The sequence below is a fragment of the Salvia splendens genome, chromosome 10, assembly GCF_004379255.2.
Source record: "Salvia splendens isolate huo1 chromosome 10, SspV2, whole genome shotgun sequence".
NCBI classification, from domain to species: domain Eukaryota; kingdom Viridiplantae; phylum Streptophyta; class Magnoliopsida; order Lamiales; family Lamiaceae; genus Salvia; species Salvia splendens.
The window spans coordinates 11,940,620-11,991,105 of record NC_056041.1 but is presented as its reverse complement, the minus strand read 5'-3'; the positions used below and the strand labels follow the sequence as shown (position 1 = coordinate 11,991,105).

At 38.7% G+C, this 50,486-nt stretch overlaps 2 protein-coding genes and 3 pseudogenes across 2 annotated transcripts; 1 reads left to right on the top strand and 4 right to left on the bottom strand.

Moving 5' to 3' along the window:
- Positions 1–14,218: 14,218 nt before the first annotated feature.
- LOC121750221 (4-coumarate--CoA ligase-like) lies at positions 14,219–17,694 on the bottom strand. The gene is made up of 5 exons (XM_042144715.1): positions 16,614–17,694; positions 15,418–15,616; positions 14,775–14,988; positions 14,579–14,681; positions 14,219–14,480 (listed from the first exon to the last, which is right to left on the bottom strand). Exons 1-5 carry the CDS (start codon positions 17,619–17,621, stop codon positions 14,355–14,357), a joined length of 1,650 nt encoding a protein of 549 aa, XP_042000649.1. The 5' UTR covers positions 17,622–17,694; the 3' UTR covers positions 14,219–14,354.
- A 3,150-nt stretch (positions 17,695–20,844) lies between these two features.
- Positions 20,845–25,530, bottom strand: LOC121753396 (annotated as a pseudogene).
- Positions 25,531–29,436: 3,906 nt separating this feature from the next.
- On the bottom strand, positions 29,437–31,099 carry LOC121753397 (germin-like protein subfamily 3 member 4). The gene has a single exon (XM_042148689.1). The coding sequence runs from the start codon at positions 30,882–30,884 to the stop codon at positions 30,231–30,233; it is 654 nt and encodes a 217-aa protein (XP_042004623.1). The 5' UTR covers positions 30,885–31,099; the 3' UTR covers positions 29,437–30,230.
- Positions 31,100–36,555: 5,456 nt separating this feature from the next.
- LOC121752427 lies at positions 36,556–42,795 on the top strand (annotated as a pseudogene).
- Positions 42,796–45,688: 2,893 nt separating this feature from the next.
- LOC121752033 lies at positions 45,689–48,415 on the bottom strand (annotated as a pseudogene).
- Positions 48,416–50,486: the final 2,071 nt, after the last annotated feature.

Sequence of the window (50,486 nt, the reverse complement as noted above, 5' to 3'; positions counted from 1 at the left end):
ATTATCAATGTTCACACGGCGGACGTGCTGGCTCAATTCTCACCATATAACCAAACAAATATAGATATTTTGCTATATTTAGTCCACGTTCACATTAATATTTTTTGTTTTTGATTTGATTTAGTTGTAGATTAGAATTAATATAAATGGATAAAACTATAAATCTAATACTAATGTAGATTTGTGAGAAAGGTGCTCCCGGGTGGGGCTACTTTCAAATTTAGGTAGTACAGTATATAATTGTTAGTGAGAGAAATTCATTATAAAGTTGATTTATATAATAAGGTTTTGGACAAGTCTTAGTCCACGAAAGGTAGTATGTCATTCTTGATCTTGATGAGCACAATGGGTTGTGATTCAACAATCTATAGAGTGATTGGACTACTATTAATTGGACCCATGCCATGACTTAGAGTTCTAATAATTGCCCCTTTTGTATAGTACCCTACAACAACTTAATTGTTGAAAACATTATACATTTTCTAAGGTGTGCCACTCAAGTTTGTCTTCAACGTGACACTACTTTTGGAAACTAAATGAAGGACATGGTATCCCTAACTTTGTTTGATCTTAACTTTTTCAACATGTTCTTGAATCTTCCTCAAAATTGAGTCACTCAACTACATTAGTTGGTTATTTAGCCTTCGATTAGAGACTGATCAGTTATCATCGATTGAGAATATGATTAATTTGCTTACATTATTTTGTCTAATATAATTTTTTTATAACGTATAAATTATAAAGTAAATCTAAACTAGTACTCTGTATATGTTATACTATATGTTATACTGCAAAAATATGTTTTCATGTTGCTTTGTATTTATAAATCTTTATTTGTTTTTAATTAAATTTACAGAAATTAAGTAGTTTGTATGTATTAATTAAATAAACGAAGCTTTCTTCTTTAAACTAATAGATTAACTCGTGTTTACAGAAAGTCCTTCAGTCAATTTATTGTACAAATGATTGAATAATATTCACAGCCTAAATAGATGTGGATAATCTATCGTGAACTTCCCATATTGGATGATAGAGAACATCTGATGTTGGTTCACGAAGAAACAAGTACATCTATGTTGGTTAAACTAAAGTGTGTGATCTCAGCGATTATTCATTTTAAATGTATATTAGTAACATTAAGCTTACGATAATGTTTCTACTTTTTAACTTGTTAGATGATAGTATATATATATACTTTTGCAACAATGTATTTTTATTTCCTTGGGAAGTGGTAATTGGTATACGAGAAAAACTACTATTGGTACTTTATTGAATCGTGTTTGAGTGTGCTATATGACTTTGTTCCTAAGAGATTGTTAGACAAGACGTTATTATACATAAACTTAGCTCGTTGAAATATATTCCTATATACGGAGTAATAAATGAAGACTTCAGAGCTCTAATTGTCACATGCATATTGTCTAACTTTAATAATAGATATTGTTGTCATGCATGTACATTTTAGTTCTTGGTTTAAGAGTCCGCAAATGGTGCAACATACATTCCTCAGCTCATTAAATAATTGAAATAAGATATTAACATCATAACTGAATAAACTAATAGTTGAGATTCATAAATGGAGTGAAGAATATAACGATGATGAAGATGAAAAATGAAGTTCGGTGAGGGAGGTATTTATATGTAGCAATAAAGGGTGTTGGGAAGCTTTAAAAAGTACACTAAAAAAATAAAACAAAAGGCAAATTTGATCCGGTTACTATACTAGAGGGAAGGTATTTTTTAATTAGAAATTTTATAAATTCAAATTTAATAAAAACTAAATTAAAAAATAATAATAATAGTGAGATGTCACTGTCAGCTTAGATCGAGTCTAAAATGTCAAATCATCCTAATCACTCTTCTGTATATGCATATTACATATACTACTAATTAAGATGGTGACGACGTCAACGTTTGGGAATTTAATTTAGTTGCTATAGGTTGCCTTTGCCTCCGAAAATTGAAGTGCATGCATGGTAAACATACGTTAGAATTATAAATTATACGGTGTAGTCGTTATTTATACTATTATTAAATGATTAAGCATTTCATCAGTCATTATCTATACCTAGATGGCGAAGAATAATAACCTCAAATTTAATCCGATACATAGAAAAGTTTATCAACAATCATTTTATTTATAAGCCCATGTGTGTATGAGTTAGTTAGATAAGCCCAAAGAGCTAGTTTTCCGATAAATAACAAATCAATGAGAGGCTAATATCATTTGCAAAAACCGAAATTGAAAAACAACCAATTTATGTCATTTCAATCTGTTTCAGAGAAACAATAGAAAATTCTAGTGTATAATCAATGAAGATTTGTACTACCTTTTTTCAAATTTTCTGCATGCTGAACTTATTCTCATGATTAGGAGAATGCACCATGCTCGAGTCATTGGCAACCACCATGTGTAGAACTCCAAGCTTTTCCACAGGCATAGCAGAACTCATACCTACACCTGTTGAGGCCTTATCAATTTTAGAGACGGGGAAAGATAAATAAACAAAACACAATAATAACACATATTTTAGATCATATAACCTGCACGTAATGTGCAGGCATCCTTCATTCCTTTCGACGTAGAAATTGCAGCCGGGGCATCTCCGCCACTTCTTGGACTTGGCAAGATCATGCACCATTAGATCCCCTCCCTCCCTCTCATCCTTCCCGAGCTTCGCGAACCCCTCGCAGTCCACCCCGGCGTGCCAGGGCGCCACGTTGCACCTCCGGCAGAATGGGCACTCGGCCTCGGCTATGACCCCGGCGCCGCCGTCGTCCACCAGCAGCGCCGAGCAGTTCTTGTAGGGGCAGTACACGTGATCCCCCACCGTGATCGCCGCCTCGCACAGCACGCCGGCGGGGAGCACAGCCCTGCACGCGGCGACGCCGCAGCCAGTTCCCGGGCAGGCGATGGCCGCGGCGGCGTCAACGATGGCGGGAGATGCAGTCGTTGCAGAAGCGGTGGGTGCAGCCGGGAGGGGGAACATGCTGTCGCCGTCTTTCTCCTCGACGCAGATCTTGCAGAGAGACTGCAATGACTCTCACGCTGCCGCCGCCTTCTTCCTCCGCCGCGGGTTTGGAGGTTTCGGGTGGTTGGTTGTGAAAATGTGCGATGAAATTCACGAAGAAGAAAGTATTCATGTGGAATCTATTGTTTCATTACTTGACTATAGAGCTTAATGAGCTAATACATATATCATTACATTCGAACAATCTAGATTCCAACTCAAATAAAACATCGTACAAGCTAAAGCGAGTTTACAGAGCTTAATCATAACAAACTAAGCTTAATCATAACAAACTACGGTCAAGTACTTTCTTCTTTAACCCTTTGATCAACACGTCTCTCCAAGTGGTACACAAGTGGTCCACGATCTTAGCTGTGTCTTCTGGTACAACCACGAGCTTGGCACGCGTGAGGTTGATGACTTGTTTATCACGTGCATGTTGCTTTGCTACCATACACTGATTATCATGGTTAGTGATCTCAGCTTTGTTAGCAGCAGCTTGATCAACTTGGTATGCAGCTGCTTGATCAACTCTGTTAGCAGCAGCTTGATCAACTTGTCATGAAGCGGCTTGATCAGCTTTGTTGGCAGCAGCTTGATCAACTTGGTATGCAGCGGTTTGATCAACTTTGTTAGCGGCGGCTTGATCAACTTTGTTAGCGGCGGCTTGATTAACTTTGCTATCACTTCCAACACACCCCCTTCAAACCGAGTGAGGCTAGGGATATTATTCCTAACCTTTCTCTCAGCTTCACGAAGGGTTGATGATTTAGAGGTTTGGTGAAGATGTCAGCTATTTGATCAGCTGTGGGCACATGTCTTAATTCCAGCTCATTGCTCAAAACCTTATCACGAACAAAGTGCATATCCAACTCGATGTGTTTGATTCTTGCATGTAGTACTGGATTAGATGCCAGAGATATTGCACTTATATTATCAACCCAAATCACTGGAGCTTGTTTTCTCTTGATCTTCAATTCACCAAGTAACGAGACTAGGCATGTTTTCTCTTGATCTTCAAAACCACGGTTTGCTTTTTGACACACCAAGATATCAAGTTCCTTCCATGATAGGCACACACACCAGTGGTTGATCTTCTGTCATCCAAGTCAACAACCCAATCTGAGTCAGAGAAAGCTGATATATCACCATTTGATTTCTGGATTTGAATACCATAATCCAATGTCCCTGGCAAGTATCTCAAGATTCTTTTAACTACTCTCCAATGTGTATCCAATGGAGCTGCCATGTATTGGCTCACTTTGTTTACTGCAAAGTTGATATCAGGTCTAGTAATGGCTGCATATTGCAATGCTCCCACTATGCTCCTATAGAGTTTGGGATCTGATATAGGTTCGCCTACACTTTTCCTCAATTCACAGTTAGAAACCATAGGGGTTGGACACCCCTTTGCTCCTGTCATATTGGCTCTCTTTAAAAGGTCTTTGATGTATTTGGACTGACATAGGTGAAGTCCATTGTCTTGAGTTTTAACCACTTCAACACCTAAGAACAAGCTCACCTCCCCAAGATTTTTTAAAGAAAAAGAAGAGTTAAGCTGAGAAATGACCAATTGAATGGATGCAGGAGCATTTCCAGTTATCAACATATCATCAACATAGATTAGAAGATATATAACTTCATTTCTCTGCTGTCTGAAGAACATCGGCCGTAGATTGAGAGAAGCCTAGAGCAAGCAAAACAGAGTGCACAGTAAAGAACCAAGCTCTAGAGGCTTGCTTTAAGCCATAGATTGCTTTATTGAGTTTACAGATAAGATGACCCCCCCACTCAAAACCCAAAGACTGCTTCATATAGATATCTTCTTTAAGCTCACCATTCAAGAAGACATTATTCACATCAAGATGAGTTATCTGCCAGCCAAGTGAGACTGCCAAACTGAGGACAATTCTGATCGTAGTAGGTAGGGGTGGCAAATCGTGCGTGTCGGGTCGTTATCGTGTCGACACGATAACGACACGAACACGATAACAGCAAACACGAACACGACCCGTTAAGAAAACCTCAAACACGAACACGAACACGACACGAAATCCTCAGACACGAACACGACACGAACACGACACGAACCCATTAACGACACGAACCAATTCGGGTCAACACGACACGATAACAACACGTACACGAGATGACACGATAACGACTCGATAACAACACGACCTGATAACGGTTAAACCTATTAAAAATGAAAATAATAAGAATTAATAATATTAAAATATTATTTGTTAACGGATAACACGAACACACACGAACACGACACGAACACGTATTGTTAACGGATAACACGAACACGACACGAAAATTTTCGTGTCCTTAACGGTCGACCCGATAAGGACACGAACCCAATAAGCTCTGACCCAAACCCATTATTTCGTGCCGGTTCGTGTCGTGTTATCGTGTCGTGTCAAAAATTGCCAGCCCTAGTAGTAGGTTTCACAACAGGACTAAAAGTCTCATTGAAATCAAATCCAGGCTGCTGAGAAAAGCCTTGAGCAACTAACCTGGCTTTATGTCTGGCAATGGCACCAGATAAGTGCAGTTTGATCTTAAATACCCAGGTGCAGCCTATAAGGTTTTTGCCTGGAGGGAGAGATGTTAAAATCCATGTTTTGTTTTTAAGAATAGCATTAAATTCATTCAGATCTCTAAACTGGAATAAGCAAGGCATCAATGGCAGACTTAGGCAGAAATGAAGAGGAAGTGATGATGTTGAAAATTTTTGGCTTGAAAAGGCCAGACTTAGATCTAGTGGTCATAGAATGAACGGGCTGAGCAGGAGGACCATTGGATGATGAATGATCCTCAATATAAGACTAAGAGAGTGGAGAGGCCTGGCTATGTTCATCAGGGTGAGACTGGGACAACAACTGGTTCTGAGTTATGCTGAGAGGATGGTGAAGAAAAAGGAACAGAATGAGATGGTTGGGTAGTGATGGGAATATAGTGGATAGAAAAAGATGGTGTGGGAGAACTAGACTCAACTGGACTAGGTATTGCAGGAGGGGAAATTTGGAAAGGAAACACTGTTTCATCAAAGACTATGTCTCTAGTGACAATTAGTCTCCCATCTGGGGGAGAGCTCTAATACCATATTAGAAATGTGCCACTCACCCCTTAAAAGGCCTTATAAGGGGGAGGGTTATCCACACTTATATAGATTAGATTGGATCTTCACCAAGTCGATGTGGGACAGAATTTAGAGAATTTAACACGCCCCCTCACGTGTGGGCCGGAAAGGACATCAGCCTTCCATCACGTGGGTAGGCAATGCAAGAGATAAGAGAACCATCATCAATGTGGGCTGGAAAGGACATCGGTCTTCCACTCGTGAGGTAGATAAGAGATAAGAGAAAACCATCATCGACTTGGGCCAACTTTGATACCATGAAAATGTGCGATGAAATTCATGAAGAAGAAAGTATTCATGTGGAATCTATTGTTTCATTACTTGACAATAGAGCTCAATGAGCTGATACATATATCATTACATTCGAACAATCTAGATTCCAACTCTAATAAAACATCGTACAAGCTAAAGCGAGTTTAAAGAGCTTAATCATAACAAACTAAGCTTAATCATAACAAACTACGGTCAAGTACTTTCTTCTTTAACCCTTTGATCAACACGTCTCTCCAAGTGGTACACAAGTGGTCCACGATCTTAGTTGTGTCTTCTGGTACAACCACGAGCTTGGCACGCGTGAGGTTGATGACTTGTTTATCACGTGCATGTTGCTTTGTTACCATACACTGATCATCATGGTTAGTAATCTCAGCTTTGTTAGCAGCAGCTTGATCAACTTGGTATGTAGCTGCTTGATCAACTCTGTTAGCAGCAGCTTGATCAACTTGCCATGAAGCGGCTTGATCAACTTTGTTGGCAGCAGCTTGATCAACTTGGTATGCAGTGGCTTGATCGACTTTGTTATCACTTCCAACAGGTTGAGGTGGGAAGAGATTATGAGTTCCTGGAGCTGCAGTTCTTGGGCGAAATCGTCGTCGGAAAGTAGGGATTCTTCGTTGGATTGGGGATTTTCGGAGGTGTTGATGACGATTGAAGCGATGTATTCGTCGGTGCAGGCGAGGGCGATCTGTTCGGATTCCATTTCTATCTCTTGTGTTGAGAATGAAATTAAAGTGTTCGTTTTGTTGTATGGAAACACTGAGATGCTTAATTCCAAAGGACTTAGCAGTTATTGGCACTAATTGTGTATGTAAGCGGGGATTTAGAGAGATTTGTGGTGATAGGATATTAATCACTATGAATTAGGAGCGTAGTTTTGAGATAGATTTAATGGAGAAGAAAAATCGCGTGATTTTAGAGAGAAGTCGGTTTTCTTCGTAAAGGAGAACGGTCATAATTATATACTCTTTCCCACACATATTATACAAAAAAAATCTTTTATAAACTAGAAAAGTTATCCACTTCAAATTAAGTCCATTTTCTGGAATAGGCAGTAGTTTTCCCGTTTATCAATAGGCTAGTAGCTTTCCGTAGTAAATGCAGGTAAAGAAATATAGATCACGACACAAGGGATTACGTGGTTCGATTTACTGAGGTAAATCTACATCCACGGAAGAAAGGAGGGCAAGATTGTATGCTTGATCTGGTTTACCAGCTTACAAATACAGACTTGCTATATGAATTTGATGTCTAGAGAGCTCTCTCTTCTCTATGATCTAAGTTCTATTTATACATTGAACTAAGATCGTGGTTGCATCACCACTAGCTAAGTCGTGGCTTACATCATCACTAATTAGGTCGTGGCTTACATCATCACTAATTAGATCGTGGATGTCGTGGAGGTCATGAGATCCTGCATGGGTCCACCACTAAATAGATCGTGTAGTGGAGGTCGTGGAGGGTCTGCATGAGTCCACTATCTCCCAGTTCGGTCGAATACTGAGACCGAACTGCTGAACTATTGCCGAGCAGCTTTTGCCGATCTGAGAGTAGAGCTTGATTGGTCGGCTTTTACCGAGCTGTAGGCTGGGGCCGAACTCTTTGGTAATGCCGAACTGATTGGTCGGCTTTTACCGTGGAGGGTCTGCATGAGTCCACTATCTCCCAGTTCGGTCGAATACTGAGACCGAACTGCATTCCTTGCCGAGCAGCTTTTGCCGATCTGAGAGTAGAGCTTGATTGGTCGGCTTTTACCGAGCTGTAGGCTGGGGCCGAACTCTTTGGTAATGCCGAACTGATTGGTCGGCTTTTACCGAGCTGTAGGCTAGGGCCGAACTCTTTGGTAATGCCGAACTGATACTCTTCCTTTGGCTTTGGGCTGATGGGCCGCCACTGCTATTGGGCTTGTTTAGTACGTACCCCATCACTACCCCCCCCCCCGAAAAGCGAAGTGAATCACTTCGGCGAAGGAGTCACTTCGGCATTCTGGATAAAAGGTACGGGGAAGGCTGACGTCAGGGGACGTGCTTGCGCGTGACTGCATTAAATGCGACAGTAAAATCCGCCGTTGAATCCTGAAAAGGTGGGATTCGAAACGGTGCGATGATTTTGAAATCTTCTCCGAATCTGATAAATACGTCCTTCTTCATCAGTTGAACACTTTTGCTATTGCTTCTTCTGCAATCTCTCTCTTTTGCGTAAAAATTTCCTTCCGCTTTCGAGAATTTCTTCAGAATTTCTTCAGACTTTCAAAGAGTAAGAACCATGTCTTCTTCTTCTTCTTCTGAGTCAGGTAGCGGTAGGAAAGGGGATAAGGGGTCTTCTAGCCGGAAAGAATCCGGGGAGAAGACCGTAGAGTATTTTCACAGCATCTTGAGTAAGGATACTGTGATCTCCTTACACGAAAAAATTTTTTTCCTGGGGGAAGGTTGCGATTCCCGACGACCTTCATAGGGCTGACTCGCCGCCGGAGGGTTACGCACCGTTTATGAAGCCGGCTTGGAATGCGGGCTTCGTTTCCCTCTTCCCCCTGCCTTTGTAGAGCTGCTAGATTTTTTCAACTCCCTTTAGGTCAGGTGACTCCGAACTCTTGGAGGCACTTATCGGCCTTTGCTGCCGAACTGCGTAGGCTAGATAAGGATCTGTCTCTGAGGGCAATCCTTAATTTCTTCCAGTTTATGGAAGGGATCTTGGTTTTACTTGATCCCTTTACAGCCCTTTAGGGCCTTCTGCAAAACCAAGTGGCCCAAAGTGGCAACATCACTTCTTTTTCTTATAATAGGACAGCGGCTCCGGCTTTCCCTGGAGAGGGCCGAAGTCCGTGATTCCTCATCCTCGGTTAGAACCGTTGGACGAGCTCGAGGGCGAGCTCAATAAGATTCCTATGATTAGGAAGCAGTACCTGGAGTCTGAGCTCGTCAAGGCGACTTCGTGTTCGACTCCTCGTCTTCGGACGAAGAGACTGAGGGTGAGGAATTCTTTTTTATGCATTACTGCCTTGACGACGAAAACTAACCTTGTTTTCTGCTTTTTGGCAGTGAACTTGCTGAACAAGATTAGCCGAAATCCTCCGAGCTTAAGGAGTCGGAGAAACAGAAGGCTACCAGCTCGGCGCCTGATGCCGAGAAGAATCCGAAGAGGCAAAAAGACCTCTTCTTCGGATCCAAAAAAGCCGGAGTCCACTTCGGCAAAGGGGAAGGGAAAGACCCAGAAGCCCCCAAGAGCGCCAGAGAAAGACGTGGTCTTGGCGCCTCCTTCGGAACATATCTGTGAGCCATTTTATGGCCCACGGACTTCGCCGAGGTGAATTCTCTTCTTGATTTCTGGCCTTGCTTTTTTCCTGTATTTTTTGTGGCCCCTCGGTTGACTTTTTCCTTTTTCCATTTTCAGAGGAACGATATGCTCTCCAAGCTCGTCGCCGTTGAACTCTCCAAGCGTCCAACGATTATGCTGAGATGCAGAGGAAGTTGGCGGCTGCTCGTCACCAGGCCGAACAGGCTAAGGCAGACTTTGAGAAGGCCAGAGCTGCTAGGATCTCGGCCCAGATGAACCAGTTTGCCAAAAACCAGCTCGTCATCCAGCGAGAGCAGACGAAACGAGGGATGCTGCCGCCGTGGTTGCCCAAGGGGAGGTTCTCCGTGCTTTCGCGGAGAAACTCTTTCTGAGCAATCAATTTTCGGCCTTTGTCGGTGATCTGCTGAAACTGATGACCGATAATGCCGAGCAGGGCCCGAAGTCGTTCTGCCGCTGTACGGCCGAGAGATAGCACTCGTCTCCAGAGTCTGCCGCTCCTTGAGGAGCTTGCTTCGTCCTCAGTCCTGCTTTCTGCTGACCGAGTTCGTAGTTGCCGAGCTGACCGGGCGAGAATATGGAGGCTATCTTTGCCTCCTTAGGGCCAGTTTCACCCGCTCCAATTTTCCACGGAGAGGGTGAGACCGAGCAGCTTGATCTGCAGACCGGAGACAGCAGGCCGAGCAAGAGGTGCTGCTGATCGGTGATGGGGCACGAGCAGGCTGGGGAGCAGGGAGCCGAGGCTGAAGCTGAGGCAGACAAGGAGAAGGAAGCTGAACCTCACCGAGGAGCCGGAGACGAAGCTGGCGGAGTATGATTTCGTCTCCTCTCTTAGTTTAGTTTCTTCCTTGTTGTAAAATGGCCTTGAAGCCCTCCTTGTGTAAAATTTTTTTTCTTATGAATGAAAAAATTCTTCTTTCTGCACTTGTGTCTTCGTATAGCTTTTCGTACTCTCTTTTATACTCCTGTTGTTGTTTACTACCTGCTCAGTAAACTGAAATGCCGAACTGACATAGGCTGCTTGTGTATTCTTAACTCTTAAGAGCTGGAGGTACTTCACTGGAAGCGGCTGTACTCTTCCGCTTTAGACGAAGCTGAGAAAAAAAGCCATAGCTGACCAGATGAAGAATGACGAACTCTTGGCTTGTTTAGTGAAGCTGGAGGCCGACAATAAGGACTTAGAGTCCGAAAAGAAAGATCTGGAGCGAGCTGAATACTGCCGTCGTTGAGAGGACTGCGTATGAGGATTTCATCAGCAGGCGCGGGGAATGACCATCTCTGAAGTTCAGGAACGAGTTGACGAACTGTGGAGAATATCATGTACTCCGGAGGAACAATGCGCTGGAGAGCTCGGCTTGCCAACAAGTTGTGAAATCATTGCGGCGCTGGGCTTCTCGGTACGACATCGTTCTTTCCCGGCGTCCTTCAATCGAGAGATTCCTTAGGCATTTCTCGCCAACAGAATTGTATATACTGATAGCGTCCAGGGAAGTCATGAAGGATTCACTAACCCGTCGTAAGTCATCGACGGAGTTCGGGTAAGTTCTGTTGGGCAGGGAGGTTCGAGTGATATCGTCCGAGCACACGGAGTCTTCAATGCTCCGTAGCATGGCGAACTCCAGACACTTCTTCGGTATGGAAGGAGATGGAGTTCTCCTTGTGATTCCGGGTACCGAGGAGGCAACAGGAACATGTCGGGAGGATTGAGGATTCTTCTTCCTGGGATAGACACGGCACTACTTGCCGGGTAGTGACTTTCAATTTCTGGTATGAGGATGGGAGAATCCCACCGTCTTCGTCTCCGGCTGTTTGGCCCTTTTGCAGGGAAAAAATTAAGAATCTTCTGCTTCTCGGCCAAAACAACTTGACAGCCTCGTTCAAATCGGGCTCTGCGGAAGACTCGTCGCATAGTCTTTTGAGCGGTTTGTTCACTTCTCCGTGAGAACTGGAAAAGTTAAAATTTTTCTATTCCGAGGGGGGGGGGGGGGGCCGTTTCCAGACCTGCGGGCTGGACTAGCTCCTCATGGTTACCACGAACGGTATTATGGGTGTTACGTGATCTGGTATGCATTTTTTTGGTGGAAGAGGATCAAAAACTCGCTTTATCACAAATTTGGTTCTCATGTTCCCACAGACGGCGCCAGTGATGGTTGGGCGAATTTTTGATAGTAGTAAATGCAGGTAAAAGAAAATATAGATCACGACACAAGGGATTACGTGGTTCGATTTACTGAGGTAAATCTACATCCACGGGAAGAAAGGAGGGCAAGATTGTATTGCTTGATCTGGTTTACCAGCTTACAAATACAGACTTGCTATATGATATTTGATGTCTAGAGAGCTCTCTCTTCTCTATGATCTAAGTTCTATTTATACATTGAACTAAGATCGTGGCTTGCATCACCACTAGCTAGGTCGTGGCTTACATCATCACTAATTAGGTCGTGGCTTACATCATCACTAATTAGATCGTGGATGTCGTGGAGGTCATGAGATCCTGCATGGGTCCACCACTAAATAGATCGTGTAGTGGAGGTCGTGGAGGGTCTGCATGAGTCCACTATCTCCCAGTTCGGTCGAATACTGAGACCGAACTGCTGAACTATTGCCGAGCAGCTTTTGCCGATCTGAGAGTAGAGCTTGATTGGTCGGCTTTTACCGAGCTGTAGGCTGGGGCCGAACTCTTTGGTAATGCCGAACTGATTGGTCGGCTTTTACCGAGCTGTAGGCTAGGGCCGAACTCTTGGTAATGCCGAACTGATACTCTTCCTTGGGCTTTGGGCTGATGGGCCGCCACTGCTATTGGGCTTGTTTAGTACGTACCCCATCATTTTTGATACGTGATTTAAGATAATTTGTGTTAGATGAGTTAAGTGTATAAAGAATGAAATAAAAAATGATAGAGAATAAAGTGAAAGAGAGTAAAATAAGCTGAAGAAGAAATGTTGACTTTTACTAAAAATAATAATAACTCCACCAACGTACTAAAATGACAAAAAAATGAAATGAATATTTTTTTTTCAATCACATTAAATTACCTCGTACACGATATCCTTATTCATTAATAGCTTCGAATATGATAATTATTCAATTATATAATCACTCACGATTGCAGTACCTCGTACACGATATCCTTATTCATTAATAGCTTCGAATATGATAATTATTCAATTATATAATCACTCACGATTGCAGTTGTTTCGGAAAAACGTTGCTAATTCACACCCACGTTTCATATATACGTGAATTTGCCATTTATTTATGGTTGTGTTAATTTGACTAGCACCTAATAAGGCAATAAGGATGAATTTTCTACCTGAAAATGGAATTCCTATGTAAACAGATATAGGGCACATGTTTCTAGGAGGATGCATCATTTTGGGTTGGCCGGTTGGGTGTAATTCCTAAATCAAATCCCAATTCTAGACAACAAATTAAGAGCCTGCCCATATATGTAATTTGCTACTCTACAAACTGTAAAATATTCTCAATCTCAATCTCAATCTCAATCTCAATCAAAGAGCCTAATAATATCATTGCTATTACAGTACCAAAGTAGTATACTAGTGCGGCCATACAGCTATTTAATCATAGGGTTATGATCAATTGAGATTTTTTAGCCTAATTGAGAATTGATATGCATTATTAGTTACTCATTTTTATTAAATGAGTGGTCCAGAATTTACCGCATGAAAATTATTTTTAGATTAATTAATTATGAAAGGGCATAATGGTAATTTCATGGTACATTTTATTCAATAAATATTTTTTTTGATTTTAATTTTTTGTAATTTTTTTTTAAATTTTTAAATTTTTTTTGTCAACTACATATACAATTCATGTCAACTACACACGTATAATATCAACTATGTGTACAATCCATGTCAACTACGTGTACAATTCATGTCAACTACACACGTATAATGTCAATTACATATACAATTCATGTCAACTATATACATATAATTATAAGTTGTTGACATTTGATGTGCATGCTATTGGTATTTGATGTGCAAGCTATTGACGATAATACCCTCGAGTTGACATTTTAAAAATGTTGTGCATGAGTGACTGAAAATCAATCTCAATTCTCAATCAAGCTAAAAAATCTCAACATAAAATACCCTTTTAATCATATGTATACATCAATATTTGAATGCCTAAAAATGGTATCTGCCTATAGTCCTATACAGACATTCTAATTTTTTATTTGACCACAACTCTAGTACAGAATAGTATTCTGGTGCTCAATGAAATTAATTAGTAGTACTAAATTAGAAGTACTACTCCACCGAAAAGTTTCTTTATTTTAGGCAGACGGCAGTGCATTCGCCGTAATTATAATTGTAGTTACTTATGATTAATAATCTCTAATAATAATCAATAGTCAACATGATTATCCTACCAGAGCTTGCAATTCAGATTTCAGCGACAGGTTTGTCTTTCCCTTTTCTCTTAATACACATTTGAAAAAAATGATGAAGTTTAAAAGTTTAATCAACAAATAATAGATTTAATATTGCAACACCACACCAACATTTGTGTGTCTTGAAAACCCCATCATATCACAAAATAATACAAGAACTTGTTTTTTTTTGTTAATATGGCTTCAAATACTTGCAGCTTTATCAGTTTGGAGAAGGTGTAGTTGCTGCTAATATTGCCTTCAAATCCTTTCTCAATATTTTTCCAGATGGATTTTTGGGGATGGCGTCAATGAAAAATACTCGGTTAATTCTCTTGTAGAAAATAACCTGCAAAACCCAATAATTTTCATTATATTAAAATTCCATTATTAATTTAAAAAGAATTACTAATAAAGTGTAAATAAAATAAAATAAAAATATCCAACCTGTTTGGATATGAATTGCTTGATCTCATCCTCAGTAATTGTTGATCCATTTGATTTAACAACAAAGGCAACTGGCACTTCTCCTGCTTGTTCATCTTTCATTCTGCACAATATAATTACCTTAGATTTAAATACATTCATTATTTTATATCAATAATAGAGAGTCAGGATCACCAATTTATCGAGCGGGACTTACGAGACAACAGCGGCGTCGGAGATGTTGGGATGGTTGAGGAGGAGGGCTTCAATCTCGGCAGGGGCAACTTGGTAGCCTTTGTACTTGATTATCTCCTTAAGACGATCAATAATAAAAAGCTCATCTTCTTCATCAATGAACCCTATGTCTCCTGTGTGTAGCCATCCTTGTTTGTCAATTGTTCTCTCTGTTGCCTCTGCATCATTCAAATAACCTGCAACAATAAATTTATTTATTGCATATTAAATACTTATAATTATTGCGACGAAATATTTTTGTTTTGGAACATCAATATTTTGAACAAGCAAAAATAAACGGTACATATAGCGTGGGATAGTGATTTTCATGGGTATGTGTCCTCACAATAACATAACTACCACCAACTTTATTCTATGCGTCATGATGACATATGTAATGATGTGTTGGTGATGTTACTAATTCCATTTTACAAAAACACCCTCAACTACTTAAAACCTTGGAGATTAAATTTTATTGAAAATAAAACTGCGACCTCTAGATTAAAATTTAATTTCACGGCAGTGTGTTCATATTAATACACAAATTATTTAGACTTGTCTTATTCTGAAATTGAGTGTAATTCAAATATGAGTGAAATAATTTCACCAAGAATGGAAATTTGTACCTTTCATGATTTGATCACCACGGATGCAAATTTCACCAGGTTGGTTGCGCCCTAACGAAGCACCACTTTCCGTGTCAACGATTTTCATCTCAGCATTTCTTACCACGGTCCCGCATGCACCAGATTTTATCTCAAATGACTCTTTCGCAAATGCCAAACACATCGCTAGCACCGGTCCGGCTTCCGTCATTCCATAACCCTGCAGCACATGTCATCATTTAATGAAACTCCAAATATTTTAAATATTGTTACTTGTCACAAGTCAATCCATAATTATACAATTAGGACCCGTTTTATAGGTGATAAACCAAGGTTAAGGTTGGTGGGACCCACCACAATCCAATGTTTGATACAAATTTTCAGCCTGGATAAATGCAATCCAAGGCCCGAAAAAAATTGCGGCGGCCCGCCAGGCCCGCGTGAATAGTGCCCGTTTTCACTATTGGGCTTAGTTAATGTGACCCACAAAATTTGTGGGTTTATTTTATCCTCTTGTGGGTTTATTTTATCCTACATAAATCCTACATTTGGCCCGAAAATTTTATCCTATGTTAATCCTCTTGCTATAACCCACTCACTCTATAAAACGGGTCCTTATTAGCTAAATATTGTCTCACGAATTTTGATCGATAAAAAAGTGTTAGGCAACTTTTCTATTACTACTATCATATTTCCTGAAAATTAAATTATTGGTGGGGCAAACTTTTTGTCACGTGTCGATTACAACATATCGTATCTATTAGGCTTGCTTAAAAAAGATTCCGTGTGTAATTGAGTGAGATTTTGGACTCTCTAAAATTCATTTTTATATTGAGCAATAAACTGATTATTTGAAGGTATACGTTTCTTTCTTAGGTAGGAAAATGAGCCACTCAATACACTAATTTGGTGCACTATCGACGTGTATGTTACAATTAATTTGGATCCACTACTATACATATTCTTTAAATGATAATGGGTGAGAAACAAATAAACCATTTGCTGTAGAGTATTCAACATCAGAACATGGACATAAATCGCATTAAATTAATAATGCGGCATGATTTGAAACCATATGTTTTTAATGTTTCTCTCTAAATTTAGTTAGTCACATCAATTTCAGAGCGTCACTATATAAAGAATAAAAATAATGCGCAAGTGCAAAACACAGGAATAAAATTTGTAACATTATATTTTTACTGTATTTGGTTGCTTACCTGTCCAAGCTTGGCATTAGGAAACTTATCCCTCACCGCCTCCTCGAGCTCCTTCCCCAGCGGCGCCGCCCCCGACATCACCGTCCTCACCGACGAAAGGTCGTACTTATCCACCACTGGACTCTTCACGATCGCCAGAACAATCGGCGGCACGAACGGCCCGATCGTCACCTTATACTTCTGAATCAGCTCCAGAAACGGCTCAATTTCGAATTTCTGCATCACCAAAATCGCGGCGCCGGCGCGGAGCCCGCACAGCAGGATCGAATTCAGCGAGTAAATGTGGAAGAACGGCAACACGCAGATCATCACGTCGTCGCTGTGAATATACAGATTCGGATTCTCGCCGTCGACCTGCTGCGCGACGCTCGTGACGAGCCCCTTGTGCGTGAGCATCACCCCCTTGGGCAGCCCCGTCGTGCCGGAGGAGTACGGCAGCGCCACCACATCGTCGGGGCTGAAATCCACCGCCGGCAATTCACTCTCATCCGCGGCAATCAGCTCCGAGAATTGCAGATAATCGGCCGGCGAGGCCTCCGGCGGCGGCGAGTCCACCAGCACAACCCTAACGCCGTTATCCTTAGCGTAGCCGTTAACTTTGGCGACGTGGCACGCCTGCGTTATGATTAGCTTAGCGTCGGAGGCCTTCGCCTGCTTGACGACCTCGGCAGGGGTAAAATAGGGATTTGCCATTGTCGAGACGGCGCCGATGTAGGAGGCGCCGAGGAAGGCGAAGACGAACTCCGGCGAGTTGGGGAGGAGGATCATGACGGTGTCGCCGTGGCGGAGTCCGAGGCGGCTGAGCCCGGCGCCGGCTCTTCGGGAGAGGGCCTCCACCTCCTCGTAGGTGTAGACGTCGCCGGAGCCGCCGTTGATCAGGCAGGGCTTGGTTCGGTACTTGGAAATGTTCTGGAAGCAGTAGGAATGCAGAGGAAGGTGCTTGGGAATGTAGATGTCGGGGAGTTTCGATCGGAAAATGACGTCATCTTTTCTTGCTGCGGTATCCATGTGTGGAATCGGAGGGGAAATGTTGGTATCAACTTTTGTTGTGTTGTAGAGTTGAACCTGAAAATGAGAGTTGGGATTTGAGGGATATATAATATACTATCTTGCTCAAAGTTGGTGAGATAGGGACTTGATGGGGAATTTGTGTTGCTCAGGGGTAAATTTGGGAATTTGGTTTTCTTTTCAGTGTGGTTGGTGAGAAGAGTTGAGTGGGCATTGGTGAATAGTCTTGAATCCACTCTTTCTATAATTGGATTATGAAAAAAGGCTAATCCTTCAAAATAGCTTTGATTTACAATAAATTTTCAGATTTTTTGTATTGGACATGCTTTTATATTATGTCTTACTACTATGAGAAGAAGAGACTATTTGATCTTTTAAGGTGATTTCATTTGTAGAGTGAATGAATGCATAATTGAAACGTAATTAAGAGTTTGTGTCTGAGTAAAACATTTAGATAGAACACATCAAATATATAGTTTGCTTAATGGAGTATAATTTATATCTTCTATGGTTGACAAAGTCTACCCTGTGATCTAAGACCCCCCCTAATCACAAAGATTAGTATTAAATTCTAAATACAGAATATAATCACATTTTGACAATTATTCCACAGAATTTGTTTTTTCATTGTAAAAAAGCTATTGGTGGAGGCTATAGTTTCATTTCATCCAACTAAAAGAAAGCTACTGGTAGAGGCTAAGTGTCCTCTAACTACAAAAAAATAGTAGTAGTCAATTCAACATAAAAATATTTTGCGATGCACATATTTGCATATTTCGGGTGAGCAATAGTGCTAGTAATTTTATGTAAATATTATCCACCGAATGTTTGTACAATAATAACATCAAACAGAAACTTGATGGGAAAATTGGAATAAATGAAAGGGTTGATTGGTCAAATATGATTGACAAGCAAAAACTAGTAATAGTAGTAATACTTTGTCAATGGAGAAGCCATCAAGCGAGACCATCAATTCTAGTTGAATTTATCAAAATCGCAAACAAATTGTATTTTATTAATTCGAAACAATATTTCTACTAGTTGCATAATCAAATTTCATGTTATAAAATTTAATTCATATTAAACTTTGTTAGTTCCATGTGTACATTTGAATCATAGCCCAATTGATGATATTTTTTGAGAGAAACCATATGAGTTGACGTAACCATATGGTTGGTGTAAATGTAGGTAAGGTATTATGATGAAAGATGTGATATTTTCCACGTAGGATCAACCTAACATGAGAACTGACGGAGGATAGGGTCTCCTTGAACGGCCGATCAACGTCGTCGTTGTTACCTACTACCACGACGTCGTATTGTCTAGCATTTTGTCTATTACGTGGCAAGGGCAGGGATGATGCAATTGGGTTATATTACTAGGAAACAGTATCGGATTTATTCAAAAATTGGTAGTTGCATTTCAATATTCGTAAGCTCTAATTAGGTTTAATCGTTGCAATTTGCCAGCCTGCCCAATTATTTTAATTTGTTGCTATTTTTAAATTAATTTTTTTTGGTAATGTGACCTGCAAATTTTGGCTTATTCCTGATCGTTTTTTTTAATTTTTTTTCAAACATTTGTATTGTATATCTTAATTTATATATTAAAAACTGAGTTATGATCAAATCAGGAACGGAACCAGAAATACAAATTAGTTGGGGTTAAAATTTAATAAAATAATAATATTATTATAAAAAAATTAATGTAATATATATTTATTATATTTATTTAATTCAATTTGTTATTCCGATAGATTTGTAATAAATCAAACAAACCAAAAATTAATAATATGCAATCAAATTAGAAAAATCTGATACTCCTATGTTGTTTGAAATATGAAAACAATCATAAATGTTGAGGAATCAAAATTAAGAGTAATGAGGTATTAGATCGAAATATATTTATAAAAATAGGTATTAGAATAAAAACTAATTTAGTTGTTGTAATTTTGTTATTTGGTCTTTAATTTGATGTTATGTATTTCAAATAGTATTCAAATAACTATTTTTAATTTGATGTTATGTAGCAGTATAATTTAGGTGAATCCAATTAAATATAATAAGGCATTAATTAAATAATGTCATGTACTAATTATTTTAATAAAATAAAGTAATTAGTCTCAAAACCTACTGTGTCATACCATGAATTTAAAACTGTGGAAATGTATTTGTTTATTTAAATTTTAAAAATTACAAATTGCTAGCATAATTAAACAGTCAACCTAATCAACATGGTTTATCTATTACTTTATGATTTATTATTTTCACATATTAATATTGTGCATTTCACGTTTCATATAATACTAATCACACGCGTAAACTAGTTGTGATTTTATTAACTCTGGATCAAAAAATTGCTGTTGTGACCGAGTCATTCATCATTGAATATAAATACGACACCAGTCAGACTAAAGGATATAGTCAAATAATATGCTGTTTAGTTTTAGCATTCGATAATTGGTTTGCTGATTTAATGTAAAAAATTACAATAAATTTCTAAAGTGTACGGTAGCTGTGCTGCAGCAATCATATGTTCTTTTCATCATTTTTGTTTGATAAACAAGAAAAAAACAGAGAGGAAAGCATCGGAAAAAGAAGGAAGAATATAATGAAGGCTAATTTGGAAACATATTACCTGACAAGCTAATGAACCACTCCCAAATAGCTTGGAAACATAATAGACATTTATTTAATCAAAAATTCCAAAGACTTAATTATTTACAACTCCTACTTACTAATATAGTGAGAATTTTAAATGTAGGATATTTCAAGACGTGTCTACAAATTATACTCCATACCTTCATCAATCATGATTTTAACCCACCAAGATTGAAGTGAAAAAAATAATCATCCTTCAACAGATAAAATAAGAATAGAACTAAAAAAGAATATTAAATTATTTTTGTAATAAATAAAATAAGAATAGAACTAAAAAGTAAACGATTAATATCAACTTGAATGGACCAAGGCCCAATTTCAAGAAGCCACCTTTTGAAGGTCCATTAGGCTTGATTGTATCTATTTGGGTCTTGAAGTTTAAATTGAGTGGATATTTTTAATTGATTTATAAACTTGATTGTTGCGATGAAAGAGTATAAGCAATTTAAAAGCATTACGGCCTACCAATAACGAAATACTAGTATTTTAATTACAGATGCTAACATTTATTACAACACAAATATTTAAAAATCATCAGTACGATTAAAATTGGATCTTGAAAATAACATTACAAATTTACAACCGAACTTTTCGATTATAATGTTAAAAGTTTTCTTTGTGGAGTACAAATTTGGCTGGGTTTGGGTGAGAAATTTTAGTTGCCTTTTTCAGATCTCTCATCGTTGCTGGTGCCCCACAATAAAACACTCCTGCAAAAATGGCCAACAACAATTTTCTTAATCAATCAAGTAATTAAATAATGATTTATGAGTTCACTTACATTAACAAAAACAATAGTATATGAACTCACCAACTTTAGAACCAGGATGATTCGTTGAAATTGTTTGGAAGACTGTGTCCCAATTAGGCCTACCAAAGTGTGACTTGACCCTTGTCCCAGCCACAATATCGATTCCACTTTTAGCAAGGATGATTGATTGAAGCTTAGAAATTAGGAGGGAACGAGCATTCCCTTCTTCATACACATTTGTGCAGTAATTGTGCATTTCTATGACTCGGTTATGGTCCATTTCGACAACCTCATTCATCACGCCTTTGAACCAATCGAACGTACCCTGCTCTTTAGTCACCCAATAGAAGTAAGCCTTTTTCGTCTTGAATTGATCATGTTTATCACTGCCATGGCTTCCCTCCTCGATCGCGTTCTCTTCATCCTCCATGGCTTTTATATTGGTGGCGATGTCCTTCACCACGCTGATCATTGGGGTTGCGCCGATCCCCAGCCCTATTAGTACCACAGTTTCGTATTTTTTGTAGTCTTGTGTTGGTGCTCCGTAAGGACCGTTGATTAGTATTTTTGGTATACTGTGGGATTGAGACATTTAGTACCAATGTATGATGATTGTTTTGTGATTTGTGCTATTAATCCATGAACACAATTGTTTTAGAATGGGTTGAGGAAAAGTCCGACTTACTTATGATTATTTTCTACATCAATAAACTTGGTTGACTGATGTCCACTTTTTTCTGTAAGTGGCGGCCGAGGTACCTTACAAGGAACAAAAAAAACATAATACTATTACAATTAATAAGCCACGCATTTTTAATTCTAAACAAACAATAAGACATTACTAGATAAATTAAGTATAAAAATACTTTGTAAAACGGTAGGCTAAGAGTATATATATATATATAGGAGATTGTTGATTTCAGATAATGTTCGAATACTGAACTAGGAGTACTATATCATTTTACAAATACATTAATATCAGTTGGATTCACAAAATATTCATATCAGTTTGCTGACTCGTGAATATCAGTTCCTGACTCAATATCAGTTCGTTGGCTCATGAATATCACTTCTTGATATATTTTGTAATGGTAACTAATACTAATTATATTTTGTAATGGTAACTAATACTAATTTATCAGAAATTTGATATAATTTTTGGTTCTCAAAGTTCACTTTTTTAAAGAAAAATTCACTTTATATAAAAAGGAAATTGTTAGACTCCTCATCCAAACAAGACAAAAGCCAAGCACTAGGATAAAACTACACATCATAATCGAGTGTGTATAGTCAACTCTCAAATAAAATAAAAAAACTTTAAAATACTACTCCCTCCGTTCCATAATAATAAAGTCATTTTGCTATTTTGGTACGTTCCATAATAATAAAGTCATTTCTTTTTTTAGTAAAAGTCAACACATTTCTCCACACTTACTTTACTATCTCTTACTTTATTCTCTCTTCATCTCTCTACCTTTTCATTTTCCACTTTATTCTCTCTTTACTTAACTCATCTAACACAATTTTTCTTAATCTCCGTGCCGGAAAAAAACGCCTCCAGTACTATGGAACGGAGGGAGTAAAAAACAGTAACAAATAGAGTAATGAAATAGAATCTCAAGTAAAATTTAAGAGTGGATAACATTTATCAAAATGAGCATATATATGAATTTACCTTTGAGCTGAATACTTCCTGAATTTTTTTGGTCCAGTCACCGGCATCCGAATGTGAACACTTAAATAATCTTCTCTAGGAGCTGAAGTTATTGAAAAAGGGTGCCTGCAATTATTTAAGTAATCCAATTATTATAAATAAGACAACATTAATTATATGCAGTTTGTCAAACTGGTTGTTACACATACAATTACCTGTCAATTCATGGTAGGTAGTCTATAATATACACCTCTACTAAGTCTAAGATACAAAGTTTGAGTTTGATCATTAACAATACATATACTTTAAAAGCATCTAGATGATCCCATATTCATGACATGTTAATCTATCATACTACTTTTTTACATTTCATAATAATAATATAAAAAAATATGGAGACACATACCATTCAAATGGAGAAACAGCTGAACAGTTGACAAAAATATACTGTCCACTTTTATATCTGAATGTTTCTTTATGAGGCTTCATGTGCAGTGCTAACACTTTTCCTGGGTAGAATGCCACCTTCATCCATGAAATTAATTAAAACAAGCACATGAATACTGTACAAAAAACAATTATAGTAACATTTATTATGGTTTATTTTGGTGCAATATTTATTTACCCTAAGGGTCTTGACTGGCTTGACGCTGGATCTGAAGGCTCTTATCAATCTTTCTCCAACATAAATTGTGATAGGAATGGCAACATACATCCAAGTCTACACACAACACACATATAATCAGATAACTCAATCAAAAAAATATCACTTTAAACTCTAAATAGGAGAGTGAGAACTCACAGTTTTGTTGTACCATTCATGGGTCATATATAGGTTGATTCCATGAAGAATGAGAAGGGTATAGACAATGATGAACATGTGGTGTGAATACCAGAAGGCATTGAACCCTGCAAGCTTGTCCAAAGGCTTTGGTAGATGCACTTTGTTCCTTCTAAAAAATGGTGATGCAAGTGTGAATGCTATAGCCATCAAAACCACCATCACTATCCCTGTCACACCCTCATGCCCTCTCACATAATGCCAATAACTCTTTGGCTGATCATCTCCAAAGTACGGTGCCATCTTCTTGTACTCCTCCGGGCTCGCATGCATGAGTCGCGGAAAATCGCACGCCAGATGGCTTATCCCGTGTATTCCAACTCCTATTCCGATCGCCGTGGCAACAATCTATAAATCCAATATTTCAATCAAATATTATTTATTTGATTGGAACTAGAACCCTATCTAACAATAGTACTAATTAAATCTGTAAAAAAAATAGTTTAGTTGTGGACGACATAGGTTTAATTTAAGTAAAGTTTTATCAGGGGAAAATCAGACCTACACCTCAAAGAAGAAAAACTTATTATAAATACATAAAGAGTAATGTTAGTGGACGGCATAAAATAGAAAAACAAGATACCATATGGAAATTGATATTGTCATCAAAGGGAAGAACCGCGCCTAAGCTAGTCCTGTTCCTGAGCCACGTGATGGTGTTCCGGCACATGGGGAGCAGAACCAGCGCCATGTTGAGCTTGAGCGTCTCGGCCGCGCCTTTGGCCATACAAACGCAGTGCCCCATCACCTCGAAAGCCGCCTTGTTTTTGTACTGCACATATTTGTAGGCGAAAAGCGCCGCCATAACTCCAATCCACAGCGCCAGCACCCACACCCTCCGCCAATTTCCGTCCAAAAAATACGCAGCGCCTCTGTAGAACCGCTTGATGAGCACCTCGATTTTCGTTGGCGGCCTGCGGATCTCACTCGGCAGCTTGCTCAGATTCCGGCTGTAGTCCGCGTCCAAGTCCTCCGGCTGTAGGAGCTTCTCCAAGTCTTGTATCTATGTATCGATTATTAATTAATTTGATTTTAGGTTGAGATTAATAGTTAGATTGGTTGAGTTGAGTTGTACCATGATGTACCCAAGCTTGTTGGGGTCTAATTCTTCCATAATTACTTTTGCATAACTATCTTCCTCTTTTTTGTTGACTGACAGCTTGTTTGCTTTAGCACTCAGGCTTGTAATCTACATGACAACTTATTAGGATCAGCGACTGCACATTATATTACTGTATTGTTTTTCCAAACAACATACAGTTCATATAATTATATCATATAATACCTCCCGGATTTCATCTTCAGTAATTCTTCCATCTCCATTTTTATCAACCCTGGATTCAGAATTCAAATTGCATTAATTTATAATACATACATATATAGGTTGGAAATGAGATCGAGTGTAAGAGTAATGTTTACATTTCAAAAAAAATTTGAAGGCCGCCATCGAAAGTTGGGTCAGCAATCTGTTCCCAGAAAATTTTGAGCTGTTCTTTGTTGATGGAATTGCTGGAGATATCCCACTTCCGGGCAAGCACGTCGAAGAGCTCGCCGTCGAACGTAGACGACTCCTTCATTCCTATACACACATAAAATAAAACATAAGAATTTATTTATATTAGTATTAATTAAGCTCAGACTACTATAACTTCAATAATTATACCAATGCATTTGCCAAAGTCGTCGCGTGACAACATTCCATCATCGGATTTGAGTTTGTTGAAGCGCTCCTCGACGCGGTCCCACGTGCCACCGGTCTTGCTGATGAACTTGAGCCCCGTGAGGGCCCGCGAAGCGACGGTCTTGGCCCGGTCGAGTTTCCTCGCCGGCCGCCTCACGGAAACCAAATGCTTCACCTCTTGTTTCAGTCCAAACGAAGACTTGTTTTCCTCCCCATTCATACCATCATTGTTTTGCATCTCTGATTCTCTATTAGTATAAACTAATGATCATGCAAGATAACGACTGAGATTTCCGATAATTGATGCTGTTGGATGTTGGTTTTTTCAGGCACTCAATTTATACGCATGAATTTGGTGTGTGAACTCACCAGTTTTTGTTAAGATGTCTACTTTATTTTTTATTATGTTGAATTAATTATATATTTTTACAAAGATACGTTGAAATGATATGATATGCTAAGGATTGTTTTATTTCGGTTTACACGCTAATCGACAAAAAATTGGACTAAAAACATCGTGAACAACCATTATTATCAAGCTGGAAATTAGGAATAGTAAATGGTGCCCGGAATCAATATAACGTGGATGAGTATTTGGGGTCAGTAATCACTATATGACTTATTAATAGAATATTTGCATAGTCTTACAAATCCATTAGTTGGAAGGTATTAAAATTTTACTACTCGGAATAAAGAAAAGTTTTACGTATGCGACTTTAACCTATATTAAATGATCTCGAAGAGCTAAAATGAATATATACTCTCGTCATCTGCGGTTATTAATTGCCTTATTTTGAAACGGTTTGAATTTTTAGATAAAACTATCAAAATAACTATAATTATGATAGCTAGTGTAGCTAGTAATAATATTTTTTATACTACAATACTAAGTTTTTGATATTTGAGTAATTTATTAATATTAATATCATATTAATGATTAATTTATTAATAACAATTATCTTGTAGACCGTCTCATGCTACTACATTTTTCTTTTTGGTTCATAAATTAAGAATTGAGTGATTAGTGTAATTAAATTAATATTTTAAATTTAATAAGAGAATACTTAATTAACTCTAATATCTTAATTAAATATCATAGTTCTTACTTAAAGTTGAGAAATAGTGTAGACATACCGAAAAAGAAAAGTGCGAGTAGCATGAAAGGGATGTGGATAATGAATATCAAATTAAAATTTATATTGATTATTATTAAAAAAATTACTATTAAAGTGAGTAGGGTGAAGGGTCTATGTCAACTTTATAAAGATAATTACTATAAATAAAAAGTGGATATATTTGGCATACATGCTAAAATGAGAGTACTACCTTTTTTCGGACTGAAATATTTACAATGTTTATATAACGACGTAGGAAAATTATAATTGGCCAACATTTTAGATTAAAAATAAAATTATTCCTTTAATTTTTAATATGCGATATTATTTGTGATAGATTTAATTGATTATACATATATTATATATAAATATTGACATTGTTATAGTATAATTTTATAGTTTATACATGCAGGGTAAATTTATTATAATATTTCTAATATTATTCATAATATATAATTAGTATTCCATTCATGCGCATCACGTTACCTATCGCTAACTCTCATTATTAGAATGATCAATTATTAAAATTTGGACAAAATTTATAGCAATTTAATAGAAAGATTGATTTAATAGTGGCGCCGCATTTGGTGGGATCACTGTCTTCTTCGTGAAATACTTAATTGTAGCTATATCTTGTTGGAGAAATTCGTGATATAATTGGAATCTTCTTGTTGTACGATTACATTTATAGTCAACATTGCTTCAATTAACTTTGTTTCCATACAGTTGTTATCTGTATAATTGGTTTAAACAATAGTATGATGTACGTGCATTGCATATATGTGTATCCGTCATTAGGTTATTGGTTTAAATTACTCTTATAGTAAATTAAATTTATACTCCATTATCTAGTTATATTTTGATTATCTCCTTCTTAAAATGAGGAGTGGCTTAAAATCAGTTATGATTATCATTTTCATGGCATCATTAACCATAAATTTTAATATCTTTCTCAAAGTAAATTAATGGTAGAGACATGTAGTGGTGGTAGGCTGGTAGTGCTTTGTCCCCCCGTGCTGATAGACCGAAAAGTATAAACATGATAGACATTCAGTAATTCAAACACACAAGTAATTGACTTTGTAAGTCGATTATACATGCACATCGATCATTGTATAAACCTAGCCAATGATCGTTGAGATTTGGTGGTTTTTCTCATTAACCAAATAATTGCACAATTAACACTTTTGAGTAAATGCCCCAATTTGGTGGCTCAAATCAACCCACAACAAGAGGATATTATTTGTCGATAAAAATGATCAATTACATGGATTTTTGGCTTTTTATTTCATTTGTGAGTTTGATGAGCTCACATGAGGGTCATCCTTGAATGAGCAAAACATATATGGAGGCGTCCAATTTTAACATAATAATTGATGGTGGTGTTTAGTAATGGGGTTGGTGGTTCCCCACCCACCTCAATTATAAATGTATGTATATTTGTGTAATTTTAGTGCCATGCTTTTGTTGTTTTTATTTTATTTTAATTTTCCTTTTTGGCTTCGGACAATGAGTATTGGGATTTTGACATTTTAGTGTAGGAATTACTGGGAATTTCATCGGATTTGTGCCATGTGTTACTTCTCCAGTATTAGTACGTATTTGAATACTTCAACAGTCTGCACAGCAATAAATATACGACTTGTAACTCTAATCGTCATCATTTTCAAACACCCAAATGTAAACTTTCCAGCAATGCTTTGTAAACGTCAAATGAAAGTATTGGCTTTTAGGCCATCCACGATAGAAATAGCCCAGCAATAGCCCAGCCATAGCCCAGCCACTGCCACATCATCAGCACTAAAAATCCTCCTGCCACATCATCAAAACAAGCAAATAGCCCAGCAATAGCCCAGCCATAGCCCAGCCACATACTATCCACATCATTATTAACAAATATATACAAAATGAAATAATTAAAAATCACACAATATACGGAATTAAATTTACGACACAAAAACGAGAAAATTCACTAATATTAATAAAATATAAAAAGTACATTAATTAAAAAAAATTACATAATTAAAAAAAACTAACGGCGGTCAATCCTCCGTGCCCATAACTCTTCAATTAAATCCTTTTGGAGTCGAATATGAGCCGCCGTTTGGCGCATGTCGGCGTGTGCTTGTAAGAGGCCGGCTTCATCGTGAGGTACCCCACTCCGTACGTTGGGGGCGGCCACGCCGTGGCTTGGACCGGCTTCATTATCGTCGTTGACCCAATTGGTCAGTTCGCCACCTTCATCTTCGACAATCATGTTGTGCATGATAATACATGCGTACATGATAGAGAGAGTACTCGTTAAAACAAGTGGTGCAAATGAAAATGACGAACAAAGCGCGTATATATAGTGTTTCGAAAAAAAAAATTATTTTTTTCACGCTAGGCGGTGCGCTGGGCGATCCGGGCGCTGCAATAGCGCCGAACGGACCGTTCAGCGCACCGCCCAGCGCTGCGCGCTTTCTCTCTCCAATCGCCCGCTGGGCGGCTGCAATAGATCGCCCAGCGAACCGCCCAGCGCCGGCGCTCGGCTGGGCGGTCGCTGGGCGCCTATTGTGGATGCCTTATAAGAGTGTGTTTTGACATTCTGGACTGTAGCATAGCATTGTAATCGTCATCATAAAATGATGGGAACTTGATTGCCTCATCGCCATCGGAATAACTAACTCATTTTGCACTATATCTGATCATAAATAACATCACTGGGCTATGAATTATAGGAGTTGATGCGGTCGGTAGTGGAGAGGTGGGAGGTTGAGTGGCGCTGTCACTCTATCTCTAGTTTCTACTATTACTCATCCTCTAATTATTTATCTCATTATCCATCTCTCATACATAATTCATTATTATTCACGTCCAAGCCGTTGACATTATAAACACTGAACAAATTTTACAAGTAATTTACGCCCCCGTATACTCCGCCACTATATATGGTTGGTACTCCTGTTTGATGGCCTAAATTCATTAAAATATCTCTATATCACATTTACTTACTATTTCTTCCTTAAATATGTGTTGAACATCAAATCTGCATGTTCCTCGAAATAATGAAGATTCTTTACTATTTGGATTCAATATTGGTAATCCGTACACTTAATTGATTATAAATAATCTTGCACACAAAACCAATAAAAATTATTCATTCCAACATCACAACACAAAATATACAAATATATACAAGTGTTTACATCAAAAGATTGAAATCCAAATCAGCCAAAGTCACAAAATAAACTCACGCCCACAACACAAACCAAAACCATCACTATTACATGATCAATAATTTAGTCACACAAAAAAGGTTCACACAACAATATCCACTCTAATTTTCACCAACAAACACGACTTTTACCATCTCTCAATTTTCTCCATCACTAAAACATGTCTTTTTTGTGGCACAACTAGGCTAGGCTTTCAGAAAAATTTAGAGATTTTTTGAAAAAAAAAAAGATGGCATTATAATTAGGATAGTTATTAGTCATTAAATCATAAAATTTGATTAAAATTCTAGTTAGTCTCGTGAAGTTTGAAGTTAGAATATCAAATCATGAAATAATTTGCACATCATCAAAAGCCAACATTTTATATAAAAAGGTCCCGAGCATTTGTCCTAGCGGCAAGGAACTTAGACATTATTGTATGAGGTGCCGAGTTTGAACCGCTTGACATTAGTTGTAATTTCCTTCTTCAAATAGGAGTTTTTTTATTAAAAAAACATTTTATATAAAAAGGACAATTGAGAAAAATTAAAATTTTGTGATTTAATATTCCAATTTCAAACTTTTAGAATTCACTAAAATTTACCAAACTTCATGATTTAAATAACTAGTGTTTACCCTTTTAGAAAAGTGGTGGTAGTATAATTGCAAATTAAATTAGCCAAACCCAAAACTCTCTTGTTAAAAAAATCTTATTCCCCAAACAACTCCATACTACTAACCCCATTCAAATCCTCCATAGAAACAGCCTTGAGCTTCTCCATCATCCCTTTCCCCCCAAACATGGCGCCCGAGACGCTAGCGATCCCGGGATTCTGGCTGTTGAGCACGGAGAAAATCGTGGCCGGCTCAAACCCAGCATTGAAGCAGAAATGCAGCAGCCCTTTCGGAAACACGAAAACCTCCCCCTCCCCCAACCGCTTCTGAAACACCTGGTTCGCCGAATCGACGAACCCGGCCGCCACCACCCCGGCCCTCACGAACATCATCTCGGAGGCGCGCGGGTGGGCGTGCGGCAACACCATCCCATCCACGTCCATGTCCGTCCTGGCCGCCGAGAGCCCCAGCGTGTTCAGCCCGGGGAACTCCGCGGCCGTCGCCATGGTCACGGATGACCGGTAGAAGTTGTCCGTGTCCCCGGCCGACCCCAGCAGGGACGACTTGAAGTCCGACGCCGCCACGTCGGAGGGCGCCTTGCACGGGTAGCCGTTGAAGAACATTTTTTGGCTCGCAGCGTCGTCGCTCGGGCAGACGTCGTAGAGGTTGTCGCCGTCGCCGCCGATGCAGGGTCGGATGGAGGCTAGGAGAGAGGCCAGGAGGAGGTGAAGTAGTTTGTGGTGTTTCATCGTTTTTTTTTTGAAGGTTTTTGTGTGTGTGTTTTGGAATGTGGTGATATATGTGTATATATAAAAATATTGGGAGGTGGAATTAATATTGAGTATGCAGCTTGTGGAAGTAAAATTAATGTAGATAGGCTTGGAGTTCACTTCACTTAACTATTGCTTAAGGTGTAAAAAGCACATTTGCTTTAGAAAAAGATGTGATCCATTCATCTGTGAGGTTGGATGTCCTTATGCTAGTTACAACTTCATCACATATTGCAATGAAAAACTCCCATATCACATATTTATGTATAAGAGTTGTAATTGAATTTGTTTCGATTGGAAATGTTTGGGACATTTATTATATATATGATCCTCTAGTGCAACAATATTGTATTTTCGTCTTCTATTATAGTACTACTTCTTTGTTAGAGGCGTGAGACTATTTGATTAAACTAAACACGACAATTTTTTTATGACGCAACAAATAACTACAAAACAAAAGCAAAAGATTATAAAACAAAAACTCACAAGGTAAAGAATATTGCTCTTAACATGTTTCAGGCTCATGAGTCAAGACACGTTGATAATTTCTTTAATCGAACCTATGCAAACAATACTAGAGTTTGTTTTACGCTACCTAATCGTTGAACATCGTGAAGGAATTTTACATCTATGATAAATTAAACATGTCTCCTCATAAAAATAGATACTACTATAAATTATATTTTTTTCACGCAAATTTCTTTGTGTGAATATATGGATTTGATGTGGCGTTAAAATCTGTATAAAATAATATTTAATTTGGCATATGGTATTTAAAAAATAATTTAACTTGAAAATTTTATATTAAAATAATTTTTTAAAGATATTTTAAGATTACCAATTGTCACTTTCTTAATTGCGTTTATGACTCGAGTCCATGTCATTGAATGTTTTAATGTCAAATCAGCTTATTTGTTCTTGAATAACGGTTGAATAGTGGGATTAATTAATTTTCGTGGCCATTAATATACCTTCAAACTCCCAAACGATAATCAATCCAACCATACAATTAATTCACACGACTTTGATAGTCATTTGTATGATATATAAATAAATAATATTGGATGTATATCAAAGATAGATTTGTGATTTATACTGTTTGAAGAACTAGTATGATTACATTTTATAAAAGATTATATTCAATCAATATTAGTATCATGTTTATCTATAACTATATTAGTATCATGTTTAATTGTGTCCATAATAATATTATTGTGTCCATTACTGTATCCAAAAGAATACTACTATATCCAATTGTGGTGTGGTCGAGCAAACACTCAACCATTGGTGGTGTTTGGGGTTTGACGACCTTGACATTGAAAAAACAGAGAAAAAGTTATGGTAAATAGGGCACATTTTTTAGAATCTTTAATAAATTAACAAGTGTTGTGATCTTTTTGGGGCTTATTAAAGGCAAAAATATCTTTTAATATAAAAATAATTAAAAATCACATTTTTACATATTTCTGGATAAAAAATCCGACACTTTATCGTATTGCCTCAAAGATATCGACATTAATATGCCATGACTTGTGTATCTCAAATCAAAACTATAGACGAGTTTTTCCCGAACTTATACTTTGTGAGTTTAATAAATATTTAAGTAGTTGAATCACACCAATACTTTTCAAGTCAAGTTTGTCATAGTATGATTTTTCACATATAATTTACATATCTATTGTGTGTTTGACTATTACATTGGATTGATGTATACCAATGTTCTCCTTTTGTTCCAGAGAAGTTATTTGGGGAAATATATGTTACGCGATTTTAGAATTTTTTTTATTGTGTTAAGTATTAAGGAAAAAAAAGTTGAATGTATTAATTGAGATAAAAGATAAAGTGAATAATGTTGAAGGGAGAAAAATAATTAGATTTATTAATGATGATTTACTTTTATAAAAAAAATAGACTTGTGACCTTTTATTATGATTGACTAAAAATAAAAATGAGACATATCATTGGAAGGAATGGAGTAAATTATGATTGACTAAAAATAAAAATGAGACATATCATTGGAAGGAATGGAGTAAATTCTAACGCTCCTTTGTTCATATTACTAGTGAAAATTTTGACCATATAAATGAGATTGGAATATATAACTACTTCCCATACCAAATGCATGTACAGTAAGAGCGGAGAAAACGATAATAAAATCCCCATTGTTCAAGTAATTATTCAGTTCAGTTTATAAAAAGCAAAACATGAGCAAAATTGATACTATAAGGAAATATTTACTACTACTACTACTACTTTATAATATTTGAATTTGAATTATTGTCATTCTATAAATAACATGAATTACACATAATTACAGTCAAATAGTTGCACTAATTCACTACGCAGTACTACTAAATACCGAAACTATCAGACGTTAACAAAATGTCCCACAAATTTTAAATTCGCACACATATTGAAAATGAGTTAAGCATCAAAGCAACACTAGCTGCTAAGATTTTTTATAAAATAATCAAAATTTTGTAATCGCACTAATTGGTGGTAGCAATTATTTATTCTACATATTATGAATTTGACAATATAGGCATTGCACAATACATGCAGAAGCTTTCTTGCTCAACTTAGAATAATGTTATTAATCTCAACATAAATGCCAATTAAATGGAAGAGTCCAAAATCCACCAATATATTCCCTAACAATTATAGCAGCATTAAAAATTTAAAACACACTAACATGTTTTACTGTCCAAAATTTGGGTAGAAAACGAACTTTTCCGCAAAGAGCAACTAAGGCTATCTGCAACGCTGTCTCTTATCCGTCTCTTAAATTACTATTCATGGGTCCCACTATACTTTTTTACTCTATCTCTTAACTAAGGGACGGAACCTGCAACCCTCCATCTCTTATCCGTCCCTTAACCGTCTCTTAAATTATTATTCATTCAATCTCATTTTTTATTTTTATTTCCAACCAAATTCAATTAATAAAAACACACTTCATTAAATAAAATAAAATTACAACATAAAATAAAAATACAACTTAAAATTCAAAAAAAAAAACACATAATTAAAATCCTAAAAAAATAAAAATTACATAATTTATAATACAATTTTATAGAAAATAAAAAAAACTACTCCGCCGGCGAATCTGTAACACCCCTTACTCGGTTAGTTTTAACCAAGTAAGTGACGTCACCTTTTGGTGCGATTGACAAACAAAACCTGCCGACAAACAAAACCTGCCTATTTTTTTTTCTTTTTTTGCAAACACTCAATATACAACACTATCATAAAAGTAACTAAACCTGATAACACAACTATTTACTACTATGCATAACAAAGTATCGATAACCTGTTTCGATACATACATATATTATATATATATATATAGGGGAGCGTTATTCTCCTTTCACATCTTAGATCCTTTTTCCTTCTTAATATTACGCGTTAGATCTAAGGCATCAACGGATCAGATTGAATCTATAAAACTGGTTCCGTGTTGCATTATAGAAGGTGGTTGTATGCATTACAGGGTTATTATTGACATTTGACGGAAAAGTAACTGCCACATTTTGGTATCTGCGAATAATGCACCACATGGTCACGAGTAATGCATATAATTGACTATATAATGCACAATATGTGAACTGCAATGCATACGAATAAGATGTACCATGTTATGATGTTTGGACACACGTTTCTTGTTTCCCCTAAGGGTTTAATAAGCTTAGGGGCTAGGGTATAGTACGTAGACACGTATGTAATCTTCACATGGTAACGAGTAATGGATATAATTGACTATATAATGCACAATTTGTGAACTGCAATGCATACGAACAAGATGTGCTGTGTTATGATGTTTGGCACACGTTTCTTGTTTCCCCTAAGGGTTTAATAAGCTTAGGGGCTAGGGTATAGTACGTACGCATTAATAACAAATTATAAAACGATACGAATAATTCACCAAATTGTCACGAGTAATGGATGTTATTAACTATATAATGCACAATATGTGAACTGCAATGCCGCCTTCGCCGCATTTCTCCCTTGCGGCCGACGGCGCCCACGGGAGGACCCCCCGGCATCGTCTGCCGTGCCCTCAACCTCATGCGAGACAAACTCTTGTGCGGCATTGCCCAAACCGCCCTCACTAGACGAGTATTGGCCATCCGCCGTGTGCTTCGTGCGCTTCGAGGTCGAGCCCGAGCTGGACCGGACACCGCCGACCCACCTTTCCTCGTCTTTGACGACCTCCCAAACATCGACATGTTTGAATTGTTTGGCGGTGTCGTCGAAGTAGACTCGCAAAGCCGACCTCAGAATGTCGTCTCCCGCGGCTCCGCTTTGGTAATGAGCTGCTTCACTCTTGTAGATGGCGCATAATTTTTTGACCTCTCTGTCGACTCGGTCAAAGTGAGCGCGGAGCATCTTATATGTGCGGCGGCGGGACCCCTTCAGCTTAATCTCGTGGTAGGCCTCGGTGACCTTTTCCCAGAAGCACTTCCGGGATTGTTGATTCCCGATGATGGGATTGTACGAGACGCTGATCCAGGCGTTGTACACCGCCAGCGTTTCTTTGGGGCTGTACGGATGCCGACCTAGATCATCCTCCTCCTCGTCGTTAGCCTCCGCCCTGGAGCTTCCACCGCCTCGACCTTCTTCCGGAGTGGGTTCAACGGAATAATCCTCCCGAATCTAGGATAATCCCTGCGAATACCTCGGGGCGGAGGGACGAGCGTATGCATCCACATCAAAATGGGGTGGTTGGTACCCCCCCGGCGTCGACGAACCCTGGGTGCCCGGCGTCGACGAATCGGAACCACCACCCATGACATTGTACATGCCCCTAGTCGCCTAACGCGTTGATGTCGAACCCGCCGCCGCCGCCACCGCCACCGCCAGAGTTTCCGTCGCCGGACATTTTGTGATGAGAGGTTAGATGAAAATTGGAGAGGAAATGAAGATGATTTAGGAAAAATAGATGTGTATTTGTGTGTGAAATGAGGATGAATTAGGAGTATTTATAGAGTAAAAAAATAAAAAATAAATAAATAAAAAGAAAAAACGGTAATATTAACGGTAATATTATCGTTTTTCGTTTTAAATTTTTTTTTAATTCGAATTTTTGTAAAAAAATGATTTATTGCGTCAGCGTGACGATGCCCACTCGCGGGCAGGCGAGTGGGCGTCATGCATGGCACCGGAGCGCGCCACGTCGCCGTCCATCTCCGCGGGACGGAATGCTCGGCGGGATGGGGACGAGACGGGGCGCTACAACGCGTTACGCCGCCGTTTCGTCCCGGCGTGACGGATTACGGGCCACCCGGGTGACGCGTTGCGGGTGGCCTAATGCACATGAAATCCCAGTTCCGACGTGGCAGAAATAACAACCACCCCCACACGTCGCTCTCTCATTGGCCTCATCCTCCACCTGGCGTTCCATTCACGTCACTGCAACTCGTAATATCTCTGTCGCTATTTTTCCAATAATAAAAAGCAAAAAATAAGAATTTGGAAATAAATGTACAATTCTTGAATAGATTTGGATTTAGGAGAAAAAACAAAACGGCAGGCCATCCGTGGCACATTAAGTAATTATAGAAAAAATCGAGGTGATTTAATTGAGGCCTGCTGCACATTGCTATAAAAGACCAATCTTTTAGATCGCCATAGATGTATGTGCTTTCCATGCTCCGCCGTCGTCTCTCTCTTGAACACATTCTCTCAATTTCGCCCCAATTGAGTAAACAAACTGAATCAGAAAAAGTTAACACAACTCCGTTTCAGTTTTTGGAAATAATTGGTTGGATTTGATGATTTCATCGTAATCGAATTGGAAATCGGATCGCTTTCGCTACTCTCGCTCTTCAACCTCCTCCAGCCTAGGATTTGTCGGAGACTTTTTGAGGTGGTTTTGTAGGTGAGATTTTTTACCAGATCTTGGTGATCTGGAGCTCTTACGATTAATGCACGCGGTTGTGTACAGTGAATTGACTGTTTCTGGATTTGTTTTGAGTGTTTTTATGTGAGATCGTGATGATCCCTGGTGTTGAGCTGTAGATCTCTATCGTATGTGTGTTTGCATGTGTTTGTTTGAGATTTCTGCGATACAATTTACTCGTGTAGCTATTTGATGTGCGTGATTCGGCGGCATGTGGAAGCTACTAGACAGTAATTAATTACTTGCATTTGTTCTTTTGTTAAATCTTGGAGTTTGCGTCGATAAGAGTCATTTGTTAATTAGATTCATATAAGGTTTGGATGGGGTTTAATAGAATGTTGTGAAATTGCAGAAGCATGGATCTGTTAATTTAGGCTATTTAATTTGCATCGATTCTAAATATTTCTGTTTTCAATGAAAAATTAATCCTTTTTGGAACATTGTTTATGATTTAAACTAATAGAAATTGCTCCTCCTCCTTATGATTCATCAAGATATACAAGTTTTTCTCCAACCTTTTATTTGAATCAGTTTTGCAAATAAAGTATTGATCTTTTATCCTTATTTTTTATATTTTTTTCAGTAGTACAATTACTGGTTTTGCAGTTGCGAGTTTGATTGCTTAGTGTTTTTTCAGGAAGTACTGTTATTTAAGCTTGCATTATAATTAGTTCAATCGGGTAAACCATGCACAAAAACTGATTCAGAAGGTGAACAGAGCTTAGTTTTGTTGATCTTGTTGCTGTTGCTGTTGCTGTTGCTGTTGCTTTTACCTTTTCTAAGTCACCGCCTTTAACCTCTTGTTATGCAGATTTAGCTGTTAAAATGGCATCGGCACCTGGAGCCACAGGATGGTTGAGGGGAACAGTAAAAGCTGTTTCATCTGGTGACTGCTTGGTGATAATGGGGAACACGAAGGCTGAGATTCCCCCAGAGAAGACAATCACTTTGTCTTCATTAATGGCTCCTAAGTTGGTATGTTTTGTTTATGTGTATGTAATTATTCAGTAAGCTTCTCAGATTCATGAGCATGCATTTAGATAATTCTTCTTGAGGACATGTTCAATTTGTCCAAGCTTTATGGACTCTAGTTGTTTGTGTTATATTATAACCCCCCTCGTATTTCCTGAATCTAATTTTTGGAAGCATCTTAAATATTGAATTTGGTTTATGGCTACCTCCTTCTAATAGTGTCCGGGGTTAATAGATTGAGAATAAGTTTACTGAAGTCCTTGTATTACTTTGTTTCTCTTATAGGCTCCCCGAAGAGGTGGGCTTGATGAGCCATTTGCATGGCAGAGCAGAGAATTCTTGAGGAAGCTTTGCATTGGAAAGGTGGATTTTTATTGTTGGCTTTGTTGATCCGCCATAGGATAATCGTTCGTTTAAATGTGAATAATGTTATTTTTGAAATTAGGTTTAACAATTTGTGTCTTTTGCATTACAGGAGGTCACTTTCAGAGTGGATTACACTGTACCATCCATTAATCGGGAGTTTGGCTCTGTTTTCCTTGGGGATAAGAATGTGGCTTTGCTCGTGGTTTCAGGAGGCTGGGCAAAGGTTTTCCATTGTTGTTAGAACATTGTCATTGTTACTGTGTGCGCTGATTCTTGCTGTATCTCATATAGATATTTTCCATTGCACAGGTTAGGGATCAAGGTCAACAGAAAGGAGAAGCCAGTCCTTACTTGGCAGATCTGCTTCGCCTTGAAGAGCAGGCCAAGCAGCAAGGTCTTGGTCGATGGAACACGGTCTGAATATATATTTTGTCTTTTTATTTTAGTGTTTGAATTTTGAAGTGTTTTTATCATCTGTTTAGAGATTATTTGGTTCAGAATTTTGTAATGATAATTTATGTCTTGTTATCACTCCATTCAGACCCCAGGTGCTGCCGAGGCAGCCATTAGGGACCTGCCTCCTTCAGCAGTTAGCGACCCTGGTAGTTTTGATGCTATGGCTCTATTGGCTGCTAAGAAGGGAAGTCCTTTGGAGGCTATTGTCGACCAGTGTCGTGATGGAAGCACGCTCCGTGTTTATTTGCTTCCTGACTTTCAATATGTCCAAGTGTTTGTTGCTGGGATTCAGGTATATATAATGATTGACAGTACTTTTTTTATGGTTTTCTTTTCCTTTCCATCAAATTTTACATCAATATTGATTTTTCTACTAGGCTCCGTCTGCTGGCAGAAGAGCTGCAGCAGAATCTGCCATTGCTACTGAGGTAATGCCTACTGAACAAAATGGAGATTCAACAACTGAAGGCCTTGCTCCTTTAACATCTGCACAGAGGCTTGCTGCATCATCGGCATCAGCTAATGAAGTTCCTGCAGATCCCTTTGGGAAAGAAGCCAAGCATTTCACAGAAATCCGTGTGTTGCACAGAGATGTGAGACTGCTTAAAACAGAAAGACTTCCTCTTTTTCTTAATTCCCTTTTCTCTCTTTTCAAAGAAAATACTTTATTGTTTTAGCCTGTTAATGTACCTGTCATTTTCCGCGATACAGGTAAGGATTGTATTGGAGGGTGTTGACAAATTTAGCAATCTTACTGGTTCAGTATACTATCCTGATGGTGAATCAGCAAAGGATTTGTCTTTGGAGCTTATTGAACATGTAAGTCATTTCATAATGTTATTATGGAGTCAATTCTTTTTTCACCCTTAGCTCCATATTATGTGATAGCTTATACCTTGGATAAGATTCTTCTCTATGAATTGACAATATTCTCACCTATATGTTTCATTGTCATCCATTGTTAGTTTATGTTTTTCTCTGGACATTTTAAATTTTTATCTAAGATTTCTTGATAAAATGAAAGCAATGTGTGGTATCTGAGGTACCCTTGCTTTTTTTTTTTTTGTATCCAGACTGTGTTAAAGATGGTTGACAGATTACTTTGTTATGTTTTTTTGTTTTCAAAATGCATTTGTAGTTGTCGTCTTATTATTTCCTTATATACTTGATGTCTATGTTATACGTCTCTCTCTCTCTCTCATGCACATGCCATTCTTTAGTGTCTTTGGCTTTTACCAGAATTTTATGATGTTTATCTATATTTTATTTCCCCAGGGTTTAGCAAAATATGTCGACTGGAGTGCAAGCTTGCTGGAAGATGAGGCCAGACGGAGGTTGAAGAATGCAGAACTTCAAGCAAAGAAGTCGAGGTTAAGAATCTGGACAAATTATGTCCCCCCAGCAACCAACTCAAAGGCCATTCATGACCAGAACTTTACAGGAAAAGTAAGTTGTGCCCTGGATTTAACATTTAGTGGTTTTCAATTTTTCTAAATTAATTGATTATTTGCTGACAACTTATTTTGTGCAGGTGATTGAAGTTGCAAGTGCAGACTGTATTGTTGTTGCTGATGATTCCTTGCCATTTGGAGATCCTGCTGCAGAGCGGCGAGTCAATCTCTCAAGTATACGGGGACCTAAAATGGGAAATCCTCGTAGAGATCAAAAACCTGATCCATATGCTCGTGATGCTAAGGAATTCCTGAGGACACGCCTAATTGGTCGTCAGGTATGGTAATGGTTGGTTCTTGATCTTTCTTTTGTACTTCCTATAATGAAGTGCTGTAATTTTGACATCGTCTTTACCTTTTCAGGTGAATGTTTCTATGGAATATTCCAGGAAGGTTGGCCTGACAGATGGAGGTGCTGCTCCGGCTGGGTCTGGAGACACAAGGGTAATGGATTTTGGAACTGTCTTTATTGCTAATCCGTCTCAGGATGGGGATGCTGCTGCTACTGCTGCTAACCAAACAAATGGGGTTAATATTGCCGAGCTTTTAGTTGCTCGTGGTTTTGCCACTACTGTTAGGCATCGAGATTTTGAGGAGAGGTCAAATTATTATGATGCCCTCTTATCTGCTGAATCACGTGCTATTTCTGGGAAGAAAGGTATGCATTCTGCTAAAGATCCTCCCACCAGGCATATGACAGATCTTCTAACGGTTAGTTCTACGCCATATTGAGTAAATATAGTGTTCTATTTAGAATAACTTTGTTTAAGAAATACATGGGTAACTTTACTATCTGTGGAATTGACATCTGTAGGCTAATGCAAAGAAAGCGAAAGACTTCCTACCATTTTTGCAACGCAATAGAAGGATGTCTGCTGTTGTCGAATATGTTCTCAGTGGACACCGATACAAAATAGATATCCCTAAGGCAACATGCAGTATTGCATTGTCGTTGTCTGGTGTCAGATGCCCTGGCCGTGGCGAGCCTTATTCGGAAGAAGCCATTGCATGTTATGAGGCGGGGAAAATAATGCAGAGGGATTGTGAGGTAATTATTTCTTTTTAGGCTTCGCATTCTCTGCTATATGTGCATTCTCTCTCACTATTATGTTGATCTACCTGCATGAAGATTGAAGTCGAAAACTGTTGATAGAACTGGAACCTTTTTGGGAACCATGTGGGAGTCTAGAACCAATGTGGCAATACCACTTTTAGAGGCGGGGTTGGCTAAACTTCAAACTTCCTTCGGCCTCGATAGGATCCAGAAGCTCATCTCCTGGTTCAAGCCGAGCAATCAGCAAAACAGAAGAAGTTGAAGGTTGAATATACAATTTCCTCCATGGTTCCTCTTTTTGGTGATCTTTGCTAATAGTTTCTATTTCAGATATGGGAGAATTATGTTGAGGGAGAGGAAGTTACCAATGGTACAATCTGTTGAAGAAGACAAAAGAGGAGTAGTTTAAGGTATGAAGTTTCATACATCACTGGCAGTCATCTCAGAGGTAATCCTGGTTAATCATGTGCTGTTTTCAGGTTATGGTGACGGAAGTCTTGGAAGGTGGTAAATTTTATATTCAGTCAGTTGCTGATCAGAAAGTGGCCGGCATACAGAAACAGCTTGCCTTCACTTAAGCCTTCAAGAAGCTCCTGTAATTGGTGCCTTTAATCCTAAAAAGGGAGATATTGTGCTGGCTCAGTTCAGTGCTGATAAGTCTTGGAATCGTGCAATGGTGAGGGGCATTGCATTACTTTTCTCTTAACTTTTCTTGAAAGATAGTCAATGATTATGTTCGGTGATTTCTTCATCTTGATTCTGTTATTCTGAATGACCTTCATGAATATAATTGGCCCTGTCTTCGATATGTGTCTTAGACGAAAGATACTCACTTCTCAGGGTTCTGTGATGGTTTTAGTGAGGGTACTCAGCTTTAGTCTGTAATTAGTTATAATGTATCGGTGTTTGGTACATGAAGAAAGTATTTCTATTTTACTGTGATGGTTATTAATTATCAGAATTTTGGTTCCTACATGTTTCTAACTCAATCTGCTTTGATTATGAAGATTGTTACTGCTCCACGTGGTGCTGTGGAATCTGACAAATGACAAGTTTTGAGGTTTTTTACATTGATTACGGGAACCCAAGAAATCGTCCCCTACAGCCAGTTGCGTCCCTCTTGATGCTTCGGTGTCTGCTTGCACCAGCCTTGCTCAGCTATGCAGCCTGGCATTCATCAAGGTTCCCAGCTTGGCAGAGGACTATGGTCAAGAAGCAGCGATCCGTTTTTGAGCGCGAACACTATGAGCACTCCTAAAGATTTAGAGCATCATAGAAGAGAAGGACACGTCAGGTGGAAAAGTGAACGGACAGGGCACGGGCACTGTCTTTTTTGTAACTCTGGTTGATAGCGAGTCTGAGACGGCATTCAATGGAGTTATGCTACAGGTATGATAATAGACTATATCTCTTTACATCTCATGACATCTAATATTTGGAAAACAGATCATTATATGATTTTGTGTCACAATCGTAACATGTAAATATGGTTTTAAGAGGGACTGGGTCGGTTGGAGAAAGGCGTAGATGGGATGAGCCTAAGCATAAGCAACAGGCGATGGACGAACTGGAAAATTCCAGACGGAAGCCCGGGAGAAGAGACTAGGGATGTGGGAGTATGGAGACATTGCGTCTGATGATGACGAAGCACCTCCACTAAGGAAAGCTGCCGGAAAGCGGTGAGAAGTTGGTATGTGTTCGAAGCCTGTACTTAGATGCTAACACCAATGAAAATGGAGAGAGACTACAGGCTCAGAGGAGGAACATACAAAATAGTCAAAAGGCTTCAACTTTTACTTGTAACTTACCCGAATTTCATGACTCTTGTTTTTGGTAGCTGAGCGAACAATTTTGTTTTCTTTATTACTTATTATTCAGTTATAGACACCACCCTTAATAAGCAAGCTAAGACTCTTCTTTAGATATATTTTCATGACTGAGGATAGCGTTTGTTATTTTCAATGCTCAGCCTTCAAATATTTATAGCTGCTGGTGTATTGTCTTGTAAGATTCTTATCAAAATAAAACTGTTGCTCCATTTATACATTCCATTTAATATAATTATACTCAACACAACTCATTAATTAGAATCCCCATATATCAATATTATCAATACTGAATTCACCAATAAACACTGATTGATCCTTTGCATTTGCTTAAAAAAAGGGGATAACTACCTTAAAAGTCACTAACTTTGCTCGAATTCCGGTTTTTCCCACGACCTATAAAATTGGCGTATAAAGTCATCAACTTTGTATTTAGTTGCCGATTTCTCATGATGATTTTTCCGGCGAAAGAGTGCGCTGACGTGTTGTATTTAATTGGTGTGGCATCTCGTGGCGGCTGACATGTGCAACAATTATTGACTGTGCAATATAAAAAAATAAACTTAAAAAACAAAATTAAACCATATGCAACAATTATAGACTGTGCAATATAAAAAAAATAAACTTAAAAAACAAAATTAAAAAAACAATTAGGGCCCAAGCCTTCATCGTCTTCCTCCCCCCAAGCCTTCATCGTCTTCCTCCCACCCCCGTTTCTGGCTCTTCATCGCCTTCCTTTGGGCCCAAGCCCTCATCATCTCCATCGCCCGCACTCCCATGCTCTGCTTCCCGACCGCTCCTCCTCCCCCCTCCCCCTCCCCCTCCGTCCGCTACGTCCCGATTCACTCCAATACCACCACCCTCCCGGAGCCTCCCTCCGCCCTATACACCGACGATTGCCCCTCCGGCGGCATCTTCTCCTACGACCTCCCCCCCTCCGTCAATCGCGACCTCGTCGTCCCCAATTGCACCGATCTCGACTTTTGGAATTGGGAATGTGGCATCATCTCCAACCCGGCTACGGCCGCGCCGCCTCCGAGCTCCGCCGCACCCCTCCCCGCCGATCTCCTCTTCCACCTCCGCATCCTCAGGCACAATTGCCGAACCCTAGATCCGGATCACGTCACCGCGAAAATAACGGAGAATTAAAAAACAAAATTATTGACATGAGATTGCAGTTGGTCGGAAACTGCCACTCCATTGCGGCGGCGGGGGTTTCAGCTGGCGGATTGGCGCCGCCGGTGGCTCTGATTATGTCGGTTAGATCTCCTTGATTGTAATTCTCCATCCTCTTAAGCAAGTCGCGGCTGCCACATAATCGCTGCTGTCTCATTGGCTCCTTCGATTTGATCGCAGCAAATTAGAACGTGCAGTTTCCGATTGAAGCTTGTTGTTGCTGCAGAACTGAAAAACCTAATTAGGAAGTTGGCAAAACAAGAGAGATTAAGCTTTAGAGATAGAGAGATTAAGAAATATTTTAATTAGAGGGTTTTAACTTTTAAGAAGGTTTGAATTATTTAATTAGTGGAAATGAAGACATCAAAAGGGTCAAAATTGTGCAACTGTTTCTCGCCATCCACGTCAACATTCAGGCATGCCACATAGGATGCTTAGTTGCCGGAAAACACCGGGTCGGGTCAATTTGGGAGATACCAGCGATCCGACAAAGTTGGTGACTTTATACGCTTATAGGAAAAACCGGAATTCGGGCAAAGTTTGTGACTTTTAAAGCAGTTATCCCTAAAAAAATTAGATCTTATAAATTAAGTGAAACTTTTATTTCACCCACAACATACCCAATCAACTTATAAAATTCATGTCCAACTCAAGTGGATAACTATTTGATGGACGGATGAAGGATTTGTGCTTTAACTTTTGTTTACTGTATTAGATGATTCTTGTTAAGGTGTATCAAAAAAAAACAAATTGGGTATTGATTACTGTTGTAAAATATTTATGAGTTTCAGTAACCTTGCTAGCTTAAGCTTCAATTTCTTCCCTTGATAAGTTTTGTTGCTGTGAAACTATTAAAAAGTAGTAACGTGTTATTAATTCCTCACTTCATTTCAAAGCTCCATTTAGTGTTATTTAACATTATTAATTGGCCCTATATCTATAAAAAAACATATTAATTGGCTCCTGGCAAGAATTTCTTGTTTGGCACTAACAGTTCCAGAGCCAGAAATACATCCAAAACTTATAAGTTGCCACCACTGGACATGGAACAGGAGTATGTGACATGCTGCAAACAACTACCGATTGTGACACTTATTTGTTTTTGTCAAATATGTATCCTATTGATATTCCAGGTAAATAGTGTATCTTATGTGACAGGGCCTATCATAGTAAAGCTATTGTGTCACAAACAAGTAATATTCCCCTAGCTTTGAATATCAATTTTACTGAAACTTGGCCAATCAATTGATGCAGCACTTTTACTTTATTTGCCACTTGAGGGAGACTATTATTTACTTATGTCCTGTGGTACTTAAAACTTTCTAAAATTGATCCCAAATCCACACGACCACCGCCATATCCACTTTTTCAGGAAATACAGCAATATAAAAAAAAGAGCACTTGGATTTTTGAGTAGCAATCACAGTAAAGAAAACTGGTATGAAAACAGGGATACGATTAAAACCAGCTAAAAGTAAACTAGGAAACTAAATATTTCCTTAGTTCAAAGCCACGACTATTCAATATTTCAATGTATAGAGAAAGGATAATACCATATCTCAATCAATGGTCCAGTAATACAAAACCTAAATCGAGAGAAAAAAACGGCATGAAAATTTTGAACATTGTTAAACCAAGTTCCAAAAAACCTACACTACTCAGTGCTCAAACACTGCTGCCAGAGAGCATCATTGCGACTCTACCTTGTGTTCCCCCTTTGGCCTTCCTCAGTCATCACGCCTTTGAGCCCTGCGGCGCGGACCAGCAGCAGCCCCATCATCGTTCTTCTCATCTTTTGTCTCAGAGCTTCCCTGATCATCTGAACTCTCAGCGACATCAGTTTTCTTTGTTTCTGCTACCACGTTTGCCTGAATTTCCAAACATAAGAAATAATAAGTCTAAAATATACAGATAAGCAGAAATTTGAAGAATATTTTTTATGAACACTCACAGGCTTCTTTCCTCCGAAGATGAGCTTCAACAAAATAGAGAGGATAACAACAATAACGGAGGCAAGGATACCAATCGTTAGATTTGCTTGTTCTCAGCCTTCTCAAGTAAGTCCTGCAAATAAAATCCGCAAGAATAAGGTTAAGTTTATAAATAAACTAACAAACTTATCTAGTTTCCACTGGCATAGATCACTCACCAAGACCTTAACTTTGTGCTCACCCAAGAACGGAAGGTCAGCAATCTTGTATAGGTAATCAAACACCACTTTCTGATCACACAAAGCAGCAGGTGTCAGATAATAGAAACATAAATTTGTGAGAACTTCTCACATATACATGTATGTATATATATAGTTAATTACCTGGAAGCCCTTAAGGCCATCAGACTCGGTAGATTCCTCCTCCTTTTGTTTCTCCTTCTCGACACTGAATTTTGGCTTCCATGCTGTCTCACGGTATGTCTCTGCCTCTTTCTCACTGGAAGAGATCAAAATGTTGTCAAACAGAATACCATCTTGCATTGTCCAGATCTCAATACCAATAGCAGCAATGGGCTCAAAGTTCGGCTTTTCAAGCTCAAAGTACTCAGGGTTATCAATCTCCTGTGGCTTCCAGATACCCTTGTAGTTGGGGTTGTCGATGAGTGGGGCGTGCCATTTTCCTTTGTAAGCAGGGTTCCTCTTCATTGGTCTCTTCCACTCACCGCATCCAGGAGCTTCAGCACACTTCGGGTTATCAACTTTGGGCGCCTCCCATTCACCATCTTCTTCATCATCCCAATCCTCGGGTTTGGCTGCCTCGGGATCATCAACCTCCTCAGGCTCATCATCCAACCAACCTTCAGGCTTCTCAGCCTCTTCATCCTCGATTTCCAATGAAGCATCCTCATCCCAATCTTCTGGTTTGGTGGCCACTGGGTCGGGGATCTTTGCTCTCTCGTCCCAATCCTCAGGCTTCTTATCATCCGGATCAGGGATAGTCTTGGAAGGGATCAGAGGAGGATCAAAGTCATCACCTGAGAGGAAGTTGCCCCTTCTTCTTCTCTTCCCCATCAACCAAGATCCTGACCTCATTATCGGGTGTCAAGATGGCGGTGTAAACATGGGTGAGCTTGTCAGAAGGTACTGATGGTGGGAACTTGAGATGATGCTCAACAAAGTTGCCACTCTTGGGGTTTTTGTGCTTCAGGATGAAGTGAACCTTGTTTGTAGCTCCACATCTATCAGGGCCAAACATTATCGTGTACGGAGACTCATTATCAAATCCCTTCGGAACCCATCCAGCATCTTGTGGTCGGAGGTACTTGATATAAGCACCACCACACTCAAGGCCATTCTGGAGGCGAACTTCAAACTGAAGAACAACTGTTTTATCCTTGAGGACAACAGGGTCATCAAGTGGCTTCACAATGGCATGCTTCCTGGCTTTCTCCCCAACAAGAAGCCCATGATCATCATGTCCCTCGCTCTTCACATGTTTCCACACACCTGAAAAATAGTAAGGTACAGTACTTGCTAAAAATAGATATATGCTGTAGTGGCAGAGTAACAATTTCGTAAATAAAATTCTATATTTTCACTGGAATTAGTGATACTGTTCCGTAAAATTCAGGCTAAAAATGATCGCAACATCATAAATAACAAAAATTTAGTAGTCGTGTAGGTTTAAAAGAGAAAGATCAGGTTGGGGACAATAGGATTTAAATCAATTTCCAAATCCAGCACATAGACCTGGAAAATTTTACACTCACTCACTAGAGTCAGCTGTGTAGTGAAACGACCATTTCAGAATATCAATATAGAAGCTAACAGGTATTGAATTTACACGGGTGTAATCATGACTGCAAGAATAGATACAGTAATTCGTATTTTTAGAGCAGAAGAAAGAAATAATGAATCAAAACAGTACTAGCCTATGAATAACTAAAAAAATATCAAAAGCAAAATCATCGGGGACTGAATAAACAAAAAACCTGTGTAGTCCGGATTCTCAGACGCGATCCACCTCCCCTCAAAATCCTCGTCAAACGACTCGTAAAAAATCTGCAAACACCAACCACAAAGCATAAGCACGAACTCAATCATCCATAACAGATCTAAAACAATTAAACGACTCCATACCACATCATCGGAAGCGTTGAGCTGAGAAATGAAGCAGGCGGCGGAAAAAAGTAACAAACACTGCACTATCCAAATCTTCCGATTCGGATACTCCATTTATAACTCTCAACTCCGGTAAGAATCGAACGAAATTAACAGAACAAAAAGAAGTAGTGCTGCAATCAGAGATATATAGATCTGAGTGGGAGAGAGTGGAAGTAGATTAGTTATTCAGTAATTGAAGAGCGTGTCAAAGGGAGGTTTATAATATTATAGATCTGACAGAGCAAATGAGGTCGGGTGACATCCACCAATGATATCAAACGCCACGAGAACTACACCAATAGGAGAACGCCGCGTGGCGGGAAGTGACGAGTCCAAGCTAAAGATCCGTATTGGGAGTCATGGCTGATGCGATTCGATGGGCGGCTTGCGGGTTGACCCGTTTACCTTGACTGCGTAATTGCTATTTCAATTTTCTCAAGCGAATTTAGGTCATCTGCAACGCTGTCTCTTATCCATATCTTAACCGTCCCTTAAATTACTATTCATGGGCTCACTATAATTTTTTACTCCATCTCTTAATTAAGGGACTGAACCTGCAACCCTCCATCTCTTATCCGTCCCTTTACCGTCTCTTAAATTACTATTCATTCAATTTCATTTTTTATTTTTATTTCCAACCAAATTCAATTAATAACTTCATTAAATAAAATAAAATTATAACATAAAATAAAAATACAACTTAAAATTCAAAAAAATAAAAAAAATACATAATTAAAATCCTAAAAAATAAAAATTATATAATTTAAAATACAATTTTATAGAAAATAAAAAAAAACTACTCCACCGGCGAATCATCCCCTGAAGGCGGTGGAGGTGCACTGAAGCCACCTGAAGGCGGAATACCAAGTTGTCTTGCCATAAACTCAATTCCGGCAAGATAGGCTTGGTATTGGGGAGGCCCCACTGTACTTTTTTACAACGTTGTTCCTAAACCGTTCCTTAAACTACTATTTGCGGGCCCCACTGTACTTTTTTACTCCATTCCTTAACTAAGGAACGGAACCTGCAACCCTCCGTTCCTTAACCGTTCCTTAAATTACTATTCATTCAATTTCATTTTTTATTTTTATTTCCAACTCAATTCAATTAAAAAAACACACTTTAATAAAAAACACACAACATTAAAACAAAGTTACAACTTAAACTTAAAAAAAATAAAAAGCACACAATTAAAATCCTAAAAAAAAAAATTACACAATTTTAATAATTTCATCCGCCAAAGTTTGCCCAAATGTGCTCAATTAGATCCTGTTGGAGTTGGGTGTGGGCGCTAGAGTCGCGTGTCCTTGCACGAATAGATAACCGTTCTTGTATAGATGCCATCGGGCAATTCTTTCATTGCCAGTGCATGCAATCGACGCTGCCGAGCATCCCGGGGAATCCGTGCACTGTTTCGTGAAGGTTGAGCAGGAACTGACAATCAATCGTGCTTGGCCTCCGGAGAAATTCGTCGGTGAAGGCTGCACGGACGCCTTTGCAGAATTTGAGCAAACACATTCGCCCAGTGCTGTCTCCGATGTGGAGGTATTCGTCGAACATGTCGGCCGTTTGTCCTGTCGCAAGCTGACGGATTGCTGCAGTACATTTCTGCAGCGTCGTGTGGCTGGGACGGCCGACCGCATCGAACCTTTCCTGGAAGAACTCTTCCCGGGCTGCCAAAGTATTCGCGATGTGGAGAAATAACGGTTTCCCCATGCGGAAACGACGACGGAAGTACGTATCTCCCCAAACCGGGTTATCGCATAAGTAGTCGTGTACTAACCTTGCGGCGGCTTCCTCCCGGTTACGATGGATGTACGTACGAGAACGTCGTTGGGGCGGCGCGGCTTCTTCCGCCTCCCGTCGTCGATCTTCTTCAAGTGATTGTTCCAATATTTGACGCATTTGTTCAAAAGGATCCATTAATTTGATTAAATTTGGGAGAAGAAAAACAGAATTGATTTGAGATGAAAATTGGGGTGGAAATATAGAGGATTTGAGAGGAATAGATGTGTGTTTGTGAGTGGAATGAATATGAAATAGGAGTATTTATAGAGTAAATAAATTATAAAAAAAAAATTACAAAACGGCTAAAAAAACGGTAACAATACCGTTGCAAATTTTTTTTTTTAATTAAAATTCGAATTTTTTTTAAAAAATGAATTATTGCGTCACTTGACGAAACCCACTCGCGGAGCAGCGAGTAGGCGTCACGCGTCGAATGGGAGGCCGCCACGTCGCCTCGGCGCGTGGCAGAACGTGTTGTGCCGCGGGCCGCGGCAACG

What these genes read in the sequence shown, in the direction of transcription:
- LOC121750221 (XM_042144715.1), bottom strand. Translation starts at nt 17,621, where the DNA reads ATGGATACCGCAGCAAGAAAAGATGACGTCATTTTCCGATCGAAACTC. An exon ending in TGGTGATCAAATCATGAAAG is followed by an intron (nt 14,989 to 15,417) that starts GTACAAATTTCC and finishes TTATTGTTGCAG; the next exon opens with GTTATTTGAATGATGCAGAG. An exon ending in TCCGACGCCGCTGTTGTCTC is followed by an intron (nt 14,682 to 14,774) that starts GTAAGTCCCGCT and finishes TATATTGTGCAG; the next exon opens with AATGAAAGATGAACAAGCAG.
- LOC121753397 (XM_042148689.1), bottom strand. Translation starts at nt 30,884, where the DNA reads ATGAAACACCACAAACTACTTCACCTCCTCCTGGCCTCTCTCCTAGCC.